Source organism: Ictalurus furcatus, chromosome 2 (assembly GCF_023375685.1).
Source record: "Ictalurus furcatus strain D&B chromosome 2, Billie_1.0, whole genome shotgun sequence".
NCBI classification, from domain to species: Eukaryota; Metazoa; Chordata; class Actinopteri; order Siluriformes; family Ictaluridae; genus Ictalurus; species Ictalurus furcatus.
In genome coordinates, this window is record NC_071256.1 from 23,701,238 (window position 1) to 23,773,326 (window position 72,089).

General features: G+C 38.0%; 4 protein-coding genes across 5 annotated transcripts in view; 1 reads left to right on the forward strand and 3 right to left on the reverse strand.

Annotated features, from left to right (window-relative positions):
- Window positions 1–3,782: 3,782 nt before the first annotated feature.
- Window positions 3,783–38,204, reverse strand: usp36 (ubiquitin specific peptidase 36). Of its 2 annotated transcripts, XM_053654059.1 has the most exons (21): window positions 38,005–38,202; window positions 25,609–25,867; window positions 24,812–25,033; window positions 24,356–24,466; window positions 23,830–23,932; window positions 23,630–23,697; window positions 22,085–22,155; window positions 21,898–21,980; window positions 21,657–21,768; window positions 21,396–21,536; window positions 21,030–21,130; window positions 20,803–20,938; window positions 18,810–19,148; window positions 17,489–17,710; window positions 15,689–15,852; window positions 13,550–14,224; window positions 13,255–13,442; window positions 11,476–11,661; window positions 9,840–9,955; window positions 9,611–9,750; window positions 3,783–5,724 (listed from the first exon to the last, which is right to left on the reverse strand). In XM_053654059.1, exons 2-20 carry the CDS (start codon window positions 25,856–25,858, stop codon window positions 9,619–9,621), a joined length of 3,420 nt encoding a protein of 1,139 aa, XP_053510034.1. In that variant the 5' UTR covers window positions 25,859–25,867; window positions 38,005–38,202; the 3' UTR covers window positions 3,783–5,724; window positions 9,611–9,618. The 2 variants fall into 2 exon arrangements, with proteins under 2 accessions (XP_053510034.1, XP_053510026.1); XM_053654051.1 differs by having other exon boundaries at window positions 21,396–21,768; window positions 38,005–38,204.
- Window positions 38,205–40,081: 1,877 nt separating this feature from the next.
- timp2b (TIMP metallopeptidase inhibitor 2b) lies at window positions 40,082–47,331 on the reverse strand. Its single transcript, XM_053654072.1, has 5 exons — window positions 47,015–47,331; window positions 42,415–42,515; window positions 41,780–41,888; window positions 41,550–41,674; window positions 40,082–41,377 (listed from the first exon to the last, which is right to left on the reverse strand). The coding sequence occupies exons 1-5, from the start codon at window positions 47,139–47,141 to the stop codon at window positions 41,180–41,182; spliced, it is 660 nt and encodes a 219-aa protein (XP_053510047.1). The 5' UTR covers window positions 47,142–47,331; the 3' UTR covers window positions 40,082–41,179.
- Window positions 47,332–62,789: 15,458 nt separating this feature from the next.
- LOC128625613 (galectin-3-binding protein A) lies at window positions 62,790–67,418 on the reverse strand. The gene is made up of 6 exons (XM_053654086.1): window positions 67,160–67,418; window positions 66,937–67,023; window positions 66,517–66,726; window positions 66,245–66,376; window positions 65,798–66,065; window positions 62,790–65,721 (listed from the first exon to the last, which is right to left on the reverse strand). The coding sequence occupies exons 2-6, from the start codon at window positions 67,010–67,012 to the stop codon at window positions 64,674–64,676; spliced, it is 1,734 nt and encodes a 577-aa protein (XP_053510061.1). The 5' UTR covers window positions 67,013–67,023; window positions 67,160–67,418; the 3' UTR covers window positions 62,790–64,673.
- Window positions 67,418–72,089, forward strand: part of LOC128625620 (retinal cone rhodopsin-sensitive cGMP 3',5'-cyclic phosphodiesterase subunit gamma-like) — a 10,933-nt gene continuing 6,261 nt past the window's right edge. The window contains exon 1 of the mRNA XM_053654108.1: window positions 67,418–67,534. The gene's annotated coding sequence lies outside the window, so the exon portion shown is untranslated. The remainder of the gene's footprint in view (window positions 67,535–72,089) is intronic.

A 72,089-nucleotide genomic window follows, 5' to 3' on the forward strand; every position in this document is an offset into this window, starting at 1 on the left:
TCCATAGAGTTATTTTTGCACGTAGTAGTCAAAACACTGTGCTAATAGAGGTCCAATAGGGCCAGGATTCTCTCTGCCCCATGTTTGCGTTTCACTGGAGGAGGAGCAGTGGACAAGACTGAGACAAGTGACAGCGTTGCTAGATCGGGCTAGTTAAAAAAATACTCTGTGGTCACAAAGATCTTGTTTCACGGAAAATTACTGGAATAAACCTATGACTGTTTCACACAAAAAAAGCAAAGGTTGAGTGCAGACAGTAGGACTACCCTAAGATATATTGCAAAGACTGGGAGAAGCAACAGAGGTTTTTGGAGAAATGTCCATACATCATAAAAGTGTGGGGAAAATAGTATTTCACTCACTGACAAAGGTTGAGATAAAGGAGAAAATCTGTACACAATATTTGGTGTTGCTGTGTTTCACTTGTGGTGATATTGATTGGGAGAGCTAAAATCAATATCAATATTTCAACAATTAAACTATTAGGCTTGACAAGTACATTATATCCCATAGTCTTATTAATAATAATAAAAGTTGTAACTCTTTCATTCAAACAAAAAAACTATGTCAAGGCTGCTCTGCCACTCACCTTGGACCCCCCAGTATGCATACAGGGCCAACAGGTTGACAGATGATGCCATTCTCACTGCCCTCCACACTGTACTGTGCCACCTGGAACCCAAAGGAACGTATGCACGGCTGCTGTTCATGGACTACAGTTCTGCAATTAATGGTGTCTTACCCAGCAGATTGTTCTCCAAGATGTCTGGCCTAGGCATACAGCATAACATCTGCCTGTGGGTTAAGGACTTCTTAACAAAGAGGCCACAGTCAGTAAGGATGGGCCCGCATCATTCCTCAACTCTGACACTCAGCACAGGAGTACCACAAGGCTGTATGCTGAGCCTGTTTCTCTATTCTCTGTATACCCATGACTATATAGCATCTTATAACATCAACACCATTATCAAATTCGCAAATGACATGACTGTGGTGAGGTTGATCACCAGAGACAATGAGTCTGCCTACAGAGAGGAGGTACAGAGGAATATGGTGTAGTGCACAGAGAATAATCTGACTCTAAACATCAAGAAAACAATAGAACTCATAATTGATTTCAGAAAGAGGGGGGATGTTCACACACCACTGCATATCAACGGGGAGATGGTGGAGAGAGTGTCCAGCTTTAAATTTCTGGGCACACACATCTCAGAGGACCTCTCATGGACATGATAAACATCATGGCCCTAGTCAAGAAGGCACAAAAGTGGCTGTACTTCCTAAGAACACTCAGGAAGGTAAACCTGTCACAACTGCTCTTGGTGTCATTCTACTGCTGCTCCATTGAGATTGTCCTCACGCATGGTATGCTGGTGTGGTATGGAGGCAGCTCTGCAGCTGATAAAAAAGGCCTTGCAGAGAGTCATAAAGACTGTGAGGAACATCATCACAAACCAACAGTTACCTGCCCTGGACAACGTATTTACCTCCTGTTACTTGCAGAAAACATAATATTCTCAAGGATCCATATCACCATGACCATCGTTTGTTTGAAATGTTGCCTTCTGGAAAAAACTACAGGTCTATCAAAACATGCACCACAAAATTCATGAAGTTTCTATCCTAAAGCTATGACGATACTGAACTTTGAACTGAAAACACACCCTCCAACTACAAGACATCCTTGATATGCAAGAACTATTCTTGTGCAATAACATTATGAGCACTTTATTCCATTTACCATTTATGTGCAATAACATTATGAGCACTTTATTTCATTTATGTGGAATATGGCCTTTGTAATATGCACTCAATTATTTTGTATGTGTATACGTTAGTAAGTCCATAATTTCCTTGTATGTTTGTACAATGGCAATAAAGAAATCAATCAATCAATTAAATCGCTATTTCACTGGGAGCTTCATACTTAATGCTAGTGAGAAAAGAGCCTGAGTTTGTACGTACAATGGAAAGACCTTCATATAATTGGACTACATATAGCCATTCTTACATCCGAACAGTAAGGGCTCCAATACCAAATATCTCGATCTTGGGTGGTCTCTCTGCTACTAGTCCAGAGTTCCCACAGGAGCTAGGCTGCGGGCGGGTTCAGGGATACACACTAGTTTCACCCTTCTTGGAGGATGTGGAGAGATGGTACCTCCTACTTACTCCATAGTGTTGTTGGAGGACTTCAATGCTCATGTGGAGAATGAGGGCAATATAGGAGGGGTGTGACTGGGAGGAATGGCCTCTCGGGTGTGAACCAAAGTGGTGAAATATTTTGAGACTTTTGTCCAAGCCAGAGATTGTCAATTGATACTAGAGCACCTTGGTCAGTGGTCAGTGATTGTTTTTGATTGCATCACCAGAGTACGTCTTGCAGAGCTGTCAACTGATTGCCACTTTGTAGTGAGTTTAATTAATTGCACAGGGCACCAGCCAGATTTACATGGTAAACCCAGGAGAGCCTTCTCAGCTGCTTGGGAGAATTTACAGTGAGGATGAATTGAATTCACTTCTACGAAAGGACTTCCTTCATGTACCGAGTGAGGTCGCAACAGTGCCTTGGACCATGTTCAAGTTCTCAATCATAGAGGCAGCTGCAAGACGCTATGGCCGGATGGCTGTTATTGCAAAAACATGGCTGTAGCCTAAAACGCCTTGATGGACAGGGCTGATTCCTGATTCAGTTTAGAGGTATAGGTAAGGCAGAAAGGTTGTGGCCTATGCATTTACTGAAGCAAAAGCTAAAGCTTATAGAGGCCATAGAAACGACTTGGCTCCAAAGCCCCAAAACTGCAAAGATGTTCTGGCAAAGGTGGAGTCAAGACCATGCACAAGCTCTGTTAAGAAAGTGCAGGTGAGTGTTGACCTCTACTAAAGATAGTTCTGAGCAATGAAGTAGCAATTTGAGGAATTCCACAACCCAAGGGACATGCACTTATTTGGAGTCCATCTCTGTGGCTGAGGTTACTATGGTAGTTAGAAATCTTCATAGTGGCTATGCTGCAGGGGTGGATACGATTCAGCTGGAGATATTAGAAACTGGACAAGTTTTTGATCTGAAATATTTTTTCTTCAATAGCTTCCTTCTGCTTTGAAGTATATTTTAAGGGGATTTCAGGCATACAAATTATTAACAGGACTATTGACTGGACTTGGTTCTGGAGGCATTAACACTAACACAGTCGGTGTTGAGTTCTACTTGTTAAAAAATAAATAAATAAATAAATTAAAAAAATTAAAAAAATTAAAGGGACCAAAGGGTGTGTTCCAATTATAGGAAAATCACACTCCTCAGGAAAAGTATTATAACTCAAGAATTAAAATTTATGGCATTCATGATGGCATGCTATTTTTACATATTATTTAGTATAGTAATATGGTTTGGGATAAAAGAAAATAGATGACAAAAAATGGACTGTGAACTGTATTTATGCCCTGACGTTTTAGGAATCTGAACCTGGATGCTGTAATGCTGCACCCTGCAGATATCTGTAGGGAGTCATTTTTGGTCCATGTGTTATCATAAAAGCTTACATTTCACCTAAATCCTAAACTGAATTATCTTTTATCCTCTTGAAGGGCTTGTTAATGAGCTGATGAGCCAAGTCAGCCAGTTGTGTCAGGTTCACTCAAAAGACCAGAGCTGAGAAAAGTTACTTAATGGAATAACGAGTCAGCGCTCCATTCTATGATTTATGAATGCTGAAGACTAACATGATTAACATTTCCATTATTTATACATTTCTACAATGAAGTGTAGCCATGTACCTATATCGAATTTAACCAGTAACATGTAATTTATTTTTGCATAAACCGAATTTGGACAGTTACATTACAAATATTATCAATGTTTTTCATTTACATGAACTGCCTTATACAAGCCCAAACATGGAAAAGTAACTAAAACCTTAATACATCAGTTAACATAACTGGAACAGCTCGATGAAAAACATTATTTTGCTATTTGTCCACAAGTCATATTCTGCACGAATGCATTTTTATGAACAACCTGAAAATTTCACCAAAAAAAAAAACACAACTTTATTGCACCTGTATATTTATATTCATATAGTCTCAATATTGAACATTTCTTCTTAGTCTTGAAAGGGCATCATAAAGGTACAGAACCAGTGGTGTAAATGATCATGAATTAAAGATCAGTGTATTCTTCAGCATTGGTTCTACTGAAAAGAACAGAGTAACATTTCTAACACTAACACATTCAACAGCGCTCACAGTTCTTATGTTCCTCCAGACGCAGAGTTCCACACAGCACTCGCACGTCTGTCCACTGAGAAAATTCTACAGTTACAGTCCAAAAACCCTTTAATATATTAGGCTTTATTTGTGAAATACATGCGCATTTAAATATGCGGCTCATTTTTCAAATGATAAAGTAGATCTCTCTTAGGATAATCTATTAATTTTTTTCAAGGCAACTTTTTTCTAAAATGGAAGTATCTTGGGGAATTAACTCTTGACTACAAGGATGTTTAAGGAAGTCACACAGAGCACAAGTGGGACTGTACAATGTTCTATTCCAGAAAGCTTCATATCTTACACACTATTAGTCTGTGGCTAGGTCTCTGGAGTAAAATAAACCTTTTGTTCTAAAGCATTATAGTACATTTCCAGAAAAAAAGTTTACACTCTGGACTATGAATGATCAGTGAAAATGAGGGATGAAGAGGATAATGTTTGCACTGTAGAAGAGGAACAGAGAGAACATTTTTAAGACCTGTCTGACTTGCATAGAAAGTAGGAACAGTGGCATTGGCATGTAAAATCTGAAATACACACTACAACCTTCCCTGCGGATTTCTAAGGGATGGAGCACTGCTGATGCAGCCTCTCCAACGATGAAATGGATGGATATGTTTTATATTGAAGCAGCCTGGCCTTCAGACATGTTACAGATGGACATATTATTCATCCCATCTAAGGAAAAAACATTAAGGGTGCATCAGCTTGTAATTTTCGGATATTAGGTAATAGATAGATGAGGGATTAGGTTAAAACAAAAAGAATAGGGAACCGCGTTTTCTTCAACAACATTCAATGTGATAAGCAGACAATATGGAGGATTCAAGGAGGGTTCAATGAGGCTCATATAATATTAATAACCATACAAAGAAATAAAAATGAGCGAGACTGCTGGCCTTACATAGCTAATATGTAGCAGATTACTCATCGGGCCATTGGGACTATATTATATATCAAATTTGATGAAGTGAAATAAAATATCTCTAAGAAGAGGGGGAAAACAACAACAAAAAAAGCAGATTAATTCATTTTTGAGAAAATGTTGTTCTTGTCAATAGTCTAGGCAGTAGTGTAGGCCCAATGTTTCCACAACCCAATAATAACAGCACTGCTGCCCATCACTATCAGTTTCCAGGATATATTTGCCTCCTTTCCTGAAATAGCAAGATACAGTACAGTATTTCACCATGGACTCGAGTTATATGTGGCTAAAATTGTTTATTATGGCGGTCTGAACCTGACGCCACGATACATTGGTCTGCTCAAACCCAGGCCCCATTTATTCAGAATCCAAATACTGGACTTCAGCCCCTGCAGATGGCTTTGGTCTCATCGCTTTATTTACTTCCCACACAAGCTTCTCGCATTTCTGGAACGTTCTCAGAGAGATCACGCAGCTTCTCCAATAAGGCGGTCGAGCCAGGGAGTGTGAATAGAATCCCCGTCTTGAATCTGTAACAGAGTGACACAAAGCAGGTTATAAATATATCAAAGCCTTAAACATTCTATTCTTGGACATGCCCTGATTAGGAAACATTGTAAAGATTCACACTTTGATAGCCAAACTTTAATCTATCAGTCGGTTTTAACGTTTTAAGAGAAAACTGCAGCTGTACAGTTTTAAACACAAATCAAACAGGTTGAGTTAGTGTAGGCCTTGGTTACTACTAATGCATAATGATGTGTAAAAACTAGGGCTGTCGATTTAATGCGTAAAAGTGCGATTAAATATAGAAAAAACCAATGTGTTAAAACAATTAACGCATTTAACGCAACCTGCCCCGCCCCAGACCTGTACGTCATCTTATATTGCATGCGGTTGCTTAGTGACGAGCATGGTGCAAGGCAATGACCAAACTCTGCTTGGCCCTCTGAAGGAAAGTTTTAAATTCAAAACCCATCCAGATGGAAGCACCAATAAGACTTTTGCAAGTCTTCTGCACTACGTGCAAATAAGGAATTTGCATACTGTTGAAGCAATTCTAGCTTGAAATACCACCTGAACTCAAAGCATGTTTTAGCGAGCTCAACAATTAGCACAACCTCGGGTGCTACAGTCAACACAGTCCGCCAAACCACACTGACCGAGAGCAGGCAGAATAAGTCTACATTGGAAAAACTAAATGGATTGCTGTGGAATCTAGGCCTGTTAATATGGTGGAAGACAAGGGGTTGATGAAAGCATCTCGTATCACGTATTCCGATACAACCTAAAGGTTTATGTGTAATATATTCTACGTTGAATCAAATGAAGTAATATATTTCTTTCTAAAGCTACTTTTTGTAAGGTCTATTTAATGCTTTTCCTATCTAACACAATAATGACTTTAAATGACCTTTTGGGGGGATAATTTCTCAGCCACAACTGAAGTGCGCTTAATTCGATTTTGTTTAATTCGATTGTTTTGATTTCGATTAAATGCACATTATGCAATTAATTTGCTTCAAAGTTTTAATCGATTGACAGACCTAATAATAATGTTTTAATGGCAAAGGACTGATTCACTAAGCATGCTGTAGTTTTTCCTGGTTTCTTAAACATTTTTAAACAGCAATGTACTTTTTGAATTTGTGAATAACCCTTGCGTTTATATATGCCCAAGTTTACAGGTTCATACAATACTACCCTTAGCTTGGAAACTATCTGACTGCTGTATACCATTCAGAATCAGTTCTTAGAGAGATTATCAGGGCTGATAGATTTAGGACTGATGGAAATATCATAAACTGGCAACCGTCCTTGGTGACCTCTATATAATGACTTTCTCATAAGGATGTATATAGGTATTTGTATGTATTACAAGCCTGACACAGGGATTACTACACTGGACACCATATGCAAGTATCATAAAGACTGTCCTATGTTCATCTCAGGACTCTTAATAGCCTGTTCATACCGAATATTTTACATCGTTTCAACACATGTAGTACTATTTGCCTTTTCTCTATATGGCTGTATACTGTAATGATTTATAATCTCGGATGGGCTACATTTTGAATCTGGATCCTCTCAAGGTTTATTTCCCCTCAAAGTTGGCTTGCTCTTTAAGGATCTACAACCTGAGTCGGTCACAAACAGCCTCGCATCTCTTGTTAAAAGTGCTATACAATTAAATTTGAATGTAATTAACACGAAGATTAAATGACTGTTAAATGAATGTTTTTAATTAATTTATTTATTTTAAATGGTGCCAACATCCTTCTCGGGTGATCAGATCACAAGTGGACAGCGGTAAATACAGGTCTGAAAAATATCAGTAATAACATGAGAATTTTAACACCTTGGTGAAATTCAAAGCGACAGCATGTTATTAATACTGCTTCGTTAAGAAATGCCGCATGATGTTATAGTTTACATTTGGAAGCGGCAGATTTTATTTGTTTGCCATCAGACAGCACCGTTTAATGAAAACTTATATGGTTGTGCAGAATTGCTATTCTAAATTCAGCCATAGAACAAAAAGGTCGGAAAGGATGTAAATCAATCTACAGACTTCAACCTGCTGTCTGCTGGACATGCACAGGATGCACAAAATGCATTAGAAGTACAATATAGACACACTGTAGTTACATAATATCAAATATGTTAGAGTTTATAGCCCTGTGCACTGATATCAAGTTCATTAAAGCTGTGTGTGTTTGTGGATTTTTTTTTAAAGGACTGAAAAGTTTTTCCCCAATCCACAAAGTCTGACCACACGTGCTCAAGCGCTCCCTATACAGTGACATGCATACAACTCACATTTTATTTTGTCAGGCCATAAACTAAACTAACTTTGGGGTTTCAGAAGTGCAATTTTAGAAGCAGTAAAAATAATTAAAATAATGTTCCTTATACAATAATGCCACATTTATATAGAGATTTGTTTCAAAGCAGACGAATTTAGAGTGTCTTGTACTTCAGAATGTCTTAATGGCCAGAAAACACAGTAACCAGGATTTTGTTGTTTTTTTAGTACTGATATGAATTAATAACCTCAAAAAAAAGGTGCAGTGATCTCTAAGTGTCATTGAATAACCAGTTTGCACAAAACTCCACAGCCAGGTCAGTGCATGACAATGTCTGCAGTATATATATATATATATATATATATATATATATATATATATATATATATATATATATATATGCATGCAGTGTATGCAGTGTGCCTATTACTCAACTGAAGGGCTAGAAAACCGATAAAAAAACCCAAGTCTGCACCTCGGATTATAAATGTGATTTAGTACAAGGTTATTTGCTGTTTTTATGGGGTGGCTGTGGATCAGGTGGTAGAGAGGGTTGTCCACTAATCGTAGGGTTGGCGGTTCAATTCGTGGCTCACATGACTCCACATGCCGAAGTGTCCCTGGGCAAGACACTGAACCCCAAGTTGCTCCTGATGGCAAGCTAGCGCGTTGCATGGCAGCTCTGCTACCATTGGTGTGTGCATGAGAAACAGTGTAAAGCACTTTGTAGAACCGCTAAGGTTAAAAAAAGCATTATATAAGCGCAGGCCATTTAGAGGTTAAAACATTTTTGTGTCCCAACAAATGACTCACAGAGCTATGCATTAATTACATGTCTCAACACGAGTGCCCCAACCAAAGAGATCTGCTTTTTCATATTATTATTATTATTATGGTATGATCCACTATGCAAAATATACATGTGCACTCTAAATTTGGAGCTGGAGAAATTATTTCGATAGAGTTATCTTTGACAAATTAGACGCACATTCTGAATTAGTCATTGTAAAGAAAAAAGTCTTCCTACTTTTAGTAGTACTTTTTTTACTTTTTTTAGTGTTTCTCATGCACACACCAATGGTAGCAGAGCTGCCATGCAACGCGCTAGCTTGCCATCAGGAGCAACTTGGGGTTCAGTGTCTTGCCCAGGGACACTTCGGCATGTGGAGTCATGTGAGCCACGAATTGAACCGCCAACCCTACGCATTTCTGTGTGAAAACAGTACACATTTCGTTTGTTTTTTGGGCACTCTAACTGCTTCTGGTTCATCCGCCATTTTGAATTTGCAACCGCAATATGCTTTAACTGCTGTGCTTGCTATTGGTTACAAGCATATGATGACAGTGCATTGGAGATATATTTGATAAATCATTAGGCCTATCAATAGGAAATAAAAGTGGAGATTGTTTTATTGGGTTTTTTTCAGCGTTTATTTTAAAAACAGGTGGAATTTTAACTGAGCCCCAGGCTCGCGTTTATTCAGTCTGCGCTTTTCAGTGCACTTAAAAAAAACAACAAAAAAAAACAACAAAAACACGACGACAGCACCCCTGTGCTAGACCGTCACTGTTTAAAGAAATCTCTTTTCTGACTCCATCCTACACTCACCCATCATGTCAGTAGCGATGGCCCCAACTGTTCCTCCTCCCTCCTGGTGTGACAGACCACATGTTGCGCCGATCCTGGATCTTCTGGAAGACGTTAAAACTTCTTCTCCTTTCTTTTTTAAACGACTTTATCTTCTTTACCTATTTGTTTGAAAGGACATTATCATTTTCAAATCAGCATCGTAACTAATCAAGACATCGGTATATAAAGTATAGGTTAAAAACCTCACCTTTCCACTGTCAAACTCTTCGTCCCATTCGTCGATTACAGTGTCGTGTTTGGCATCACATGTGTCCTGCATGGCATCTCTACTTATGGCAGAGCACTCTCCATCCCAACTGAGGACTGAACACAAACAGGAACAACTCATGAACATGAGCGACTGATGGTTCAAAGGGCACGTGGTGATTAACACAGCTGTTTGTTCAGTCCACAATGAAATGCCTTATCCCAATGTTTCTCATGATTGTCTTAGCTCGTAGATGTTTTATCACTATTTCGAACATTCCTGCTTTAGTACATTAGCTCAGTGCTGAGCACTTCATAAGCTGAATCATGTGTATTAAAAAAAATTAAATAAATAAAACAAGCAGAACTTGATGTTAACTGTATAAAAATCACTCCTTATTTGGTCACATAATGTCAGCCATGCTGTAAGGGTGCGTATCTTCCTACAAGACAAATTTTATTCCCCATACATTCACTAGTCATTAAAGAAAAAATCCACCATAAGTGACATTTATAATTAACATGTGATCTAACACAAGTTGACTTTTGTTGTTGTTGAATGTTTTTCACTGACATGCTGTCTATTATCATTTTGGTTAGTGGTTTCCTAAATTACCCACAATGCCATTCTTCTATCCTCTATCTAATAATACTGGTGCTGGTGGGATATAGCCCTTGCTCCATCTCTGCCTAAAGCGACAGATGCGGCAGCGCATCGGATCATCTGTCCGGCTCGCTCACTTCCACATCTGTACACTCTGCTCAAACAGATCGGGTTCTAAAGCTTCAACCGGCACAATAATAAAGCCGTCAGCACCGTCACGCTTGATATCTAATAATAGCTAACAAGCTGAGCCAAGCAAGTTGTCAGCCACGTTCCCTCATTCTGGAACTTGCAGTCCAATTTTTGCTGTCTCTACTATTTCTATGTAAAAGTTCTCTTTTATATGATGTTGAACACCGTCCCCCCACCCTCACCAATTTTTCAGCTCTTTTAGGAGTTTGTAGAAGCTAACAGCAAAACATGACTGCCATTACTTGTTTTTGAGTGATATGTAAGTAATGATCCTGTGCGATGCCAGTAATGTTCATGGGAATAACAATTATACAGCATCAATCAACGAATTAACATCAGACTCACTTAACAAATAGTCAATAATAACCTTATTGTGGTTTAGAGTGGACGTATAATACCGAATAATACGGTAGTACTGTAAGTAATGTTGTATGTGTGGCAGTTAATACTAATTTTGCTAAAACACCACATCTCACTCTTTTTGCAGAATACACAAAGGTTCTTTACGGTAATATTTAAAGATTTCCTTTTTGCTAGCAAGAGAGCTAAGGTTCCCAATTCTATGATTTGATGGGAGTTTTATTCCTTATGTCTTCATTCTTAGTACTCGGAGGACAAGTTCCATTTGCATGATTTCATCGCTCCAGGGGAACAGTAGATGAAATATGTGGCACATCGAATTAGCTGCTTGCCAATGGTATGATTGCGCTTAGGTTTTTCCAATAGCCAGTAGCTCTCATTAATAAAGTATTCAGAGGAATATGTGGTTTGTCTTTTTCATTTATATTTATGTAAAAAAAAAAATGTATTTAAACCCTGTAAAGTACTAGTTTGACCTCACCTTCAGTTCCGTATGCTTTATTGGTGGCGTTCTTAAGCAGTTCCTCGACTACACTAGAGCTCTTCTTGCCATCCCAGGCTGCGGTAGCAGGACGGGACTCTTTCCCAGATGCCTGCTCTGAATCAGCAGCATCTCTGCTTCGCTTATAACCGTCCTGAACCTGGCTGTCCCAGACCACCACTGCAGCTGGGGGACAAGTGAACAGTAAGACACACAGCAGTAGTATATGAAAATAGTACAATAGTACAACCCTTAATTTATGAGACATTTCACTTCAAATAAATATCAAGCATCTTGACCTTTCACAAGTCAAAAAAAAAAATAAATAAATATATGTGTGTGTGTGTGTGTGTGTGTGTGTGTGTATGTGTGTGTGTGTATATATATATATATATATATATATATATATATATATATATATATATATATATATATATATATATATATATATATATATATATATACACACACACACACACATACACATACATACACATACATACACACACACATACACACACACACACACACACACACACATATATATATATATAAAAAATAAAAAGACATTTATCCTCAGTGGTCACAGTGGGTATACTGGTACAGACCCTTTTTTGAGATTTTAACTGTTTGCTAGACATGATTAAGATGCACAAATTATTAATTTTAGGAATGAACAAAACATTATTCAAATTGGTAGCAGTGAATGCATTAATTCATACGATACAATATACAATGCAGGTTATTTAAACGTTCCAGTGCTGTGACTTTAGAACACCATATAAAGCACAAACAAATTGCTAGAACCTCATGCTGACTTTTTCCAACGTTCACTGCAGCATCGTTCGTTTTGGGACTATCAGGGAAAACAGGCTGATGCTTTTTGAGAGGCGCAATTAGTTTTATCTTGTCTCTCCGTATCTGCTCAGTATACAGGGCATCGTTTTTAATCATGATCGGTCTCATAGTGTCTTCAAATATTAAATTATTTAGGCAATGTCACTTTGGGCAAAGACAAATTAAACAAATGGGTTTGTGGCGCATTTCCCAGAAGAAACATTCTGTTGTCCATTTTCTCCCAGAGCACTTAGCTTTCAGAATCCAGGTTACAGTTCTTTGATAAAGACACACTGCTGGCCTGTAGATGCCTGTATGAGGTACTGAGACAGGGAAATGGTGCCAATTAATGCCAAGAACTACCTCTAGCTGATAAATTACCAGATTTGTCTTGTGTTTTGATAAAAGCCAGAAGACGATAACTAGTAGATAAATCAGTAACTATAATGAATCCTTTGCCAATCTGAATCATCATGCTCAAATGCTCATGTCGACTATGTTTTGACCCCTACATTTGAAGAGATAGTCCTCACTGCAGAAGTCCAGGGTTAGAGCTGGACCTGATCCAATTCCTCATATAACCGTAACCCATGAGACATGAGACAACACACTTAACACATTTTTAATGAGCCTTGAATGCACAGAAACACCCTTTTTTATTTGACTATTTTTATTTAAGGTATAAGGAGCTTGATCAAACCAGACTTTTGGCTCTGCAGCAAGGGGTACTTAGCATTACAAACCAGAGATCTAGAAATTGTGTATCCTGAGACTTACTTTAACTCCGTACCAATACTTTTTTCCCTGAATTTCTGCACTGTTGCCGATCTGGAATTTAAAGGTACTCGTGCCTTTCACGTTAAAACAGGTGAATGAAAACTACTTATGAGACACGACCGGCGCTATATTTGTGGAAGCCGTATACGAAGCTACCATCGGTACCTGTGCTGGGTTTGCACGTCTTCTCCAGCACCACATGGTTGGTCTGACTAAGTGGCTCGCCTCCAGCATCATCCCCATGAGCATCCTCGGCCTCACTCTGGTGCGCTTCTCTTTTCCTCTTCTTGGCTTTTTTCTTCGGCACACTCAAATCCGGCAACTCTGTGTCTATATGCATCGTCTCAGTTTTTCTATAAAAGGGAGAGGGGCAAGAAAGTGTTGTATCATGCATGGTTTTAGAACGTGTATTATGATGGTTAGGAAAAGAAATGAGTTGGGATTTCTGAAAACCACCAACCTTTCGGAAGTCTCATGCTTGATGTTCTCGTCCAGCTTCTCTTTGTGCTTTTTCTTCTTCTTTTTCTTTTTAATGTTGGAGTCATGATGGTTCTGTGAAGTCTCGCACAACATTGGCTGAATTTGTTCTTGGGCCTGAGACGGTTTTGGCTCTGTAGTCAGTTGTCGTTGCTGTTTTGGCTTTTCTGAACTACCATCTGGGTTTATTTTCCACGTCTCTCCGAGGCACCAGTCTTCGTCCTGACCTGATGGCTCCAGATGCGACTGCACACCTTCTCTCTGAACCTTCATGCTGTTTGGCTCCTCCTCTCTTTTCCTTTTCTTATGCTTTTTTACCCTTCTCATTTCAGCTGTGAGCTCTGGCACGTCCTGCTCGGTTTTGGCAGGAAGCTCAGCAGTGGGGTTTTCCATTTCAGAATGGCGTCGCTTCTTTTTCTTCTTCTTCTTCTTTAAGGTTGGACTGGCGAGTCCATCGGCGAACCCTGTACATGATTCGGTGGTTTTCTGGCTCTGGGTTGGTCCACAGTTGCTAGCAGGGCAGGGTTGAAGCCTGCTGATTGGAGAAGAAAGTGTGGGTTTCATCAAGGATGAGGACAAGGAGGGCCCCTTAAGCAGACTTGCATTTTTAAACAGATGAGGTACATGCTGAGGCTGCTTGGCAGAATGGAATGGAATCCTGGGAGAAAATAAATAAACACAATTACATGGTGAGAAAAAGCACCACGTTCATCAAAATGATAATCCTTCGCCAAAAATACCAACATTCCGTAGGCATGAAATCTAGCTACAGTGGGATACAGCACACATCTGTATACGTTTTATCCAAACACCAGTGTGTGATGGAGGAGCTTCTAATCAAATAATTTTCTAACAGTAACCGGGGTAATGTAAAAGAATACTGAATAAAGAATTGCGTGCACAGATAATCAAGGTCTACACAGCAGACTCTCAAGGAAGAATGCTTACAGCAACCATTTCAAGGTTGTTCCAAAATAAAGTGGTGAAAAGCACATCGATTTTGATGACCCCAACAATGTGGTATTAATACTCTGATTGGGGGGGTGGGGGGTGCGCTAATAAACGCAGTGGAAACTAGCTCATTTGAGTTCACCTATAATTATGGTTGTGGTCTGCATTCAAACAGACATACTGTGTGTATTACTCATACTAAACTCACAAACAGCACATATTAAGGAGTATGTTAGCACGAATATTTCCAGCACGCCAAAATACAGTACCTGGGCCAAATTTCAAATTATGCACCACAGTTACTTCTGTGATCTCACAATAAAATAAGTCATTTTAATTGCAAATTAAATGCCAGAAAAGAAATATTCAGTTAATCTACAACTGAAAAGATACATTACTATTAACGTATAGGGTTTTTGTTTTTATTTATTAAAAGACCAAAATTAAGACCAAGCACTACAGGATCCAGGCTGGCAACTACTGCTTTATATGAAGTTCAAAAACACAAGTAATGCATCGGCATGATCGTCTCAGAATAGACCGCACGGCTAGTTTCCTGTCTAATCCAAAACAGTCCCATATCGGGCTCGCCACAGCAGATCACCCGTCCGCATATTGATTCTGGCACAAGTTTTACGTCCTTCCTGATGCAACCCTTCCCACTTTCCAGGTTTGGGACCGGTGCTGAGAGTGGAAACCTCCAGTGGCTGGGGTTGGTTTCCTGACAGGGAAGGGCGATGAGAGCACCGCATGCTAGCCGCTAGTCCACCAGGGAAGCTGTCTAATCCGACACACTGAACCAGTTAAACCACTTTACATGTGGTTGATCTCCAGGAACTGGGTTAGTTACCCAACCTATTCCTTTAAACCAGGGGTGTCCAATCTTATCCAGAAAGGGCCGGTGTGGGTGCGGGTTTTTATTTCAACCAAGCAGAAGCCAAACCTGAGTCTATTGAAAGCTAAGATCAACGGATTAAACAGGTGGAATCAGGTGTGGCTCCTGCTTGGTTGGAATGAAAACCTGCACCCACACCGGTCCTTTTCGGATATGATTCAGACACCCCTGTTTAAACGATCTGAGAATAAGGTCACAGTTCTACATACCAAAAAAACACCCCCCCCCCAAAAAAAAAACCCACCCAGATGAACATAAAAGGCAAGATAATAATACCTGTGGTTTTGGGAAGGTGAGGTGGGGGTCAGAGGGTGAAGTAGAGCTGAATGCTTAGGGTCACGGGACTGATGATGCAATGGAGAGGACGGAGCCTCAGTGCTGCGGCTGCTGCTGCTGCTGTTGTTGTTCGGACTCCAGATGGGACTGCGACTGGGACTGGCCTGCAGTTATTGACATAAATAAAAACTTGGTGGTCGAAAAAAAATAAAATAAAAGAAATAATAAAAAAAAAATGAACCATAGCCAAACAAATGTGACGAAGATAAAGGGATCAAAACATGGACGAGAAATCATGAGCAAAAACACAAACAAAAATGGGGAGAGAAAAATAAAAATGGAAAGGGGGCGATGGCAGAGAAGAATTACAAATGGTTAGAAAGAAAGAATCTGAAAGCAAAGGAAGACAACGAAATTCTAAAATGGACAGTAGTGCCAACCTGGGACAATAGTATCAACACAAGAGAAGACACTTAGAGATTTACTGCTGTGCAACCAAACAGAGGAAGTAGGTCACAAATATCAGCTGGAAAAGAATGAAGGGGCAGGCAGCAGGCACAAGACAAATAAATACACAGCATAGGGCTGAGCAATGATGTGATCTAAAATGCTGTCACAGTATGAAATCCAGTGCTGTTGATAATGTTATTCATATATAATACAGAGTGCCTGAAACATCAGAAACCAGCCAATGAGAGTAAAACTACATTTACTTCATTTTGTATTTATTAATTATTTACAAAGATTTTTGTGATTTGCACTCAACATTAAGATCAACATATTTGCTCAACATATTGCCATCGGTTCCTGACTTTCCAGAGACCCTGTAGACGAGACATTATTCTTTCAAAGTACTGAAGTGCTTTACGACATGACTACATAAAGCCTCATTCACTAGGCACTAACTCTGCATTTAGAAACTTGTGTAAATATTTGATCAGTATTTCTTCCTAGTCAAAGAAAGCATGATTTCTATTGTAGAGGTTTGGAGATTCTTTTTTTTTCTTTCTTTTTTTAAATGCTGAACTTGTTTTTATAATAGCTTAGGACACACACTCTGCAATACATCTTTACGTTCTGGTTGTATTATGTACATTTTTTATAAAAAGAGGAAAATGCTAATAAGGTACTAAAAATACATCAGGCTAGATTGCAAGATTTCCGGACGTTACTCTCAGCAGGTTATCGAATGGCATTGTCAATCAAAGTGCAAACAGGCCGACATGCCAATGAAAGAAATTTAAACAAAAATAAATAAAGTTTGGACGCCATTCAGGATTACATGATAATTACAATGATTAGTGTGCAAGTCACTCAGGGTGGAATTTCCTTTAACCCTCCCATTATTTTATGGGTCAACTGGACCCATTTCCACATTTCTTTGAAATTTTTTGACTTTCCTCATTTAGGGTCATGAATTTCTATATCTTGGACAAGCAAGAATGAAGGTTTACTGTTTTAAACTGTCTATCTTTGCTGTTTTTGTGTGTATTTAATCTGTGGAAGTCATTTTGACCCATAGCATAATGGCTGTTACTTTCTCCCCAACATAATAGGAGGGTTAAATTTAAAAACTTCATTATTATAATCAATGAATGTGGGAAAACAGGATCATCTGAGGAGCAAGTGAAGGCAGCATTCGTCATAACGATTTGTTAAAATGGTTGTTCGTCTTGCACGTTTGTATTTGAGGCCATGAAACATCTGTTGCAGTATTCAGATCACATCGCTCAGCCCGGGGCCAATCCCATAGCTACTCTAAACATCTGGCTATGGGAGAGAAGTGAGCGTGGCACTCACCTTCTTGGCAGACAGTGCCAGTCTCTTGGCAGGAGGGGGCGACATGGTGCTGGTTTGTTCAGATGCAATGTTGTTGAGGGCGGGAGGTTTCAGCTTGGCCGCCTTCTGATCCTCAGCAGCAAGCCGCTCAGCGCTTTTAGCCGGAGACGACATTCTGTTTACGATGCTCTTGGCAGGAGTAGTCACATTTCCCACGGGAGCACTCCTGGTGCCGATCGATTCCTGAGGGTCAGAGGTGATAAGCTTTTTCATCCCCCCCAAAAAAAACAAAAAAAAAAAAACAAGGCTTTTGTCTTGGGCTGCTGGTTACAGTTAACAGTTGCCATAGCAACATACCATATATGTAGTATAACTTTATTAAAAAAAAATGTTTAAAAAAAAAAATCCTACTTAAATCTTTTTTTTGTAAATAAATGAGCATGTATTAAAGAAATGTTAATGCTTTTTCATTTTATTTTACAATAGCCTGATGGAATAGATATATAGTCCCACAATCTCTTAACCCAATTAATTGTGTGGATTAACAAACTATAGAAAAAAGACCCCATGTACCCACAGTTTTATCCTCTCCTGACAATGCCTCTGCTGTTTAACAAAAAGTAGCACATCCTTCAGCTTTGAGTCGTGGTGTTCTTCCTTCGCCCGTGAAACTGTTGCTGGAGTCTGTCTAGCATCATCATTTTCACTTGACAAGTGTTTAAGTGTGAGGTGGCTACGTGTTATGCCAACGTTGCTCTGTACTGTAACTTATTGCACACATATTCCCGATTGTCTAGCCTCCGTACAAGACGATTAATACGTCTAGTAAAAAGAGTTGCTACTGATGGGCAGACCATGTCCTCAGTGAAAGTTTGAAGTGCAGCAGGTGGCGGTATTCAGAATCGAGTTGCTCACCAGAGCACTGAGGTGCTTCTTTCCAAAGAGAGATATATGAACCAAATTGGAGTGTGATGTGTTTAAACAAATGTATCGAATGAAAGGTTTTGTTTTGAGAAAGCCTATAGGGAACAGGAAGAAGAAATAATTAAGAAGAATTTTTTTTTTTTGATGGCCACTACATCAGCAGCATACTCATGTTAATTGTCCACAGGTCAACTGCAAATTAAAAATAGCCCAGAAATATAATCTGCTTGTGCCAGATTCTGCTTGTAAATACTGCTATCTTGAGACCTGTGATGATGACTGAAAGTCAAAACATCAGTGGATATGTATGAGGTCAAGCTCAGCAAAATGAAACCCATGACAATCACTTCTAATCTCTAATCGAACACCCTCCGGTTTGGTCAAATGTGTCCACGGAGCATGGAGGAGGTGGAAATACCTTGGACTCAGAAGAGGTGTCCGCTGACGAGGACTCGGATGCAAGGGACTTGAGTGAGGTAGACACTGCCAGGCTCCGCCCCTCGCCGCTGCTCCCCTTGTCCTGCTCAGACTTGGCGACGCCGTTGGAGGAAGCAGGAATGTTGGTGCGGCTCTGCAGCTGAGCAGAAGGTTTCTTCAGCTTCTTGATGGGTTCCTCGATGAGCATTGGGCCACCTGGCACCCTTGGTGTACCGTTAGCCAGTTTGGGCGACTGGATGCCTGAGCCGTTGCGGGCCACTGGCACGCCCAGCCCCCCGTCCACAGACTGGATCTTCCTCAGCTGAGCGGTGTCCACCTTCTGCAGAGAGAAAAAGGAAGAACAAAATCAAACCGTTACATTTAGACCAGTGATCAGCTGCCTTTGTTCATTGGAAAGCCAACGTGATTTTTCCAGCAGCCTACTTTTTACACGATTCAAATACCAAATGGAGTTTCCAAACAAGCAGTGTCTGAATAGGTTTCATCTACTCAAACACCACTGAAAAAAACAACAACAACTAACTGTTATAGGAAAATAATCAATGACGGGGTGATGTGAATATTTGCCAATAATAAAACAGCATGTCCTGAAGTTTTAGATTTCTCTTTCCGCAGCAATTTGCCTATAAATTAAGATTTTTCATTTGTTGGTGTGCATTAAAACCGTATATATACCACAGGAAGTTCTGGTCAATTTAATCTCCATTCTACATTAATGCACTGCCTATAAACAACTGTAACCATAGTAACATACAGTTAAACTTACAGCTTCATTATTAGCAGAGATGCAGCACAGACAAAGGTAATTCACACACGCACACTCTCTCTCGTAACTATTTACTATAAATTTTTCAAAATGTAATCTTATCGCACTACTTTGTCTCTGTGTATAATTTAGAGTGGGCAGAATTCTAGATCTAACAACCCGTATATAAAATAACTAATGAAAATTAACCGTTATTTTGATCTTTTCAGTCAAATTTTGCACTGCAAACATCAAAGACGGCTTTAACTTGTCAATGCTGACAAGTGACCACGATGTTTTCTAAGCAGGATAATCCACGGTAGGTGTGTTATACGATTTTAATGCATTCCGTGGAGACGACTACTCTACATTGCTGGTTCGAGTTAGCTGCCTAGCTTGTTGCTGACAAAATGTGAAGTGTCAATCATTTATTCAACATAAATATCAATAAATGTGATATTCTTCTGTGGAAAAAATAAGTACACCTTTTAGCAGAAATAACTTCTTGTAGGCATTTTGAATAATTGTCTACCAGGCTTGCCGGAACTTTTGACCACTCTTCCATGCAATATTCTTTCAGTTGAAGATGTTTGAGGGTTTTCTTGCATGTACTGCCCGTTTCAAATCCCCCCACAACATTTCAATGGGATTCAAATCCGGGCATGGACTAGGCCATTCCATAACAATCCATTTCTTCTTTCTGAGCCATCAGGACTCTTGACCGTATTAGCGTTAAACGTGTATATTCTAAACATTAAGTAAGCAAAAACGAGGATTTTTTTTTTCGGTACTTTTGACAAGCCTACACTAGATATGAGAGGGGTATAAATAAGACAGGTTCCACCTGCACTCCATAAACAGGTTCTAATCACTGGCAACCAGTCTTGAACACCTGATTCTATTTGTATACATTTGAAGGTGTGATAAATATAGGGGTATACTTACTTTTTCCATGTCACTGATCTGTTTTTTGTTAATTTAATGAGGATCCTCCATTTAGTATCTAATGCTCTAATGACTGCTCTAACGCACCCGAAGCTGATTTGCTAGAAGTTGATGCCACATATTTGCAAGGTTTAGAAATCCCACCCTAGGTTAATCAGAGTTGTATTTATATATCAGTTTGCCACCTGCTACTTGGATAGTTGGTAAGGAGGCATATGATCAGTCTTACTCTTAACATACTGTATAGTGCAATATTCTACTGGTCATAATGATGCTCATGTACCTTGGTGATCTGCGGAGATGATAAAGGACCGTTGAGTGGAATTTTCTTCAGCTGTTCAGGGGTCATGTTACTCCTCCCAGAATGCACCAAGTTCTGCTTTACACTTGAACTGTCCGTGTTCTTCTTTTCAGAAATCCTACAGCAATGGGACTCATCGTTAGCCTCAAATATCTCTGCTAACTGAACAGGTACAGTCACTGGATGAGAGAAGATGGGCTTTGTTCTACCTCAGGTAAAAGAGGACATAAGCCTGCTGATTGAGCACGACCTTGATGTTACTGGAATGTACCATCGAATCGTTCATCTGGTACCACTGCCCGTTGCTGGCCTAAAGATGATGAATGGCATGGAGAAAAATTAGACAACACCGCACAGAAGTGGGTTTTAGCAAATTCGAAACCCTTCAAATGAACAGGCATCAATTCTCACTTTGCACTTGGTTATTTAGCATGGTTAGCGAAATGTGGCAACATGGCACACAAAGTCAAATGGTGACCGAAAAGAGAGAGGACAATGACTTATTACGCTCGTGAAAACATGATTCACAAAATGACTCGAAATGATTCCTGCATGTCAATCCATATGACACTCACCTTAACATAACAGTAGTAGTGACCAGCATGACAGCTGTACCCAGAATGCACCAAGACTGCATAAAGGCCATACATCACTGGGTCTCCTGAGTTTTGAGACATGTATGGACGAATGTTCAGGAACTCTGGGTAGCCAACATCCTGAGGGGGGAAATGACCAGTAAAAAAAACCAAAAAAAAAAAAAAACCCAAACAAAAAACACACCGTAAATTATTTGTAACAACTTGAATGCAAACAGGTCTTATTGTGATTCTGCTTACCTTGGTAATCTTTCCTCCACTGAAGTTGGCAAAGCGTTTAAGGGAAAGTGTGAGCACATTTGACGTCCGATGAACCGTGAATCGTTTTGTCGCCGGCACTTTCTTCTTACACCTAGAATTACCAAATACCATTACGAAATTATCTAAAAGTGTAAAAAAAATATATATATATTTTAAATTATTTAGGCTTATATTCCATGAGAACAACGAACACATTCCAAAAAAAAAAAAGGCAACTTACTTAGCACACATGTAGGCGTTCTCGCCGCTCAAAACATCCGGCTTTACAAACAGCTCCAGGGCACGAACGATATTGGCTGCTTGCTGATATTGAAAACACACACACAGAATTTAAGAGGTGCTTCATGAACTTCATTGCGATATTATTACACCAAAAGAACATTAGGGCACATCTACAGGAAACTCACCCGAATCTCAACAGCTATGTCCAGGTAGGGGTCGTATGTATCTGACACACTTTTACAAATAGAACACTTGACTAGAGAGAGAGAGAGAGAGAGAGAGAGAGAGAGAGATACAAAACAGAAAAGGAAAAATTGCTCTTTATCACCTTCATTCATCATATCTGAAATATCTAATCTTCAAATAATGTAAGATTGCCTCTTAATAATAACGCATATAGGGGGACTTTAAATCTGTTTTTCCCTCAAGCTTATATTTTATCAGAGTTTACACAGCCTGTGTACGAGTGTTGCTTTTATTTCATTTAACAATTCGATTTATTTATTTATTTAATTTCTACTCATCTATGTTTAGTTCATACATTTTATACACTAGGAAAGCTTGCCCTTCATATTATAAATGGGAATATCACCAACTAATTAACTATACACTTATACGTAGGTGCCAACATTGCTAAGAAGAAAATTCTAGCAGAGTGGGGTTGGGGGGGACCAAACGCATATGTTTTTCACAACCCTCATCCTTTTTCTCCTACAGTATTGGATTTTCTGCCAGACGAATGAATTTTTTTTCACATTCGGGCTGACTGCTGCTTTTGCTCCCGATCCAAGGGCTTATAAATTGTGTGTGTGTGTATATATATATATATGACACAGCTAAACCGTCCAGGGGTCGTATGTATCTATGTAGTAACTATGTATTCCCACTTCTGCTTGTGGTCATTCAAGTGTTGTTCAAAGTTCAGTTTAGCAAAGAATGACCAAAAAGAAAAGAAAAGAGGGAGAATGGGATAAAAAAAACACCTCTGACACTGTGCTGAAGTTTTCCTGTCATTAATCTGAAAGTTTTACAAGTCAACACACGAGTCATGACTAACTCAGACCACTTCACAGTAGAATGTTTGTATGAATCTTCCTGCCAACTAACCCTAGGATGCAGGAATCTTCCTGTCTTCCAGCATGTGGATACAAATCATTCGGTCCTTTTTACCGGTAAAAACAAGAATTTTCTGCTTCAAGGGGGGAGTTCCCCTTGGAGGCAGGAAGATTTCATCACAACACAATAAGTCACCCACAATAAATGGGTAAACAGTGTTTCACCATTCTATACTGCTAGTCAGCATGAAGAATTAAAGGCTGCCTTTCCTCTATAATTACAGGAATTACTGCCTACAGTCGATCATAGTTCATCCTAATACATTTATCTGATATGGTTTATGAACTTTATTATCATTATGAGCTGGTACAGATTGTAATTGGACTACCACCTGAGGAAACACAGACTATAATGTAGTAAAGAGATTTGCCTTTAAAATTTCATTTATTTCATTAATTCCACATAGGGTGAAATTATTATTATTGAAATGATCTTATTATCCTAGTTTATCACTGGTCTTGTATAATAATTATTTTTAAATATACATTTACTTTCTTTATTTACTTCTCCTTTAAAGAGTTCAGATACTAGTCTACTATATTTACCCGTGTCTCCATATGATCACTTTGGAAATAAAGGGCGCAAACCTCATCACTGTGGGAGTCATGTTTTACCTCTTGACCTCAGGTAACCCCCAAAGATCTGGTGAACCAGTGTGGTGGCCTGCGTCTGTCTGTCCAACCTGACAACAAAAGAACACCAAGTTCACTGCTGTGCATAAAAAGAAAGGGAAAGCACCAACGGACTGATGATGTTGGTCTTTTTTTTTTTTTGGTAGTACCACATGAGAGGACACTGTTGGAGTGGGTCTTACTTTGGGTAACCGTTAAGGCAGGCTTTCTGCATTGCATCGATGGTGTAGCGCAAAAACTCATGGGCGTCCTCCTGGCTGCCAAACCGGAAGTGGCGGGCAATTTCTGAAGCAAAAGCACACAGTGCATTAGGCTAAGCATGAACGAGCAATCGGATGGACAAAACAACAACAAAAACTCAAATGGTCTACGCTTTCATGGAATATTAAGATGGCATTAAAGTATTTTTAAGGGGAAAAGATCCATGAATAATATAATAATCCACTGCTCTTAGAGAGAGGGGGAGAGAGAGAGAGGCAAAATATACCAGATCATATCAGTGAGTCGCACTGATATCTCTGAAAGGACATCAAGCTTATGACTAAAACCCTTAGTCTGTCCAAAGTCTGTGTGCAATCACAAGCACACACTTCCTGCTATAGCTGAGTCACTGAAGTGAATCATGCTTTTTTTTCTTCCCCCCCTTCCTAACTGCAACATCAGCTTACAGAACATGCACCTGCCACACAGCACGGGTTATTTCCTTACTTTTCAAGTCACGGATAAATGACACAGGCTTGATGGCGTTGCCAGTGTTGGCGAAGGCTTGGATGATATGGTTCTGCATGATGCAGATCATACAGAATCCTGTCTGGTGGCCTAGTGAAGAAGAAAAAAAAAAAGGACAAAAGAAAGAAAAAAACCCGCCAGAAAACAAATTAATCCTATGCAATTCAAGTGACCAGTCAAACAGGCTAATGAGTAGAATAGTTATTATTTTTAATAATAAATTTAAATGCCATGTGGTTAGGAAATTCTACCTGAGGAATATCAAATCTGCATGTCAAATCCTTTATAAATATCCCCAGTACATTGTACAAGTAATCTGCATATAATTACTAAGCACATACCAGTACACATCACATTAGTATAATCCTAATAGGTAAATCTGGAGTTTGCACAAATCTCTGTTTGTGCGACTCATTTTTTGTGTCCCGTACTTACAGGAGCGGCTGTGCTCTTTGGACAGCAGGTAGTTGGCGAGAGGCGGTGTATATGTGAGACACTGCACGGTGGAGTTCAGGAAGCACGTGTTTCCCAGGTTGTGGAGGCCCGCTCCCACCCGGTACACTCGCTCCCACTTCATGGAGAGTTTGTTCCCTGGAAAGAGCAGCTTCTGAGGTGCTGGGATGCCATCACCCTGACCTCCACTGAGGCCTTCAGAACCTGCGGAAACAGAAACTGGGCTACTACATGCTTTACGATCCGTCTGCTGCAGCGTTATTTAAGCCTCTTTAGCAGAGAGAGTTAAAGCATCCATATTTTAAATAATTAAGTCCTATGTTTCTGTCTTGGTCATTTTTGTTACTGCTTTTTCAGTTGAACCTGATTTTTAATTTCAGATTTTAAAAAAATAATAATTTTACCTGGACTGTTTTGGTCCTTGGCTTGCATTACTCATTGTGTCCAAAACTAATTATATACACATATATAAATATAAATGATCATTGTGAACATTTGTAAAATATCATCCTGGCCTACTTTTCCATACTTTTCTAATTTGTATTACTAAAAGTTTTCTGGAATTAACAGCACATTGTATAATAGAAGGATGACTCTTACTGACAGTATTTCAAAATCTTCATAATCATGAAAGCTGGATATTGCTGTACACATCATAACCTATTAGCAATATATAGTGCAGTTTTAATAACCGTATTAATGAGTTCTACTAGTCCAACCCACCTGAGCGCCTACACTAATCATGATGACCAACGAATCACGCTGTGGCGTGACCTCACCTTGCCTCTTGATTGGCGTGGGATCGGCTGCTCTCTGCACCACACCATCGGTCTTGGGGTTCAGGATCACATACTTGGTCTTGAGCGTCTCCAGCTGGTAGCTGAAGCCTTTGGTGGCTGGCTCGAACTCAATCTTCTGCAGCAGCACTTTCTTGGCCGAGGAGGAGAGCAGCTTATTCAGGTCTCCCTCATCGGTAGAGTCTTTTCGGCCCGGCTTCAGGGCCTCCTTCAGCTTGTCCACTATGGGCATGGTGCATCACTGAAAGACCACACACTGACAAATTAATATTTAGCTTCCAATTCAATTAGTCACAAAAGAAATATGACAAAGCCTAATACCTTTAGTGTGTTTAATCACTGAGAAATAAGACCGGGCATATTTTACATGTGATGGTGTAGGACTTGTATCATTCCTGTTCGTTCTGCCTTTCTTTAGACACGCTTTAGAAAGCCTGATACAAGTGAAGTGCCTCAACGTTATAAGCACTTGGAGTTATAAGCAAGTTTGAGTTCAGACATCTCCTCCTAAATGTTCAGAAATTGCTAGCAGGCATAAAGTCCCACTATGCCTCTATGGTTAGGTAAGCTCACCGATAGCAACAAAAGCAACAGACCAAAACAACGTACATATGCATGTGTTGAATCAGAACAAACACTAAACCATGTAGAGCAGTTCATATGATACTCCTGATCTGCTGTGAGTCACGCTGACAACCCTGTAAAAGTAATGCACAGTCAGCGCTGCGTCAGGGCTGTCTTAACGCCCCATCTTTAGGTATAAATGTAGTCCGAATACACAGTGACTGACAGGAGCCAGAGCCAAACAGAAGAAAGAGGGAGCAAGATAGTGATCGTGTCCAGTCTTGTACCGTAAAAAGAAAAGAAAGGATTTACACGTGCCACAATATCATGATTGTGTGATGAAAACATGAAGATTTTTAACAGGCTACACCTTCAGAAAGGGGCTGGGGTTGCTTAGACTTTATACTATATGTGTCTCATCACAGCATTTCTGGGTATGCAAGAAACCCATCACTCTGCCAACCAATCAGCATTCACTTCGAGACCGGATGACATGTAGCACTGCAGATTCCCATTTGTTGTGCCTTTCTTTGGACATGCTTTAGAGTTAGAGGTCGACTGATTGATTGGTTTTGGCGATTGCTGTAACTATCGGTAAAAATCAACACCAATAGTTTTTCTCGGTTGTGTACATTGCAGGAGCGGCTGAGAAGGGTCCGCTGTCAATATACGGTACGAGTACGGGCTCTAGAGGTGAAATAAAAACTACCACTGAAATTTTGTTGAGTTATTTGAAGTGTTTTTTGATTCACTTTGGAGGTCTCTATTTTATTTGCTATTTGGTGTGTTACTTTTTGGTTCCATTGTATATGGATGTATATCTTTTACTTACTTTAATACTTATTATTAGTTAATATATATTAATATTAGTTAATTTTAAGAACTACAGTACATTTTCATGATACAGTCAGTACTGTTTATTTTTGTAATAAAGTACAGCAATATTTCACTTTGAGTGTGGTTTTCATTCAGTATCGATTAAAAAACAACCATCGGTTGATTAATCGGTTATCGGCAGGTACTGCCCTACTTACTTATCGGTATCAATAAAATCCAATATCGGTCGACTGATATTTAGAAATGCATAATGCAGTTACCACTCTGGCAAGAAACATGCCACGTTTACCCATAATCCTTCTCTCTGCATTATGAAACAAATAGGTAAATCTTCAGAAGTATAAACCAGATCTAAGGTATGTGTCTCTAATTTGGTGGAAAGCTAGTGAATGCTATCACTAGTTTATACTTGTTTCTGGAATTTGTTTCAGTGCCCAGTAGCAAAGATGTTTTAGCTAAAGCGATAACCATAGCAGTGCAATTTGTACTGCTTGTGTATTTTTGTACTTCAACCTCAGTTTTGGAGCACATTCAGCCCCATGGTCCTGAATGAGCACAGTGCTATGAGATTACAGCAGAGCAACCATTTCCCTTTCAACCCGAGAGTATATTTTAGATAGCCAACTAACATGAACATAAGATACTGTTATTAGTCCAGTCACCTATGAGACAAGGCCTTAATATATTAAAAGAGCTTTGCATCAATAAAACTGGGTAAACAGTCAGCCTATATTTACTCTGCAGTGTTTGTCATTAGAATGCATACTGTGTTATATAATATATATATATATATATATATATATATATATATATATATATATATATATATATATATATATATATATATATATACACACACACATATATATATATATATATATATATATATATATACACACACACACACACACACACACACACACATATACACATACACACATATAGATAGACAGTGTCTTCCCTAGAACGATACAAACACGATTAAGTTAAATGCCTTGTGAGGACAGAGGGGTGATCTGCAGTGTGCTAGAAAACACAGGCTTACTCATCAGCAGTGCTGCTGACGCACACCAGCAGGCCGCCTGTACATGCATGAAAGCGCAAGGACAGCCTAACCTTCACACACACTTCCAGATGCACGTCGTCACCGCACAGGGCCACCAGCTAATAGAACAGCCGAGTTCTGCCATGCAACGACTCTGCAAAGACACTGACGTTTGCTTGTCTTTGTCAGCATTTGGCTTCAGTTGATGGGATCAAATACCACCGAGTCTAAACCTGAACAATTTTAATCCAAACAGGGTACAAATAGGTCTCCAATAGGTGAAAAGTGCACGTGCTATAGTAAGTCAGAAGTACGTTGTAGGGCACAGTGGCTTAGTGGTTAGCACGTTTGCCTCACACCTCCGGGGTTGTGGGGACGAATCCTGCCTCCACCCTGCATGTGTGGAGTTTGCATGGTAAATAGTAAATGGCGCACTTATATAGTGCTTTTATCCAAAGTGCTTTACACTGTGTCTCATTCACACACACACCAATGGTAGTTGTCATCAGGAGCAACTTGGGGTTCAGTGCCTTGGGGTTCAAGGACACTTCGGCATGTGGAGTCAAGTGGGCCGGGATCGAACCACCAACCCTACGATTATTGGACAACCCGCTCTACCAACTGAGCCGCAGCCGCCCCGTGTTCCAGGGTACTCTGGGTACTCTGGTTTTCTCCTCTAGTTCAAAGATATGCGTTATAGGCTGACTGGCATTTCCAAATTGTCCAAATTGTGAGAGTGTGTCTTCGATTGAGCCCTGTGATGGGTTGGCACTCTGTCCAGGGTATCCTCTGCCTTGTGCCCCAAGTTGCCTGGGAGAGGCTCCAGGCTCCCCCAAGACCCTACGTAGGATAAGTGGGATGGAAAATTGGAAAAAAATTTCGCCCGGTCTTTTTTTTTCACCAATCTTAAAGTACTCAGTTGTGGTGTCCCTGTGTCCAGTGTATCCACAGCTTCCTGTTCTTGGCTGACAGAAGTGGAAGCAGATGTGAGCATTTGCTGTTGTAACCTCTCTGTCTCAAGCTTTGACATGTTCTGCTTTTCTGCTCACCAGGGCTTTAAAGAGCGGCTATTCGAATTACCACATCCTTCCTTTCGGCTCAAACCAGCCTGACCATTATTCTCGTACCTCTTTCATCAACAAGGAGATTCCACCCACACAACTGCTGCTCACTGGATGTTCTTTGTTTTTGCATCATTCTGAGTAAACTCTAGAGACGCTTGTGTGAGAAAATCTCAGATGATCAACACTTTCTGTATTACTCAAACCAGCCCATCTGGCATGAGCAAAGGCATGGAGATCACATCCCCCCCCCAATTCTGAGGATTGATGTGAACAATAATTGAAACTCTTGAGCTGTATCTGCATGATTTTATGCACATGATTGGATGATGGGTAACTGCATTAATTCAATATCTGGGCTGTAGTGTGGAAGATCCACCAGGTTTGTTTTCATCTAGTCATATTTACTTACGAGACAATGGTCTCTGATTTGTGAGTATAATCTGAAGACGTGTGGTGTTTTATTCTAGATTTTTATTCCATGATTGAGGATTTAAAAAAAAGAAAAAAAAGGAGAAAAAAAAGGGTCCACACACAGAAACCTGACAAATTCTTTAATATATCCAGGGTCTTTCACAGTTTCATCATCAGTTAGGACTTTATAAATTGTGTAAAAATAAAATCTGATAATTCTAATGTCTTTGTTGCTCATAAAATGTACACGTTAGTTTGGGTAACTGCAGTTTCTTTTTACTGTATTGCTCAAGTTTTGGAAAGCTGGATAAAAAAAAACTACAGATAAGCCTTTTGTGATTGAAGGTCCTAATTTATAATGAAATTTTAAAGAATTTAAAGAAATTCTCGCATTTTATTCTAATAGTGAAAGTGGAGTGAAGAAATTAAAGGCTGAATGGGATAGAGTTACACAAGCTTTTCTGAGGCTTGTGAATTTGTGTAAGCTACCTGTTGAACTTGACATGAAGAGAAATTAATCAGTGCCTGAAGCAAATTAAGTTTTTATGCAATACTGCAGCTTTCCTCATTCAGGTTAATTGGCTATTTCACCAGCGAGTCTGTTCACGTTCAGTCTGACTGCTCCTGGCATGTGAACTGCCCATTACAAGAGAAATCAATCCTCTTTTCTTGTGTTCATTAAAACAAACACTTAACCATGTGTAAAGGACTTGTTTGTTCATATCTGGTAGAATTTGACCAACTGATATTGTGCAAGTAGAAACAAACAACTGATGGAAGTATTTTAAAATCTTAATTTCAGACAGAATATGAGAGTAAATTTGCTACTTTCAGGTTTATTCAAGACTTCCAATATTATTATTCTATATATGTCCTTATAATATTTATATATATATATATATATATATATATATATATATATATATATATATATATATATATATATATAGGTTTTAATAACATATATATGTTCTATATATGTCCTATATGTCCTTATTCTTTTTTTCTCCCCCCGTTTGCACAGTTAAGCCAAATTCCAAATGTCTTCAAATTCATTATTAATGTGAATCACTACCTCTACCTAAGGTATAACCTAATGGTATTGTACACCCTACATAGTAGTTTAAGCCAACTGAAACTCAACCACCACAAAAAATAAGTAATGAAAGAACAGGAATTTTTTTTTTTTTTTTTTTTTTTTTTTTTACATTTCCTCGAATAAGCAAAAAAAAACAAAAAAACTTTCTATTCTTATACAGTCCATCCAGGATTTTTACAATTGCAGAAATTAACACAAAATCAAGGAGACTGCAATAATCGCAGAAGCTTGCGATTTAAAATTACCGTAAAAAATTTCTGCAGATTTGGGCCAAGACACATCATGTGACATCACAATGCGCATTCAGCCAAAGCCCTCTTCGATTCACGTGTCAGACATGAGTACAGCTAAAAGGTCTCATTTAACAACAAATATCACTGAGAAAGACCATACAAAACAATTTCGTGCAATTGCAATTTGGCTAATCCGAGTAGCTTTCCGCAAAAAATCTCCGTAGATTGCACCGCAATTTTTAAAACCAGTCGTGACAAAAATCAAGCTTTTTTGGCTGCAACAATCACAAAAAACCTCTGCGAAATCCTGTACGAGCTATTTATACATTAAATTTATTTAAAAAGTTGTTAAACAAGCCCTTGACAGCCTGACAATGAACACAAAGCTTGTGTTTCAGCTGTTTACCAAATTACCTCCATTTTTCAGTTTAATAGCTAATAAAAATGTATCTGGCTCTTCATGAGGATGTTTTAGCTCAGTTGTGTTTTGGCTCAAGTGGGTGAAATGACCAGAATATCATATCCCAATATTTTCACATTACTGAAGGTGTGTTATTTGACGGTATTTTTTATTTCCCAAAGCAGCCTACACAGAAAGCATAACTTAAGAGCAGCATGGTTTGCTGTGGCTTTTGGTGTAGTGCTGCTGAGACTTCAAATATTCTCTGTATGGCTCACCTGCCTAGTTCTTCATCAAGCAAAACATTTGGTTGTATTTCCACCCTTTGCCACAACATATTCTTTTCACAGCTTGTATATGTTTCTTGAGTAATATTTGCTTCTTTTTTATAGCAAAGAATCAAAAATCAGAGAGTTTGAACACAGAGGTTGGCATTAGTTCTTGGTGGGTAACTCTCATCTGGTCACCGGAGGAAGCTGATTATTTTAGGCATTGGAAAATATGACTAAAGACTGAATCAGAACATTATGAAACTGTGTGTTTGGGCTTTAATGTTACATGGACCCCGGTCCACACACGATTAAGTTTAGGTTTGTTTTGTTTACCATTTTCTGGCCAACTTTAGATTGACAGCACAAGTTCAAAATCATCCATTAATATTAAACAAATAAGACTAAGTGTCAGGTTTTTACTATTCTTACTTGTACACATATCAGTCTGACAAGTTTAACTTCTACAGTACTATGGACAACTACAAGAACGATGATGTTTTTAATCCATCCATCCATCCATCCATCCATTTTCTGTGCTGCTTATCCTACACAGGATCGCAGGGGAGCCTGGAGTCTATCCCAGGGGACTCTGGGAAGAAGGCGTTGGACACCCTGGACATGGGGCCAACCCATCGCAGGGCAGAATCACACACACATTCAAACACTATGGACAATTTGGAAATGCCAGTCAGCTTACAATGCATGTCTTTGCGGGAGGAAACTGGAGTACCTGGAACACAGGATGCACGAACACCAGGGCGGAGGCAGGATTCAAAACCCCAACCCCAGAGATGCAAGGCAAACGTGCTAACCACTAAGCCACCGTGCCCCCATGTTGTTTTTAATAACTCAGATAATACTGTTATACCAACACAGCACTACCAGTCTTAAACACCCATAAACAAGGTCTTTGTTTCTGTGACGTAATGCTGATTTGGTTTATCTATTCTCCTTGGCAAAAAAAAAAAAAAGGGCCAAGCCAAAATGGCAAAAATATTACGCTTTTAATGGTCTTAACAACAAACCGTTGGTCAGGTAATTAGCAAGAATTAAACTGCGATAAAGTTACTTGGTATGAGATAGTTGTTCCCTTTGATTTCTTTAAATTCTTAAACCACGTGGGTAAACTTTCAGAGAGCTTTTTATTTATTTTTTAATTCCAACTTTATTTTAATTTTGTACACTCAAACATGTATTAGTTTAATCATTATCATGATTTTACCTTTGAGTTCAAGAAGACTATATAAGTGAATTTCCCTGTTTCTAGCTTTTCACCTAAACAGTTCACTGTAAATGAGCAAATGGTGGCCCAGGGGGTCTCAGGAGTGCATTTGTTTAATTCTTGCTAATTTTCTGACCAATGATTTGTTTATAAGACCATTAAAAGCTTAATATTTTGCCATTTGGGGCTTGGCTCTGTTTTTTGTGCCCAGGAGTGTATGTGCCACTACACCTGCATTAAATGTATGTTGCAAAGTTTTTAAATATGTAATGGAAAACTATATACATGTAAATGAAGTAGCACTTGCATACCTAAAAATAAGATCTACCATGCATGAACCACATGAACAGCATGAACTGTAGACACACACACAGGCATGAAAGTCACTCTGCTGCTAAGCAAGTAATAGAGTTTGAGTGGCATTATTATTTTCAAGTATTAAGCATTTCACTTACTGCAGGCCTGTAATGATAAAAATACAAATAATCATGGAGCCCTAGCCAAACATATGGTTCCGGTCCAATAAACAGCACTATTAGATAAACACCCCTGCTCAACTAACCAACAATTGCCTGAAACACAGCATCACAGATTAACTCAACAATGTTGAGATGTGTGCAAGTTTCCTCTTTGAGTCATGCTTACCCATGATGCCTTTCTCTGTACTATACTGCCTCAAGACATTCATGTTATTTGTAACAGCTGTGTAATTTGCAGTATTTATACAATGGACTGTTGTCCCCTCCATGGTGTATCCAAGCTTTACACTCAGTGTTACGGGGATATGCTCCGGATCCATGTTTTTTTGGGGTTTTTTTGCAAAATGAAGACTGAACACATGCGCTCAGCTGCAAATATACTTTATTTGCATACTATACTCATACACTAGGTAAGAGAAAGCAACCAGAGAACGTCAGCAACTGCTCAATTATGGCACGATGTTGTGCCAAAATACAACAGGAATTTCGTTAACAAACACTGATCCTATGCCACACTGCAAGAAACCTGCGAACATAACTCCTAGTTCCTACCGTGAGTTCTTGGTATTTTCTCACTGATTTTCTCCCTTATTTTAGTCTTTGCCAATTCCCACCCACCAGTTCTGTCTTCCCTATCATAAGACAGCTACCAAACTCGGGAGGGTGAAGGCGATCACGTACTTCCTCTGAGACACCTGAAGCCAGCCAACCATGTTTTCGAACTGCTGCACGAGCTGCATCACGGAGCAGCGCAACAAATGCAGAGGAAAGCGCTAGCCACACCATTCTGCATGCACAAGCCCACATTTTGCTAGTATCACTGGGATGTATAGAGGAGAGACAGAATGTCATCCCAGTGTGGCACAGCTACAACGCATTAATGTCAATGCAATGCAGTGAGGAAATACATTCACTTCTGACACGAAAACTGTGTCCAAAATGACGTACTATACACTAACACTATGCACTCTACCGTCTTGTTTATGAATCATAGACGGGTAGTATCGTCTCAAATGGAACACTAACTTTTTTATTAAGCGGAAGTATGAGGCATTTCCCAGTCAATGGCAAATGATGCCAAACGCACGTTATGCGACGCCGCTAGAGTCGATGAAAATTAATTTCACCCCATCAAGGTAAACAGTAAAATGACTAAATTAATTTACTGAAATTTTCACACTCCATTTTTTCCCCCCAATTCCGAGCAAATTTGAGCCAGCATCAGTGTCTGGTAGCCCCTCCCCTCTTCTGCTAGGTAAGTAAAGCTGTGACCGTTGAGTGCATGAAGTATCCAACATTCCACACTTTGTTTTTTCGGTTCAATAAGTGCATCATCCCGGTACTTGAAGTGCATTTATTACGGTCCAGGCACTGAAAGTGTGCAGGGCCCTATTGTTTTCCTAAGGATTAGTTTCTTTTATATTTTTCAATGTTTCAGGGGCTTTTTGGGCCCTTAACATGCTCAAAAACTCAGCACACGTCAAAGCCGTCTGCCATTAGGCCCAGGCAAAGGGTCACACATGGGCATAGTCAGGGTTCTTTGTAGCGTGCATGTTTACATGGTACAAAAACTTGGTGCATATATCGTACATACTTGTACGTATATGCACGAAATTCAGTACACATATTGTGGTCATCGACCCGAACAACTTTCACGCCAGTCATTAGAGCTCCACCCAACAGGAAGTCTGCCATTTTAGATTTTGTGAAAAGGACATGTGGTGAACTTTTAAATACTCCTCCTAAGGGATTTATGTGACCATCACCAAACCTGGCCAACCTTATGCCAAGACACTGAAGATGCTAATCTGCGAACAGATTTTTGATATCTCGAATGGTGTGGCCATGGCGAGGGATTAAATTAATGACCAAAAAAAGTGCATTGTCTGATTTAACTGGTGGTGTATGTTTGGTCATGGGGGCTATGCTGCACCCCCTTACATGCATGTCTCCACTACACATTACTTCACTAGAATTAATTAATGGCTAATAAGAGTAACATCTCTTATCTTCTTCATGCATAATTTCACCAAACAAGAGCTATATGTTTGGACATGGAAGCTTTAAAGCCCAAGAACTGGGCTTAACCTAACACATCAGTGCAAGTTACTCTACAGCACTTGCTTTACTTTCATACACCCACAGCATGGCGATGGCACCATCGCTGCTTGCAGCTATATTTCTTCTTAGAATTTTCAGTGCAAACATTACTCACACTGTTTATACTAATAATGGCATAGAATAGTTCTTAAGTATGTGATGTGAGACACACCTAAAGCCTCTCAACCTGTATAAAATTTTTTTATAAAGCAATCCCCTGATGATCCCCCCCCACAGAATCGCACAGTGAAATACAATGCAGCGGTGTGGACTGCTTTTAAAGGTGGACAACATTCACTTCTAACAGAAAAATCAGCCTTTAATTCATACAAACTTGATGATTAAAGGAAAACAAAAAATACCAAGCCACATAAGAGCAATGGACAGAAAAAGATTTTGCTTTTCAGTGTGTCATGTTTTCCACATATCATTATGAAAAGGAATACAGGTTATGTATTGCATTTCACTTTTTTTTCCACCCATGTATGATTGCTTTATGATCTGACACGGAATCTTCTCCATATCCACCACCACCACCTGACTTTCCGTTGTTATTTCACTAGTGAGGGGTTGAGGAGTGTTAGTGTCACATACAGTACATTTACACGGACAACAATATTCCGGTATTAACCCAATTAAGATAATACTCTAAGAAACTACCATGTAAACAGCGATGTCTGATCCTTTTAAGGTCATACTCAAAGGAAACAGAAATCGAGTTAAGACATGGAGTGTTCTTATTTTAGTTTCATTATTGACGTGCATTACAGGCATATAAACACCTTAATCACATTATTAACGCCGTGTGGGACTTTTCACCGCATTTTGCGACAGGAAACATACACACACGGCAGTGTATTTCAGCTACTATATAGTAGGTAAGTATGCGGTTTCGAACAAGCAGTCATCTATTTGCACGTATAGCACGACAAATAATTAACTGCACTTGAAGCTTCCGTAAAATTAAAAATAAAAACACCCAAAACCATATATGGAACCATAATGAAGACAAACTGTATGTTGATACGTGAAATTCTGGAGGGAACGTCGGACGGTGTGGTGACGTTAATCGATCTATAACATGTAAAACGGGAACATGAAAGGAATATCCTAAAAGCAACTTATGTAAACACCTTAATCACAATATTGTCTTATTCAGAATGAGGTCAATAATTAGATTATTGCTGTACATGTAAACTTAATCAATATCCTCCACTCACTTCTATGGCCAACCCTTAACATGTAAAATGGTTAATAATTTATATATATATATATATATATATATATATATATATATATATATATATATATATATACACACACACACACGTAATTGAACATGACTTTTGTTTAAATTCAAAGTTGATCAAAATAAGGGGTAATACAGTTTTAAAATCATACACGTGTGCTACATTTTCACTACACTGACTGGAGTTGCTCTTTAAAGAGCACGCGCTAACAAAACGAGGCCTTCTGCCAAATGGCGAGGAAAACTGAGCGCTGTAAACATTATATAACACCAACAGCAGACTCGGAAAAGCATGTTTGAAAAATCTCAGGAAACAAATATGAACAAATATTCTTTCAGCCGTTGTGTAGCTGGATGTAGAGCCTGGCCAGGTAGAGAACTAGTGGGAGGTTATACAGCCCTGGTAGCGTTACATCTTGTCAGCGAGTAACGTTTCATTCCGGGGGAAACTATACTGAATAAAACACTTTCCTAATGACAGAAAGAAAATTCCAATGCTTAGTGTAACTTTATGGAAAAGTGGTAGATAATTTGGTATTTACAGCTTCTAAAATAGCGCGCGAACAGTTACAGTTACTCACACACACACACACACACACACACCGACTAGTAGAGCATGTGCTTGGTAAATAAGACAGACAGCTGTAACTGTGGTTAGCTATTTATTCAAGGCTGGAGCACACACATTAACATAATGTGCATAAAAATACATGACTGCTTTCAGGTTAGAAATAAAACTAAAAAAAAAGTGAAGAAAAAAACCCATGAAGACACTAGTTAAAAACTCGACTAGTTTGCAGTACCGCTAACTAACACGTTGGTAACGCAGCATGCTAGGCGCTAAGCTAACTAGTTAGCACCAGATACCTGAATAAAGCAGACGGCTATGATTTTGACTGTTGGGTTTATTATTATTATTATTATTATTATTATTATTATTATTATTATTGAGTTAGATTGTAACACAGAAAGCTTGACTGGTCAGCTTGAACTCAGCATGTAGCCCAGTAAAGCCACGCTATCTACAGTTATCTGCTCGAGCTACAGGACACGCTGACGAGTCGCACACAGCGGCATGCGGGTGTTAAGCAACATGGAATCGAAATATCGGCGTAATCAAATATACAGCGGATCGGAGAGGCCTGTAGGCCTGATTTTGCTCAGGACATTGTTATCTGCTGCACCGACACAAGGTGACACTGTAGAAGTTCACTGCTGCTAAGTGATCAGACTTCCTCACGTTCACTACTACTGGCCTGCTACAGGAATAAGGCGCTGCGCTTCACACTGCTGCAGCACCTTCACCGCCCTCCATTCTACACTCATTTACACAAAGTCACATCAAACACTATCAAAGCCGTCCACATGGGTTTAACACGCACAGAAAGATACAGTACACATACCCGTGCGGGAACTGTCAGGAGTCTTTAATCTAGTTCTCTACTGAAAAGCCTCGGTTGCCGCGAAGTCCTTCATTTTGTTCCATTCTCTTTCTCCCGTGCTGCATTACCGGAGGGCGTGGCCACGGATAATTGACAAGGCCGTAAACCAATCGGCTGCAAGCAAAGGACTGACGACACATTTCATTCACGGCACAAACATCCAATCAGGAGGCTAAGAAAGATGTCCTTCTACCAGACGCTTTAATCACGTTTTGTTGTTTACTATGGCTGAAAAAGGGAGAGCGAACTGCCATGTTTTAGACAGTGAAGATGTAATTGCAGTCATAGTATAAAAGAACGTGAGGAAAAAAACAGACTGTAAGGATGTTAGTTTCTCACCCATATACTCATATTTAGAGAAGAGTATTATTTAGGACACTTAAAGGCTCTTTGGATGTGGGGGAACATGGGTGGGATCCATGAAGGTTCTATGTAGAACCCTACACCTAGTAGTAGGATCCTTACAAACCTTAAATATGCAATAGAAGAACTTCAAGAACCAGCTTTATATATATATATATATATATATATATATATATATATATATATATATATATATATATATATATATATATATATATATATAAAAGCGCGTATTGGAGCTTAGGAAAACGGATACTTGAGTACTATTACATGGAAATGGAAATGCAAAGCATGACATACACTACTACTACTACTTCCACTACTACTACTACTACTTCTACTACTACTACTTCTACTTCTACTACTACTAGTTCTACTATGACTACTTCTATTACTACTGCTACTACTACTACTACTACTACTACTAATAATAATAATAATAACAATACAGTTTCACGCAACTTTACAGAGAAAAGCTTTCATTTTAACATTGTAAAAGGTATGTCTTTATTCAAGGCAGTTGTTAACTGGTGGTTATATGTATCTACTAATGCAAATATGTTTATTTAGCTAGTTTAAAAGCTGTAATTTGTCATCTGTCTTTGCCAGAAATATTTTGATATCAGTGTGAAGCCAAACCTTTAAAATGCTGAAATGGTAGGCACTCAATTGTAATTTTTGGTTAATATGTATTTTAATAAAAATTCTCATTTTAGTTAAGTTTTTGTTAATGTAGTTATCTGGATATCATTTATTTGTTTAGTTTTGTTTATTTATCACAATTGTTTTCTATTAAAAAAGCTTTATAGCTACATTCTGACAAACTGATCTTAGATTTGTGACTGGACTTTGGTATATATTAAAATTTTGATATTTATATATATATATATATATATATATATATATATATATATATATATATATACACATACATACATATACATACATACATATATATATATTTTTTAAAGATGATATGACCAGTTTATTATTGAAGAGTGAGAAGACAACTCTCTGTGTAGAGATTAAGAAATTATTAAAAGCTAGACATAAGAATGTTGGACAAAAGAGTCTACTGTGAACTGACTTCATTAAGACAATAATACATTAATAAAACGCTTGTGACTATTAAGTAGATTATTGTACAATGTTGATTTACTGTATATTGGATTCAGCTTACAAAGTCTGGTTGCTAATGACCCAGTGAGCCAAGATATCCAGAGACATATAGCCTTTTCTAAATCACCACATAGAACACCACTCAGTCTGGACTAAATCTATGCATCTAATAAAGGTCTGGCAAACATGTCATTTCCCATCTTTGAAACTTTTAAATGTCTAAATGAGCTTACTGTAAATGTTTTCTTGAAATAAAAGCCCTAGATTTCAATGAATGTTTCTTTCTCAAAGAAAAAAAGGCGTTTGGTAGGAAACAGGAATATGATAATATTGGTGCTTTGATTAACAACCAGAAGCGAAACGCAATATTTCTGTATAAAATATATTCCAGCAGTCTTCCTGAGCAAAGAACTGATTATGAAACATAACAATAGCATTTTATTGAGTTGTTCAGTTATCATCCTATTTTGTAATGAATATTTCATGCAGCAGGCCCTCCAACAGGAAACATGAAGAACAAGATTAAAGCCTAATGTACAATGAGTTAGACACCAGGTCAGTGCTTTTCTTTTCTTTATTCATGAATATGGAACTGTTACACCAAGATGAATAATACAGGAGTATGAAAGGCATGCACAGGGTAGCTCACTAATTTTTCCCAAGTGGTTCCAGCACCGGAAATCTCACACTACCTCTTTTCTCCTCATGATATAAAAAAAAAGGACATTTAAGAGTAATAATTAAAAAAAAACATATGGAAATTAAAAAAAAAAAAAAAAAAAAAAAAAAAAAAAAAAAAAGGATACCATGATATACAAAATGACTGAATTAGGCTTTGTGACCTTTCCTACACATTTGTTGGTTGAATAACTGGAATACTGGATTCATTTATATACTGGAAACTTGAACATACAGAACGGCACAGTCCTAAATCTGCATAAACTCTTTGCGCCAACGTTTCGCAAAAAAAAAAATTTTGCAAATAAAAAAGCCCTATCTTTTTATGAATTACCAAAATTGAATGTTTAGATATAAATTAGAAACATGTATATATTACAACATACATAAATTATTACAAGATGCTTTTTTGTGCATAGTATAATAAGCAGTTTATTTTACATCTATTGTACTGTATAAGTCCACATTGTACATATAAGTCCAATCACTTTGGTTATTTCTAATAAGTTACTTTTCTTTATTTACTGTATCTGTATATGAAATGTCAATCACGGCATTTCAGAGTGGCCATAACATCAAGGCATGGGGTAGATAAAATCGCTTATGCTTCCTATAACAAATTTGTTTCCGTTCTTTTAATCGTTCCTTATTTTCTCCAAAAACGCCAACATATAATGTCCTATATTTTACTCATCTAAATTCCAACCAAAAACCTAAAACAGTGGTAATAAAGGCAGTAAACATTTTTTTTTCCCAAAAAAGCATGGTCGCATCTAGGTACTGTTGGGGACTCAAAGTGCTTTACGAAAACCAGAGAACGTTGTCTCCACCATAATCTTTTACATTGTCGTATCACCAGAACCATGTTATAAAGTACAGAATGCAATTGAACGAACGGTGTGATTATTTAAAGGGCCCATAGCAGTGTTAGGGATATTTTCTAAAAGGGGGGTTGTGAAGTCAGGAGACTGCAGGTTTATGGATCTTCGATATCCAGGAACTCTTTCTTTGGTGCAGCGGCACCACGGTACCAAGCGCAGGAATCATCATTCCTCTTTATGCAGGTGTAGTGCCGAGCTTGGGGACCCTGCACGGAGTTCTCCACAAGCCAGTCAGTCCATAGACACTCAGCAGGATCACTGATCGAACAGGGGACAGAGGCACAGTGGATAATCTGTTGAGAGAGAGAGAGAGAGAGAGAGAGAGAGAGAGAGAGAGAGAGAGAGAACAAATGATCAATCAAGGTAGTATTAATTACTCGGATGACATGCTTGCTGAAGCCAGGGCTCAGTGACAATCATGGATGATTTTGGCTTGGATGAACAGCTGTATGTTTGGACACATACCCTGCACTCACAGCCCATCTCATAACGCGAGTCTATGCCCTTTCTCTGAGCAATGGTCAGGGACTCCCATGGCTGGATGAAGTCACACAGTGTCACGTGCACTGTGCCATCAGACTCCAGTTTACCTGCACAGAGCGAGAGGAGATGAGTAATGAAATCACAGCTCTGCTACACTGATATTGATAAGCAGGGCAGTATCATGTAAGGCTCATCAGGCACAGTTGCAGCACCTGTGATCAGGTATTCCTTTTTGTCATTGATGTCCAGGTTCACACCGCACACAGCAGATGAAGGGCCAGTGAAGATGGAGTCAATATCACGATCAGGTCCCTTGAACGCCTAATGGAAGAAATATAATGAAGAGAAGTTTAAGTGGAAGGTCCTGTTACATGTATTTCATTCACACGGGGCAATATAAGTTAAGCAAGTTAATAGTGTGCGAATATTTATATATGTTGGCACTTTCTACAATCATTCTAAATCTGAAATGGCTTTCCTGGACTTCAAGAAGCTTCTCTTTAAGTTATGGAGAAACAATAATTCAGGTCTGTCTAAAATTTTGAGTAGTGGCATTTGATGGCAAATTTTTGCTCTCTTATTGACCTTTCAGACTTATCAAATTGGGTGAAATAAATGAGTGTGTGAGGCATACTGTTTTTTGTTCTTATTTTAAACCCGAAAGGTACACAAACACTACACAGATGAATGAGTTGATAAGTCAAATAAATGCTCAAAAAGGTTTACTACGCAACACTAAGATTCTAATGACTTTGAATATGTCTCAGTTTTCTTAATTGTTTACGATGAATGTGTCTCCAAATTTCTTTAGGTAGCTGAATTAAGAACAAAGATGTGTTAAAAATACCTTCAGCTGTTTAATGTCATATTGGATCCTCTTGATTGGATTGCCGTACACATCATTGCCTGTGACAATTTCTTGCCGTCCAACCACTTTGGCTCTGAGAACTAGTGAAAGACAAAAGAAAAGAAAAACTGAGCAGACTGAAGAAGTCAGCTGTGAGAAAAATAACTGTCGTCTTTCAGAGTTCACGAAGTCCACTTCCTGTGAACTGCATATGGAAAAGCATGAGTATTTGATTAGTGCTGAGGGAGGAATGTGCTCGGCCTGGTGCAAAAAAATTCCTGCCTGGAGCTCAAGAAGCTGGCTAGTGGTCTCGCCACAGCATGCTGTTCGCTAATTGCTCAGGAGCTTAGATCTCCTGCCCATCCATCTGAGATGCAGACAACAGGATCACTCGCACCCTGAAACTTATGTGCTCGAGTCTTTTTAAACATGAGGAAATGTCTTGACTCCCCCCCACATTTTAAAGCTTTTAAAAGCATAAAACTGTTTTTTTTGCACTTGTAATAACCCTAGAAGTTCAGGCTCCACCCTCAGTAATGCTGCACAGTTCCACCTCTTTTCATTAACCCATAAGCCCCTGTTTAATTTACAGTCATTCACATTAAATCATATTATGTAGTAATTATGTTATGATGATTTATTCAGCAGCTACGCTGGTACTAATAGGAAATGGTATGCAGCTAGATGAAGGAGGAATGTAAGTCTGGACCTGCTGACAGAATGTAAGAGTTTAACGGGTTAAAAGGTAGATTTAACAGAGCAGCTGGGTGGGTTTTGTGGAAGAAGGCGGCGGCATGTCAGCAATTCATTGTAATTGCAGTTCAGCTTACAGGGAGCAAAGGGGCTGTAAAAATGAAAAACCACTTCTTTTAAAAGAGGAAAAAAAGAGTACACACTGTTGGTCTTTCTTTCAACGTGAAAATGGACACAAGTACACAGAAGTACATGCTGCTACAGTTCTCTATTTCTGGCTTTTATTCAAGAGAACAGATACATGAATTTGCTTGTTATATTCATATAATATGTTTCCTCCATTCAATATGAAATATTCCACATTCCCATAGAGTCAATCCTGATGGCCTTCAGTGGCCTCTCTGTCTTCACAGCACACACGTCCGAGTGTGTTCTCAGAGAGGCCACACATACCCTCCCTGTACCCACTCCTGAGCACAGAGCTGCTTTTCTCTGGGCCACACACAAGCACGGGATACCAGCTACACCCACAGGAGGTCCGCGTTTAGAAAGTCAAACCCGGTACTTTCATCAGTGAGTGAACGCACACAGGGCTGCAATGTTTTATCCAGGTTCAGGCACAGGTCCTCTTTTCTGCTCACTCGTTCCATTCCCCTTTCGGTTCCATGTTTACTGGAAGCGAGAGTATTCAAAATTCTTCAATTGCGAGGAGGATTGGCCTTAGCAGGATGTACTTTGCTGGCTCATTCATGGAGGTCATGTGGTCCCAGCAATACATATTTGTGGGGACTTAAATGATCCAACTTGTATGATGATAAGTGACGAGTGGTTAAATTTAGCAGTCGTAGCTATCGTGTTTAACTCGGTCACCACAGAAGTTGTATCAGTTTTGTGTACTTGGTGGGTACAACACTGCACGTTTGTCTAAAGTGAAATCTACAGACAAACCTCAAACCAAAACTTTTTCATCTGTTCTCTACATGTACAGTTAAGCAAAAATTCTGAAAACCCTTCAGCAGTTTGAGAATGCAGACAAATATTCCAGCCAGGACCAGATTCAGATACAAATCCAGATTCCTGGCCAGATGTGGATATTTACATTTATTGCAGGTATTTCCTGTTCCCACTGTAAAACAGGATATCGGAAGAACCCATGGAAAAAATTCTTCAAATCTAAGACTGGAGTGGTGCTTTAGCTCAATGAACCATGCCAGATCCATTCAGCTGATATGCTGCTGAATGAGTTTCCCTGTCCTGTGTTGCTCTGCTCCATATGCTTAATGCGCAACCAAGACAGCTTTATCTAGGACTCCTAAATCTGAACAAGAAACTGATCAACTGCCTTCGAAAACAAGCAAACAAGGTTTAAAAAGGCTCCTATAAAAGACTATTAACTTAATAAATCATGCTTTACTCATCTATAAATCCCTGTTAGTTTGCTAGACAAATGTCTACAATGCATTAAATAAAATAAATAAATCAAAAATAATTTTAAAAAATAATAATAAAAAGACCATGTGAGGAATAGGAAAATAATCAATGATGGGTTGGTGTGATGTGGAGGAGTTACCACCCTAAAGTTGCTTATTCTCCAATAACAGCATAGCCCAAAGTGTTTTATTCCTCTTATACCACAGTAGTTTGTCAAAGATTAAATATGTGTATTTGTTAAAGAACAACATCATACTTTTAACCAGTTTTACTTGTATTTAATGTTAATGGAACATCCACAACACAAGTTAGTTGCTGTTATGGAAGCTAGTGTGTCCCTCAACAGGTTCTCTTTTTTTCCCCCCTCCTGAAGTTCATAAGATTTAAAAAAAACAAAACAAAAAAAACACATAGCTTTTCATGTTAACCAGAAACTGGAAAGCAAAAACTCCTCGGTCTTGAACACTTTAGCACAGCAGAACACTTGGACTGCTACAAAGCAGTGCCACTGGAGACTCCTTCCATAAATAGACTACTACTACTACTACTACTACTTAATTTCAACTGGGAAAATTCAGGAAGTAACTTCTCTGCACTTTAATGTACCAGTAGTAAAAGCTGCACAGTAGTAAAAGTTTGAGAAACAGGATATTTCCTTTACCAGTTAGGCAAGTATTGCGTTTTGATGCAAAACAATGGCGTAGTAACTGTGGTGCGAACACAAATGCCCCGCTACTGTATCAATGATTCTCCCTTCAGGCCTACAGGTCGCAAAAGATACATGGACTATGGAAAATCCAGTTACCCAAAAGTCCAGTCATTGTGACTAACACAGACAGAATGCAGGTGGGCACATGGGGACTGTGGCAGACCCCTTCAACCAATGCCATTACTTGCTGTGGTATATGATAGCTAGAACAGGAAAACCACATGACGTGGCATAGCCAGATGGTCGGGTGGAGGTTCCAGTGGAATGTAGCAATGTTTTCCCATCTCTGGAACTTCAATAAGCCGAGAGTCTGGCCGAATGACCATGACAAGTGGCTTTACAAATGATGGTGATCAAGTGCTGCCTTGTCACTGCAGGGGCGGCTAAGGCGGGAACCTGAATGTTAGGGTGTAGGTCTATGAATCCAAAGACTCAAAATATCCACTTCCGAGATGAGACCACCCCATCCTCTTTCAAGTCATGTGGTTTTGTGTTCTCATCATCACACAAACCTCAGCGGCATGTATTTCAGAGCAGATCATTTTAATCCCCTCTCGCTCCTTAAAATAACCTCAGTGGTCAGTTTGCAACAGACAAACTCACCCAGATGGATTAACCAGATAACTGACAAAAGGAATGATAAATGGCATGGTCGAACACATGATGAAGTATATTGAAGGTTTCAATATTATACCGTTATACCGATACAGTTGTCTGAAACAGGCCAGAAAGATTGCTCAGTAACTGTACTGTATTAAGGCAGGGCTGCTTAAGAGTTGCAAAACAAATACTTCCTAATAATCAAAGCACAGCCACCTCGAGTTACTAAAATTCTTCTATTAGTTTGTCTTGCCTTTGCTTACTTGGTCCAAGTTTTTCTACGTTGTGCAAAGTGAATGCGAGAAGTGATCATTCCTGATGTTCCAGCATCCTTCTTCGCTTCAACACCCCAATAACTGAAAACAAAACAACTCAGGAACCTGTGCTGACCTCATGATCTTCAGATGACATTCTCCATGAATGCCAAAGATTTCCTTGAGATTTAAGTCAACAACAACAAAAAATTAAGAGAGTCAACACTGGGATATCATAACTTCTGAAGATGAGTTTATTCCAAAAATTAATTCTCCACAGCTTAGTCATTTGACAACTGTAAGGGTGTTTTCTCTTTGTTTAGGCAAGACAAATTGGATTGGATTCAGGCTGTAACCTAAAATGTATTCAAGAAATAGGCAATAGGAAACCCTGCATCCTTTATAGAGATCCAGTAGTGTGCGTATATTCACACAACACAACAGTGCTGTTTTTTGTAGGTCTGCAGCGTTGAACTCGGACGTACAGTATTTATTTACTTGTGTCCAGCTGAACTTGAACGCTGCACGGCTCAGTCATGGCTGTTAGGCCCCAAAATATAAAAGAATTCATCCCATAAAACCGTACAGCTGTGACCAGCAGCAAACTTATATTCATCTAGAAATAAGAAGCAGTGTGCTTCATCTACCACTAAACCATCAGCCAGACTGGGATAAAGAAAAGTTGACTGGTTTGTGTGAAAGGCCGATCCCTGGTAGAAAAGCGCAGTGGAAACAAAACCGCTCTGAACCAGTGCTATCCGAGACGCGACTGAGTGAACCACACAGGAGATGTTTACATGAGCTGTAAACAACTTCCGCACAATTACAGACATTACAAACATCAAGGGAAAACGGTACATTCATGCAAACGAAACGGTATTTTTAGCACGTAAAGAGCGAATCATAATCTTACCGACGTCTGCGTTGCAGAAAGCCTGTTGAGGATGTTTAGGAGAACAGCTGCAGGCTTCCGCTACCTCACCCGCCCTCCAGACCAGAAACAGCAGCAACGGAGCGCAGAAACTACTCGGCTTGGTCATTTTTGCAGGAAAAACAAACAAAACAATGATGTTCTCTGAAGCGAAAAAACCGAAACGACTTCAAATTACGAAGGTAAAACGGAAGAGAGAAGCCTAAACCCGGTCAAATGAGGACAGGACAAACTTTCTAGAATTCAGAGAGGAGAGGAACAAGCCCGCACAGTGTGACTACAGACTTCCTGAAGTGGTGCAGAACTCTCGGAAATCCGCTACAGACCGTCTGAACGGCTGCCTTTTTATTTCCTCAAGCTCCGCCCACACGTGACTATCACTACATCCAGCAGGGCTACTGAAAATTCTCAAAGCCACGCCCATTTGCGGGAAACGTGCGTAGGAGCATTACCTGGCAAAAATGGTTTAAATCTATTAATTAACATACGGATCATAAACAGGCTACCGCCATCGCCCAGAACTGACGTATTTTTAACTATCACTATCAAACTGTGGTCACTTTCTTACCCTGCAGCCCACCACCATATGTCTCAGATGCTAAATGTTTTTGTCCCACTGTGATTCATTCTTTCACTCTAACTGTTATAATGTGGATAGCAGCTGTGCTGTGTCTGTGAATCTATATTGTATTATAGGTCCAGAGAGTCCCTGACTATATTGCTTTTTTTTTTATTTATTTATTTTTTATTCATATCCACATTTGACGATATCCATTTAAAATTTAAGGGTTTAAATGAATTAATACTTTTGATTAGTCATTTCATAGTATTGTTAAATCTGAAGGGTTTTTTTTTTTAAAGTATATTCAATTCAATTCAATTTTATTTGTATAATCCTTTTTACAACGGTCATTGTCTCAAAGCAGCTTTCCAGAAATATATAAACACGGGATACAGATTTTAAGTGTGTGAATTGATCCTAATTGAGCAAGCTGGTGGCGACGGTGGCATGGAAAAACTGCCTAAGATGTTAAGAGGAAGAAACCTTGAGAGGAACTAGACTCAGAAGAGAACCCATCGTCATCTGGGTAACAACGGATATTGTAAAAGTAAAGGAAAGTATATCAGACTGGACATTCAGTCTCAACTGATGTTGGCTACTGTAAGTACATATCTACAAAGATACAGAGTTAGTACGTCTTTGTAAAGATGTTCTTTCAACAAATGCAATGTTTTGTGATATTCACAATCACACATGATAAATTATGTGTTCCAGTTTACAGCATGAGAGGTTGTAGCTGAACTGGCAGATAAAACATTAAAAAAAAAAAAAAAAAGGCAAAATAAGAGTAACACATTTGACATGTGGCCTATAGTTTTTAGTAATAAATATATCATAAATAACAAGACAAGCAGCAAAAAAGTATACTATACTATTAAGAAAGATATCTATATAGATATCCATCTAGTCATGTTGCAACTATTGAAATCCAAAGTCAACTATAATGGACATGAAAAAAATGTCCTTTCATCAAAAGTCTTGTTCAGCCTTATTTGAAAAGGGTGTAAGTGAAAGAAAAATAATAATTTTTTGTATTATTATTATTATTCTTTTGCAATATCTAGAAAAAGACCAGGTCTGAAGGGTTCAATCACATGATGTTGGTGGAGCTTATTATCATGTATACTATTTAGTTATCAGAGTTGTAAGCTTAAATAACTGGTCACCTGAAACTAAATGTTTGTCTAAAAAAACAACAACAACAACAACCCTAACACACAAAAAACTGTACTGTGATCATAAGTGTATCCTTGGAAATTAATTTACTCTAGTCTTAGGGGTCTCTGGCTGTGAAACATTTGAGAACAGAACCCCTGTTCTGTAAGCTGTCAATATTAGAACTCTGATCTGATACTGAACTGATCCAGTACTTAGTAACCATGCTGACTTTCAGTAAGATTCTGTTGATGAATTGCATGTAATATCATAGGCATAATGGTGATGTGATTTAGATGGATAGTGTTCACATGTATGATCACACTGTGCTCACTGTTTGGTTTAGTAATGTTCATGGTATAAAATATATGTATCAGACTGGAAAATGTGTCAGTCTGATCCAAAACGAATCCAGCATTTCAGGCCAGTATTGGCTTGGTACTGAAACCTGGTATTGAAATGGTACATCTCTATTATATTTATATAATATTATTACCCACAGGTCGATGAGGCAATTAAGTATTGGACCATTAAGTATGTTGTTAATATAAACAATAACAACCATCATAATGTACTTGAATTTATTTAGCACCAGGGACTACAGGTTGGAGTGTTTTGGGATTCATGTGACTGAAAGAAAAACAACACAAACACGTTGAGGTGAAAAAATAATTAAACTGTATTCAAATTAAAATTAAGGTATAAATCATATAAAATGTTTTGTTTTAAAGAAAACAATGAAAGAAAACCATAAACCTTTTAATTTACATTGTATTTAAGAGGTAATAACCATATAGACCAGGGGTTCCCAAACTTTTCCAGGGCAAGGTCCCCCAAATGGCATTAACATTTGACCGAGGCCCCCCTTTTGCAAGATGTCTTTAAACCACATTAAAAATACAGACTTCTAAATATATCCCCCCCTTTTTTTTATTAATAATTACATCTTACATCTTTACATTACATTACATTAGGAATTGATTGTGTGTGTGTATGTGGTTGTCTGAGAGTGAGAAAGAGAAAACATACTAGTGGGAGGGATGGGCACACCAAATTGTTGAGGCCCCCGGGTGCCCCCTGGCCCCAAGACAAACAATATTTCTTTGTAAAGATTTTTTGTTTAAAATGTACTGGCCATGATGTTATATTTCTTATACCAGAGGTTTCCAGGTTTCCAGAGAGTGTATTTCACTCCCACATCCTCATAGTCCTGTGATGCAGACTTCCTGGCAGAGATGTTTCAGAAATTCTTGGAATGTTTCAGGATGAAAGTGGAAACAAAAGTCAAGAACACCCACTACACTGATTCAAAAAACTGTGATAAAACAGAGATTATTCTGACATGCACACATGCATTTATACATGCTACTATTTTGGAAGCATTATTGATGCAGTGCCCTCCACTAATATTGGCACCTTTGGTAATATATCAAAGAAGGCTGTGAAAAATTGTCTTTATTGTTTAACCTTTTGATATTTTGTTAAAAAAAATTCACAAAAATTCTCTGCTCTCATGGATATCAAATAATTAAACTATTTCAAACACAACACAGGTTTATAAATATAAATATATTTATAATAGTCAGGTTTTCATTTAATATCTGTTGATATTTGATAGAGTCCATGATGCCATGTATCCTAACAAAATATCCAGGTCCTGTGGCAGAAAAACAGCCCCAAAACATTAAAGAGCCACCACTATAGTTAACCATGGGCATGAGGTACTTTTCCATATGGCTACCCTTCTGTTTGTGCCAAAACCACCTCTGGTGTTTACTGCCAAAAAGCTCTATTTTGGTTTCATCTGACCATAGAACCCGATCTCATTTGATGTTCCAGTCGTGTCTGGCAAACTGGAGAAGCTTGAGTTTGTTTTTGGATGAGAGTAGAGGCTTTTTTCTTGAAACCCAAACAACTTGTGGTGATGTAGGTGACTTCAGATTGTAGTTTTGGAGACTTTCTGACCCCAAGAGGCAACTAACTTCTGTTGTGATCCTTGGAGTTTTTTTGGCGACTTGAACCATCCTCTTCACTGTGCGCTGAGACAATATAGACGCACGTCCTATTCCAGGTTGATTCATAACATTTCCAGTTGACTGGAACGTCTTAATTATTGCCCTGATGGTGGAAATGGGCATTTTCAACGCTTGTGCTATTTTCTTATAGCCACTTCCCATTTTGTGAAACTCAACAACCTTTTGTCGCACATCACAGATATGTTCGTTGGTCTGATTCACTGTTATGAATGACTAAGGGAATTTGTCCTATGTGTTACCTCATATTTATACCCCTGTGAAACAGGAAAAAGAATTTTCTGTTCCTAGTGTACAATTATTATTTTTTAATATCAGTGGGAATATTGTTCTCATATGAATTCAAAGGAGTGCCAATCATTGTTTCACACCTATATTTAACAAAGATTTTTTTTTTTTTGATAAACCTATGTATCCAGAGAAGAGTATTTTTGTGAATTTTTTTTTTAACAAAACACCAAAAGGTTCAACAATAGAGACAAATTTTCACAGCGGTTTTTGCTCAAGGGTGCCAATATTAGTGGAGGGCACTGTATCTACTCTATATATGTGTTACTTAGTTTATAGCATAGTATACAAACAGATAAACATTAAATGGGCCATCCTTGAATTTTAGAACTTCTAATTCAAGGGCTGACGTGCATATCAGACTCTTTAATGACTAATTCTTTAATTACTAGTGATGACAAAGAAGAACAAATGAGGTGTTCATACATTTCCACCCCTCATTTAAGTTGTTTTCCCAAGGTTTATGTGAGTATTTCTGTGGGTATTTCCTGCTATGTTCCACCCATATTTAAATAATCTCAAAATCATCAGGGAATTACTGGAAGTATTACATTGAAACAAATGGAGAAGAAATGCATTATAAAAGTGTTTTCTGGAAAAACCACTGTCTGAGCTGAAAGAACCACCTGACTGCATGACTAATTCATTAATTCATTACTGTTTAGATAGTGTCGTTTACAGTGAAAGTAGTACAGTCTGGTTCCTAAGAAACCATGGTATTGTGTATGACTTAAACTGACACATTATTTTTGAACTCTGATTACCTCATGTAATCAAAGTAGCAGATTGAATTGTCTCCATGAAGGAGAGCACACATTTGTGCAATCGTGGTGTCTATCTTCTTAGTGATGAATGACTTCACTACAGATTTTACATGACTGGGGTGAGACAACAGGCAGGTTGAGACAAGAAGATGGTCAATGTGTGTGTCCCAAATAATTATTACTTTTATAAACAGCCCAAATAATTATTACTTTTTCATTCCAGTCTTTTCTTTCTTTTTGTTTTTGTTTTTTTAACTAATTTTTTACTCTTCTCCACCCTTTCAAACTATGGATGGATGATGTTTCTCTGGATGTAGTCATAGTCCACAGTGAGTTCAACCACCTCCTCAATGGTATTCAGGACAGAATGAATTGCTTCAAACCAGTCATGTAATAGATGTATACCATATGTGGACAAGACAAAGGGTTAGTGATCTTAAGAAACTCAACATACTTTCTTTGACCGTAGGGTTTGCGTCAGTAATTGTGAAACTCATACAATCATACAGATCACATAAACACTTCCACATGGCATCGACTTATATTTCATTCTGAAAGCAATACTGTACTAGGTATTATTTCTAAGCACTGTAGTACTAATATATTATTAACATTTGTGACAAGTATTTGTAAACTGATATAGGCTTTTACAGACTTAAAGATACCTGATAAATTTCCAAGAATATTACAGTTGATTAATCAGTGACAATGAAACACATCATATCATATCATATCATAGCATCATCATTTATCATGATGTCGTGTGGTGTTCTGTACTAACTGACATTGTCCTGGTGTAAAGTGTATTTATGTAGTTATGGGCTATTTGAACTAATTGCAGTTATTTAAAAATTCATTATAGCATTTTATTTGAGCTCTGTGTGGTATCATTGTTTGGTATCAAAAAATGTTTGCGAACCTACAAAGAACTTGTACATACAGATGCATTTCTACTATTGCAATACTTGATTAATAAGTGACATGTGTGTTACAGTGTTGTGTATGACAACACTATTGCTCATATCCTTCCCAAAACTTTCAGACAATTTAATATTTGAAAAAAGTTAGTTTAACTGAAAAAAAATCAGAACAAACGTCCATGCAAAAACCAAGAGGCCATAAAAGGCAAAAAGTTGAAAGGGAAATGACATGGTTTTCCTTTCTGGTGTTGCAAGAGAGTTTAGTCATGAGTCAAATAAGTTTATATTCAACAGAGAGACTTACTCTAGTTCATTTCCATTCTCAAGAGACATATGGAGGAAACATAAGAGGCAGAAACAAACAGATCATGAGCCATTACACAAATCATAATTACACCCAAGTAGGTAGATAATTATGTACCTAATGTAATCAAAGAATCCAGTTTTAAGTTTCTCTGACGTTTACATACTGTATCTAAAGAAGAAGCACTGTGTTCAAGTGAATCTGAGGTACAAAACTGGATTGATCTGTTTTGTTTTTTTTTCTTTTTTTGTATATACATTTGGTCTGAAATAATAGTGATATACAATATTATGTGCTCAAATGATCTCTCTGTATACAAAAAGAATATTCTTTTTAAAAAATGTATACACATTTTACAATTAACTCCAGGCCATCTCACAGCAGTACATTTTAGTCCTGCATCCACTTAATTTTAGGATTCTAGTGCAAGAAAGTAGTCCACAACTTAGCAATTCAAATATATCATATACTCAACAATGATATAGCACTATCATTGTTGGCATAGGGGTGGCTGTGGCTCAGGTGGTAGAGCGGGTTGTCCACTAATCGTAGGGTTGGCAGTTCAATTCCCGGCCCACATGACTCCACATACCAAAATGTCCTTGGGCAAGACACTGAACCCCAAGTTGCTCCTGATGGCAAGTTAGTGCCTTGCATGGCAGCTTTGCTGAATCACACCACTGATGTGTGAATGGGAGAATAAGACACAGTGTAAAGTGCTTTTATCCAAAATGCTTTACAGTGTGTCTTGTGCACCCAAGTACCCTAAGTGCAGAAAATTTACCACTAACATTAAAGTGCCATACAGCAGCTGATAGACCTAATATACAACTAAGTTTACAGTTGTTTGAATGCTGTCTTACTGCCATGCTCATGATGGGAAACTCTACTTTCATATTTGTGTTTGTAAATTTGAATGTTGCTGAAAGGCATTGAGTGAGTGAGAGAGAGAGAGAGAGAGAGAGAGAGAGAGAGAGTCACAGGTGAACAATATTCAGCTGTGATGATGTGCCATTTCATAGTTCATACTTTTTCTACTAATTTGAAAAATACTCAAAATTCAAACCAACAAACAAAACAAAAAAAAATAAATAATGGTTTACATTAAGGTTTATAATTAATATAAAATAAGCACAGCATACATCACAGTTTAATAACATTTAATTTAATCACATTTATGTGAATGTATTAAGAAGAAATATAAGGAAATGCAAATGTATTGCATTAACATTCAAACAGACTTAAATCAATACAGTCAGTTCATTTGTTTTTGTTGTAGAATGAAGACATTTGAGTTTGAGAAAATTAATAAAAAAAATTAATATGATAAGACAGTTTAGAATTTCAGCTTTTGATCTTTATGGTCTTTATATGAAGATGTGTTAAACGCTGTAGAACACACAAAACACATTTTGTATCAGACCACCCAATTTGTAGGCAAGCAAAAATATTGGAACATGTGACTGAACAGTGTTTCTTGTTACCAAAGTGTGTCCATCAACTGATGACAGAAACATTGTGAGAGCTGTGAAGAAAAACCAGAAACAACAGTCAGTGACATAGCCAACAACTTCCACAGGGCAGGGGTGAAGGTATCACAATCTACTGTTTGAAGAAGACTTTGGCAGCTGAAATAGTGAGGCCATACCACAAGATGCAAACTCATTAGCAGTAAGAATCAGAAAGCCAGATTGGAATTCACAAAGAAATACAGAGATGAGCCAAAAAAGTTGTGGAACCAAGATTAACATCTACCAAAGTGATGGAAAGGCCAAAGTGTGGAGAAAGAAAGGATCTGCTCATGATCAAAAACATACAAGCTCATCTGTGAAACATGGAGGAGGTAGTGTCATGGCTTGGGCTTCTAATGGCTGCTTCTAGAACAGGCTCACTAATCTTTATTGATGATGAAACTCATGATGGTAGGGGGGATGAAAGGTTTTAGTCTGGCCAAGTCAATTATCAGACCTTAACCCAAGTGATCATGCATTTCACCTCCTGTAGAGGAGACTGAACGGAGAAACAACAACTGAAAAAAGCTACAGCAAAAGAAGATACCAACAATTTGGTGATGTCAATGTGTCGCAGGCTTGATGCAGTTATTGCAAGTAAGGGATATGCAACCAAATATTATGTGTTATTTACTGTTATTGACTTCAAAACCTAAAAATTTGGTGATCTGATTCAAAGGTTTTATATTTTATGTTGTTTAACACATCTAGATGTAAATACCAGGAAATAAAAGCTGAATTCCTAAACTCTTGTCTCCTATCCATCTTTTGATCTCAAACACAAAATGTCTTTGGTGTATAGCACAAACAAATCACTGTAAAGGACTGTATTTGTAAACTCACTTACAGTTTACGGAAGTAATGCATTAAACCCATGGTTCTCAAAGTGGGCGCCATGAAGCATTGCCAGGGGGATTTTTTTTACAGTATTAGATATCGCAACACACAATTATCAAAGTTATTGTATTCATAATTGAGTCATTGTAATTATTACCTTGCTTGACTGATCAGTAAAATTGAATATTTTTCATTCAAACCTCAATAATTAAAAAAAAAAGAAAAAGAAAATAGAAACAGGAAGGAATAGAAGCTCTACGGCTCAACAAATATATATTTAAATAATGAGCCTGATATTGGAATAGTTGGATTATGTTCATAAAGCAAATCTGTACTGAGGTGGTCCATGGCTTTAAAAAAAAAAAAAAAAAAAAAAATATATATATATATATATATATATATATATATATATATATATATATATATATTTACATAGTTAAAGAGGTCCCAGGCTGGAAAAAAATTGAGAACCCCACCAGCAGATAATGCTAAAGGAACCTTATTCAAAAGATTTGCCAAAAACTACACAACATCAGATTTCAACACAAGTCCTTTAAGTAGATCAGTCCTGCACATCAGCTTGGAGGAATTTTATTCTATTTGAAATTTTTCCCCCAATAGCCTTCTGGGTTGTCCATATGATCTTTGAACTACAAACAGGTGGCAATGTGCTTTTTGGAGAGCAGTGGCTTTCTCCTTGCAACTCTGCCATGCACAACATTGTTGTTCAGTGTTCTCTTGATGGTGGACTCATAAACATTAACATTAGCCAATGTAAGAGAGGCCTTTAGTTGCTTGGAAGTTACCCAGGGTTCCTTTGTGACCATGTGGACTATTACACATCTTACTCTTTGAGTGATCTCTGTTGGTCGACCAGTCCTGAGCAGGGTAACAGTGGTCTTGAATTTCCTCCATTTGTACACAGTCTGTCTGATTGTGTACAATGGTGGAGTCCAAACTCTTTAGAGATGGTTTTGTAAACTTTTCCAGTCTGATGAGCATCAACAACTCTTTATCTGAGGTCCTCAGAAATCTTTGTTCATGCCATGATACACTTCCACAAACATGTGTTGTGAAGATCAGACTCTGATAAATCCCTGTTCTTTAAATAAAATAGGCTGCTCAGTCATCCCATTGATTGAAAATACCTGACTCTAATTTCACCTTCAAATTAACTGCTATTCCTGGAGGTTCTCATACGTTTGCCACTCACAGATGTATAATATTTGATCATTTTTCTCAATAAATAAATGACCAAGTATAATACTTTTGTCTCATTTGTTTAACTGGGTTCTCCTTGTCTACTTTTAGGACTTATGTGAAAATCTGATGATTTATGCAGATATATAGAAAATTCTAAAGGGTTCACAAACTTTCAAGCACCACTGTTGTCTGTTATTCACAAGTCCACAAAGTTCATGTTACTTTACATTTCCTCTGTCAAGTCAATTAGGGTATTTACTGTGTTCACATCAAAGGTAATCTTAAAACAATTAATTAGATACAGATTTATTTCAGCTTTAATTCACTATATTAGAATTGATTTAAAATGGATTTAATGACTTTTAGAAGCTTCTGATTGGTCAATTGACATAACTGTAAGTTAAGTCAGAGTGCACATGTGGAAATATTAGGGCCTACATTTAAAGCCAGTGCATTTTTCCTTGATACCATGGGAAAATACAAGCAACTCAGCAAACAAACAAACAAAACATGCAGACCTCCACAAATCCAGTTCCTTCTTAGGAGTAAACACCTGAAGGTACTATGAGTATCTGTACAAACAATTGTATCTAAACACAAAAATCTTGGGACCACAGAGACACTGCATTTTTCAGGAAAAATGTACAAATTAACTCCCAGGGATGAACAAACTTTGTTCCAAAAAGTTCAACTGAACCCCAAGACAACAACAAAGGAACTAGTGAAGGTGCTGGAGAAGAAGCCAGACTGATCACCATCATTTTGGGGGAGTGTTCTTTGGCCCGATGAAACAAAAATTAAACTTGTTGCCCATAATGATCAGTGCTATGCATGGAGGAAAAAGGGTGAGGCTTTTAATCCGAAGGACACAATCACAACTGTGAAGCATGGGGGTGGCAGCATCATGTTGTTGGTGTTTTTCTGGAAAAGGGACTGGTGCACTTCAGAAAATAGATGATATCTTGAGGAAGATGGATTATTTAGAAATACTGAAGCAAAACCTCAATACATCAGGCAAAAATATTAACACTTGGTCGAAACTGGGTCTTCCAGCAGGACAATGACCCTAAGCATACCTCCAAAGCCCTTACCTAAATCCCATAGAAAAGTGAAAAGTTCAGTAAACTGAACTGAAAAAGCATGTCCAAGCAAGGAGGTCCACATACCTGCGTGAGTTAAACCAGTTCTGTAAGGGGGAATGGGCAAAAATTCTTATAAGATGCTTGTGGAAGGCTATCTCAAGGATTTGATTCAAGTTCAACCAATCAAAGCCAATGCCACCAAATACTAACAAAGTGTATGTAAACTTTTGACCCATTGAAAATATTATATAGTAAATAAAACTGAAATAAATATGTCTCTTAGCTATGATTTTGAAATGACCTCATGAAAATACCCTAATTAGCATACCATAGGAAAGGTTTGGCAACATGAAATGTGTGGAGTTATGAAATATTGAGTTTGAATGTCTTAATCTAGGTATGTGTAAACTTTTGTCCCCAACTGTCAGTAACAGTGATATTGGGAAAGAAAAACGGATGCAAGTTACATCTGAGGTCAGAAAACTGATGTGTGAAATTTGAGCATTAACTTCTCACTACACGCACTTAACTCAACTCTGAACTCTTCCAAAGTGAGCTGTAACTCATAACTGCTTGGTAGGTGTATCATTTAAATCATGGGTACTGTTTCTTTACAGTACAGTAGAGTGCATCAGCTTAACAACTAAGACAAATCAAAATAGTAAATTAAAAGCATTATAAATTAGCCTACATCTCACATATGATTTAATTATGATTTCCGATGCCCAGTTATTATTTTGTGGCTACATAAATTGTGCACATGATAGAAATAAATAAAATTAAATAGATTTCTTGTCCAAAAAGTATGCTGGTAAATTAAGTATATTGTTAAATTAAGACAAATTTGATAAATTAATTAAGTGATTGATTTGATGACTAGGACTATTCCTACAGCAAGAGTCGGCTGACTCTGAATACTTTCCCCACCATAAATATTGATGCATCTTTGGAAATTAAGTTGCTAACTCTGAATCCACCCCACTATATGAATAATAAACAGATAAATAAATATCAATGTGAAAATTTTACTACATACAATAATTTAACTGTCAATTTGGGCTTCAGTTCGCTAGCAGCATACAGAAAGCAGAAGGCAGCAATGCTGCATTGCTCCAGCAGAGGGCCAACCAATCTCATAGCTAAGTTCTGCTTCTTTATTGTGGCAACAAGCAGTAACAATAACACACAGGCATGCAATTTTGTATTAGAACAATTGCTGCAATATCAAAGAGGGCAACCTATAATTTTGACGCATGCAGAACTCAACTTCTCCGGTCATTCCTCTCCAGATATGTGAAACATCTCTAGGGAATGCCGACTGATGACACACAACCTCAGTGTCATTTCTCAATCATATTGCAACAGGCCTTCGGGTCTTTCATGATGAGTTCATAGTGAGTTAAATTTTTAGTAATCAGAACACAATGCAGTGGTATTCAAACTATGGGACACAGTTTGGGGCCTCCTTTTTGTTAACGAATAAACAAATACATTTCTATTATTCATAGATGCCTTTGAATATGTAAAATAGACAAATGCTCTCTACACTTCATAGAAAACCATGTGAAAGATTACACGAGCTGCCAGGGTACAAAGAGTGTACAAAAGAGTGCTATCTTCTTACAGTCATTGAAAAATGTCTGCTCTCACATATTACAAAAGTAAAAATCTGATTCAACATAAAAAATAATAATGAAAAAAAAAACTGTGAAAATGTAGATTTACATTAATTATTGTCAACAGAAAGGTTCAGTCTAATGTGGGATTTGTGCCAAACACTATATGCATTTATGTGCCTTTATTTTGCACTGAGGGTAATGGAGGTTGGGGCACAAGCAAATGTACAAGGTAACACTTTAGAATTACACTTTAGAATAGGCATGAGAGAAATAGTAGTTATTGATTAGCTAATAGTGAACGACTGCATACTACGACCGTGTGCTATTACTCACTAATTCGTTAATCAGAGTTTCTAGTTAGTTAATAGTAGTTACTGGAATGTTAATATTGCGTTATTAATTTCTTCCTGTGTAGTTAATCATTAATGACGGATCCGTATTCGAAACTGTTACCATGTAACAAAGATGTATGCGGTTTTTGGCAACAACAAAAAAGGGAAGTTAGAAAATCTTTTGATGATGTAGAAAATATAAAATATGAACTTGATGAGGATGAGAATAAAAGGCACCATCACACCGCCACAGCTATATCCTGATTTGAGCACTTGGGAGAGTTGCCATAAGACACACACTCACACACACACACACAGTCTTAACGTTTATTCAAAAAGACGAGAGTATATATATTGGACAATCGTTTTAATTCTCATTGGTTAGACACAAATCATCAGACAGTCATGTGCCTCAGCAACAGTATGCTCATCAGTCAAGGTAAAAAACAGCAGGGAGAACAGTGGTAGCATGTTTTGGGAACTAAGAGAGAAAGACATATTACTGTGATGTGAGTTGTCGAGAAAAAAGTCACAAAAGTGTTCTCAAGAGAAAGAGAGAACCCATAAATTCATGAGCTAAAGTAAGAGAGTGTCTTTAGCGTTAACAAATGATTTACTATTGTATATAGTATATGTTATAGACACAGTATATAGTATATGCTATACTGTATGTTAAGACAGGAGATATCGTTCTTCTCATAGAATAAATGACAACTATTTAACATGTAACTTGTTTTGTATCTGATATGTTGAATCATGTCGTAACACACGAGTCAGACAGGGAAACGATTCTAAAAGTCAGCAATTTGGGAAAACAGGAACTAAAAACTGCTCACAAAAAGTCTAGACAAAAAGAAAACATAAAAACTTATTATTTGATTCATTATCAGAGGAAAAATCATTACATTCTGTACACGTACAGTGTTTTTATAGTCACACTTTATATCCAGTGTTTAATACTTTTGTAGTTACAAATAAACGAAACACAAACCTAATGTAACTACTGAGGATGTGCCCACTTTTACAAATGCATTACAGTAATATACTAATCTTCTTATGTGCATTTGTATATTTACTTCAGTCAAATGGTCAGTCTTTAAACCAATCTGTAATCGTATAGTACTTACAGAAAACACATAAAACATGTAAAACCTATCCTTTTACTTGGCCATTAGCTTGCAGGTATTGTAAAATCAATCATTCAATTTTTTTTCTGGGTTAGAAAATACAATATCACAAAAATATTGTACAGTAAATGATTTTTTTAGTAATTACAGGTACAAAAAGTCCATATTTAGAGTTGAGTTATACGCACAGTCAGGACTTAATACTGAAATAGCACACATCAAAGACCTAAGGACTTAAGGACTATTCTTATGTTACGGAAGTCATGTAAGCATAGTGGAGTTTAAGTAAACCAGAGACATCTCTCATTTACTTACAGTTCTGACCGTAAAGTTAAATGCATTATTCAGTTCAAAGCCACTGTCTGAGAGTTTGATATAAACATGATATGTCACAAATGAAATGTATCGTTTGGCCTGTAAATATGCTAAAAAATATATGGAATGTCATTTGAGGCTAACATTTGAGGCAAATGATCTTGGAGGACATCTGAGCAGACTGCATATTACTAAAAAAAATAATGCTTAACTCAAGGACTGAATTTTTATTTTATGTAAATTATTATGAACAATGCTTACTTAAAATATGCTGTAAATGTAACAGAATAATTATTTTCTTCTTTTCAGTCCACATTTTCTATCCCTGATTTTTTGGGGCTTAAAGTTGGTGACCTAGATTCTCCTAAAAACCCACTCTAGACACTTGTATTCAAGAAATATCTGCCAACTGCGGAAATCTGAACTACATGCAGGTGATTTGCATAATCTGAATGGCGCACCCAGAAAATTGACTTCAGGAGCTGTTTAACTGAACTCTGAATATGCATACATTTCCTTGCATAAATACTGATATAACTTTTGGACTTAAGTCACCAACTCTGAATTCCCAAAAAATGCCCTAAGAGGACATTTACTACATAGTCTATATGTAGGCACTGTTAAAAACAAAGTTGGTGCACATGTGTATTTACAGAAGAATCCACATCTAACAGTTTACCAGTGTAGACATTCACAACATTTACCACACTTTTTCTCTGATATTGTTTAACATTAATATATTACATATTTAAGCCAGTAGTCCAGGGGCAATGGAAATTTATTAAATATGGTTGCAGGAGTCAGACCTTCACTTTTCTTGATGTAATGTACTGTAATCTCCCGTTCAGTGGTTCTTAGATGTTCATAGGCCTGCACAGACTTGCTCATAATATATGACTAATAATATCCTATCATGAACTGCATAAGGTAAAGCAGTCATACTGGGAAATTGCTTAGTACACCCTTTATTCCCACTTCTATTCAAAGTAATCCCAAAAGAAAGGGGAAATACATGTCTGTACAGCATTATGAAAGGTTGTCAAGAATGGGAGGTGGAGGCGAATACAAGTACAGATAATTTATTAAATAAAGTACAAAAAACAAAACAACCAAAAATATGACAACAAGAACCATAAACATAAACTGTGGGTACGAGGCAATGAATATATAGTCTATAAGCAATACTGTGGCAGACAATGTAATAACGACTAATAATAAAAATGACATTATTACTTATGATCTTAAGTGCAATACGCATATTTGAAACCTTGTTATACAAACTCTTGAGCATGAATTAATTACCTAAATTCACATTCACAAGGGAAAGAGTATGATTGACTGGGGAGAGAGTAATGCCATCCCTCCCACACAGGAAGCACAGCCAATTTTGTCTCTAGCCCTGTGTCCAAATTGGCAGAGAGGATAGGAGAGAATGGACAGTCTGATCTAAGCTGACAAAAAGGCTATGGCAACTCAAATAACCGCACTTTACATCCAGATTCCACTCCTGTCAGCATGGAACAGGAATCTGAAGCAGCAGATACAGGCTCACTGAAACTGGACAGTTGAAGATTGGAAACAGACCAGCTGACTTTAGTCCAATCTTTTGTCCAAAATATTATATAAACGCTATATTGTTAATATATGAATATTAATTTAATATTAATTTAATATTAAATTAACTGTTATTTTTTGTTAAAAATGTAACCTCTAATCATTAAAAATTCACAAGTATCTGATTACAATAGGCCTTTTGTGTTTGCACAATATGATTTCATTCATCAACTAAACACAGAGTTTAAAGTTGACCCAATTTTAGCTGCATCAGTTTAGCATACATTTCTTCGCTATGCCATCAAGATCTACGATATTGAGCCTACCGTGTTATTTAAGTTGCTAGTTTTTTGCGAACAAGTTAGTAGTAGTAGTAGCAGTAGTAGTAGTTTTGCAAACAACTTGGTTAAACAAAGGGCGTTTTCACAATTATCTCAAATACTTGTGCATTCAAGTTTGAAAAATGGTAGGCATTATGCTTATTCATTACTTAAAAAAATAATATGTTAGTTTGGTTGAAACAAACCCCAGACAACCATTTTTAAGAGGACCACACTTTTAAAAATAAAGGTTCCAATTAGAACCTAAAATGGATTTTTAGCCTGATGCCATAGGAGAACCCTTTCAAATTGCACAAATAACCTTTTATCTATTTACTGGTGCTTTAAAGAACCCAGCAATGGTTCTTCACAGCAGTGCTCCAAGGAACCAAGTTCTCTTAAAAAAAACCCTTAGTTAGTGCTTTAAGGAACCAAAGTAAGGATCTTAACAGTGATGTTAGGAGAACCTTTTCCAGTCCCACCAAGAACCTGGGGTTCACTTTAATCTGTTAAGGAATGATACCTTACCTTGAAGAACCAGTACACCGCTCTGAATCATCTATAATGAAACATCAAGAACTTCTTTAATCTCCAACGGACAATATAGCTCAACTCAAGAGCCCTATACAATGAAAAATGGTTCTGGACAACAAGAATGTTCTTTGCAGAACCTACGGTGCTGTAAAGAACCATTGAAGAATCTTTAATTTTAAGAATGCAGGTTGGGTCTCTAAATCTCTTCCAGCCACTAAAACAGCATTCACACTTCACCAATCATAACAAACTCTGGGCTTAAACAGCCCCAAGTGTGAAAACCACATAAGAAATGCTATTGAGAAGATGACTGGTTTTTCATAGAGTACATGTATTTATTAATGAAGTCTAATGCACACTGAATAAACCTTTTTTTTTTTAAATAACAAATAACAAAACCTTAATGAATAATTTTGTGTTCCTTAAACAAAGTATCACCAAAATCTTCCCCTCCCTCTACCTCACAATATTAGGCTGCTGACTTTCACTCAAAAGAGGTTCAATATTTATCCCTATTCCACCTGTCAATGTCGTCATGTAAAACTTTATATTAACTTCAAAATTAGATTTTGAAACGTTATGATTTGTTTTGTGACAGGCACTAATTTATTTCTCCAACATCCTCAGCCACTGTTTCACCTATTAGACCTTGCAAGCAATTGCTCTTTTTCATTACATGATCCTAAGATTTAAAGGCCATGACTCCCCCATGTTTTACCTTGGTAAACCCCATTTTTTTTTAAAATCTTTCTTTCTTTATCACCATGAGATCTATATCAATACGTGTCTTATGTATAAGTCTATTGTACTTTAATATTTTTTTGTATAATGTCCTGTAAACTGTATAATGTATTATTTTGTAATTTATGTGCTTATACAGTGTGTGCATTGTCTTTTCTTGTACATCATACTTTATATTATTTTAAATGCAAAGGACAGGTCTTTGGCCAAGTACTGGTCTACAATAACACAATGATTGAAAACATTAGTCAATAGACTTACAGAGTTTGCATGCTGAAGTTCAGCAACCTTTAATTTGATCATGTTGATTTTTTTCACATTAACAGATAGGAAATTTTTACTGAATTACTAAAAGAAATCACTAACATTGACATGCTAATAATTTGATAGAAAAATTTTAACAAAAATGCTAGCAGAGACCCATGTGCAGGAGAATGTAATCAGATGTACTCTGGACGCACAACAAAAGTAAAGCTATACTCATTAGGGCAGGGATGGGGCAGACCCATACTGCTGTTGGTTGGAACTATAGCTTTGCCACTTTTAAAATCTTGGACATGGAACACAATGTTTTCAGCCCCACATGAGAGAATCAGCTTGTTGTTGAAGCGAATAGTGTGCTCATAATTATTCAGGCTGTTTTGGCTATAGAGTCTCGCTACAGGCAAAGAGTCACAAGAGAAACCTTGGTTAGAACATTCCCAACTATTTTGAAGAACCTGCACTAACCAATTAATTGTTTGGTGCTTGTAAATCACACTGTTATGGGCAGGAGTCATAAATGAGACAGAATTATAGCCAGAATTATACCCATAATTATAATGATGGCCACGGTAATTGTTAGAGCCAATGTTGGAAGTGTAATTGATGACAGTGCTCCATGGCTCAGAAGTGTAGATCCTGGGCAGATAGTCTTCAAAGTTATTAAAACGCTCTTTGATCTTTGAGAAAGGCAGTGTATTGAATAGGAAGCCTTTCAGCAAAGCCCTTTGGTAAAATGCTTCATTGCTTTGGTACATGCCTGAGCTGAACTGAATATCATAAAGTTTTTCTACTGGAATCATGGAGAAGCGAATGTGACTCAGTAGGTTGACCTTGTCTTCTAAACTAACTGTCTCTCCTTTCTCTTTGATTGAGTCTTCTAGGGCCTGAAGCACAAAAAACTCATCCTTCACCACTAAGTCTGAACGAGACAGAAGTGCCTTCATCATGTGTATGGAGACAGTTTTCCATACTGGAGCGTCAACAAGAAATTCAAAATTCCAGGAGAGGTACTGAAGAACATTTTCCTGAAGCAGCATGTCCTTTGAACGGACACCGTACTCATACAGGGACACTTGGGTACGGAAAGTACTGTCCTGAGGAAGGAACGAAGTAAAGACTTTGCCTATCTCCTCCAAAAGCTGCTGCAACTGATAGATATAAGCTAGCTGGTGTAGGCACTGGGCTGAAGAGATGGTGACGTCAACCTTGCGTGTGTACAGATACCTGGAAGGAATTGCATGTCATGAGACCTAAAAATAAGAATCTTGCTGGATGAGTTATTTCAATCAGTAGAACTTACCTTAAGAAGCTGGAGATATGGGGATGGCAGGTTTGGCTAATTTCAACTGTGAGGTTGTTGGAACTATTAGAGATATTAAACTGAGGGTAGAGAGAGAAAATTAGCCCATGGACACAAATTGTGTTCTGTCCAGCTTGGTCTTCACTGGGGTCACGGACCAGAATATTGAAATCACAGTTGTCCCCACTATCAAAAAGTCTCCCAAGCTCTTCAGAGAGGCCCAGGCTGTGGTCCATTTTGAACATATGGTTGTTGTCCATATCTTCTCCTGTAAATATTTGAAACAACTCAAAGTAGATGAAGATGCCAGACCTAACATGAAAGACCTAATCAATTCATTAAAGGTAACAAACAGATTTATTTCATTTTAAGGTGAAAACAATTTTATGAAAATGATTTATGATAATTCTGAAGATATACCGTACATTTAACTATGAGATGGCTTACCACTTTCACAGACCACCCCTGCATCCTCTTTGTGAGTACAGTCAGTAACACTCCAGCCTTTAAAGTGACAGCTGGACAAAAAGCTCTCTGATCCCTTGCATTTCATATCATCAAGCCAAATAGGACCAGAACCTAAAACACAATCCCATCTAAATAATTATATGAATAATTCATGACTCATCTGCAGTAACCACTTTATCTTCACCAGGGATTGCAGTAAATGTAATTTAATGATCATCTCTATTATCACATCTTCTGAATTTAGAACTTGCCTTCTCCATATGTTCCTCCTGCTATGGCTGAGACAGCTCCAGGGAAACCAAGCTGCTGGCACACTACCTGGGCCTCATTCAGGTCCCAATCATCATCACAGATTGTCCCCCACTGGCCATCATGGTACACCTCCACACGACCTTTATTGGGCAGGTCACCTCCCACCAACCGCAATCCACCCTCACGAGGTGGTCCCTTTTTCTGGACATCTGCAAATTGACATTATGTAGTTCAGATTAAGTAAGTACAACATATGCTTTTTTTGTGGAAAAACTGTACTTTCTGTGCCATAAATGTTAATGTCCTCCAAGTAGTCACCTTAATTTAGTGCATTTATATATATATATATATATATTTGAAGAAAAAGCAACATGCACACAATAAAAATGTTATACAATCTGAAATTTTAACATACTGACCAAATAGATTCCAGCCCTGTGTAACATGAAGAGACAGCAGAGTCCAGATGACAAAGCAAATTCTAGATGACACCATTTTAGGAGAAACTGTAAAAACGAACATTAACAACTTAATCATGGCAAAAAAAAAAAAACTCTAAAAACCTTCCAATAGAACTAAGAAAACTTCCAACAAAACTATTTTTACATGAGTATATTCCTGAGAAAGAGAACTGTAGCTTACCTTAAGAGTAATAAGAAGGAGTAATGAAACTTATGTCATGGGATCTCTTTTGTATAGGTCCACCAGTGTTCAGTCTGAGGACTGTGCTGCACTAAGTTTCATTTCACAGAAAGCATAAAGAAGGAGGTGCGTTTATTCCAGAAGTTATGTCTAGCCTGTCCAAACAAAGTGCTGAGATCAAATTACATCCTTTACCAACAACATTTTGGAAGTTGGGGTTGTTCAAAATAAAACTTGTTGAGACAGAGAATGCGCCTATCATCTATTTTACTTTCAGGTTCCATGCATGCATCGAAAACACCTTCTTTCCCCACATTTGGTTTCTTGTTTAGCAGTGCACATATTTGTGTGGCATTTTAGGAAACAATTCACACGGTAAAAACTTTTTCAATTACACAACGTTAATGGTTTATTTGGTGTTCATAATATATAGGTATATATTTTTATGTACACATAAAAAATGTAATTTACTGTAAACGAAATAATGAAAGCTACCATTCTTCATGTATAAAGCAAGTGTAGTTTTATCAGGATCTATTTCATCTAGCAGAGCAAAAATATACAAAACATATTGTGTCCGAAATGTCAGTTTCTCATGATTAATTTCTTGTTTATAGAACTGTAATATAAAAGCAATATTGCAGTTGCAATTTCGCGGTTATACTAAATATCGGCACTGCTGTGATTAACTATGGCAATTGGCCTGCAGCCGTGTGCCTACGGCTAAATCACAGCCGTGTTAAAATTCAGTATAACCACCCTCATGCTCATGTAATATTGATTAAATATAGTCTCATTTTTTTTTATTACATTTTACAGCAAAGAAAAAAATGGTTATTTCCTTCTTCAGTCCATATTTTCTATCACTGATTTTTCTTTTTACCTGTAGGAAAGTGTTTAGCGAGTGTTTAATATTTAAAAGTGCTGGTCTAGACACAAATGAAAAATTTCAGGCACCTTACTCATGAAAAATCTAATAAGATTGGAGGCATGAACTACATACAGCTGGTTTTAAAAATCTGAATGGGCTATGCAGAAAATCTACTTAAATACATGGATAAACCAACTTTGAATTGGAGGAACTTTTCCACATAAATATAGATGTAAGTTTTGGACTTAAGTCATCAACTCTGAATATGGCCCTCAGAATCAAAGTGCTAAGGTACATTTGGTGCCTGCTAAGAACTTTAGACACTTTAGACTGACTAATTTATGAAAGCTTAAGCTGACTACAAAATTTCCTTTCACACTTGAATTTACTGGCTTTTGGTTCCCCAAAGCTGTGGAGTACAGCTGTACAGAGATTGTTAACACTGGTTCCTTACTAAATCTGAACCAATCAGTCTGTAGCTTTTGATTCAACAAAAGATAATTTCCTAACAACCATTATTTCTTGGTTTCAACATTTGTCATACAACTAGCCAAAGGCACTTGGCACTAATCATCAGAGGGATAAGTGTACAAATCTCGATTGGCTCATTGTCTGGGCTTGCCAGTCTCCTCAGGCACAGACTGTGAAATGTTCACCCTGCTCAATATTCCATGTATTTTGTAACCTGCAAGAATCAGGAGAAAGGATGCATGTATCAGACAGATTATTTTCTAGAAAATCAAATCATCCAAAGAAATGTGACGAAGTGAAATTTGCTGTCTTCCTCCTTTGTGCCAATGAGTATTTGACTATATACTATAAAATTGACTGCGGAAGTGCACACCCTACTGAAAACCCGATACACAGCCTTCAGGTCAGGACAAGGCAGCCCTCAAGGACCCACATATCCAGGGCCATCAGAAAGGCAAAGTGCAACTATGCACAAATAATCCACAGTCACTTTCTAACACAAAGGCAAGGTATTCAGGCCATCACAGACTGTGATGATGGTGATGCCTCGCTCTCAGGTGCACTGAATGATACAAAGCATAGAACAACATGCTGGCAGGGAAGATATCTCAACTTCCACCTGCAGTGGACATCAGGAAAATTGTCCACTGAAGCTGCTGGTCCTGACAACATACCTGGTTGGGTGCTCAGGGAATGTACTGATTAGCTTGCAGATATCCTGATAGACATCTTCAACATTTCTGTGACCCAAGTAGTGGTACTTTTGTGCATGCTGTAAGATGACCAGCATCATGCCTTAATAACAGCTAGCCAGTTGCACTCACATCTATCATCATGAAGTGGTTTGAGCGGCTAGTCATGAAACACAAAGAGCAGTCTTCCCACTACACTGGACCATGTCTAGTATGCCTACTGCCCTAACCACTCAATAGTAAATGCCATATCTGCTTCCATCCACCTTTATCTCACCCACTTTATTCAACACAATCATCCCATAGCAACTAAGAGAAAAACTGAGCCTGCTGGGTTTGAACACCTCCTTCTACTCCTGGATTCTGGACTTTCTGGCTGTGAGACCCCTGTTCAATTGCCAGCACCAACTCTAGAACCACCACACTGAACACAAGCACTCCCCTGGGCCATGTGCTCAGTCCACTTCTGTTGGCACTGTGGACTCATGGCTGAGCTGCAAAGTACCACTTCAATCACATCATCAAGTTTGCTGATAATACTACAGTTTGAGGTCTCATTAACAACAATGATGAGTCGCCATACCCGGAGGAGGTGAACTAGCTCACAGAATGGAGCAGTGCCTTCACTTCCTGTGGTGGTTGAAGATCTCCTTCGTCGCATCCTTAACACCTTCTACAGGGGGAGAAGGTGTACTGCTGCATCCGGAAGGCTAGAAGCATTGTGGACAACCCCTCCCACCCTTCTCATAGACTCTTTACACTCCTGCCATCTGGTAGTAGGTACAGGAGCATCCATGCAACCACCACCAGGTTCCAAAAGAGCTTCTTCATTGAGCCAGTCAGAATACTCAACATATTGTAGCCAACACTCACCTGGACTGGTCAAAACCCTAACTCAGTATGACTCTAGTATGAACATCATTGTATATCTGAACTTTATAATGCGGCTATGGGACACTTTTACAATTATAAGACTCTTTTTTTTCCCTTGCAATATTGCTGCTAAACTTATTACTGCACTACACTACACAATAGTTTACAGAGTCATTTTCCCACACAACACTGTTCTGTTGTCCTGTCTAGTTAATATGCACTGTTTTGTGCATTTACTAGTCTTTGTATTTATTTGTATTGCCAAGCTCCAAATTCACTATAAACCTGACATAATGTGGTTATTGAATAAATGAAAGAATTAATTAATATAGCCAGCTCCTAGGGATATTCCTCTCCGGACTATGCAACAGCATCACTTATTTTCACTATGTGAACTAGTGTGCACTCTAGTGGAGAAGGAACAGAGATGTAGCTTCTGCAGTGAGGCAATGGCCCCACCTAATGGAAAATGTACAGTAGACAAGGTTAAAAATATTGTGTTGCAGCAGATATTTAACAGTTCTGAAATTAACTTTGGCAGTGGCATTACCTACAGCCTTATACTGTGTATATATACATTTAAATTACTGTCTTTAATCATTTACTAAAAGAGAGAATTAATCAAATAAAATAAGTAACCACATACCAAAGTTTACTTTTAAAGTTAAATACAATCCTGTAACATCTAATGACAGTGATATTCGGGTGTTAAATGTTAATTGATTAAAACAAATTAGCTTTATACCATAGATGCAGTGAGTTTTGTGGTTAAAATGTAAATGTTTCGGAACTACAACTCCATAAAATAATTATGGAAGTATGGTGAAGTATTTAAGCATGGTGAGAACATTGTGAGTCGGTGTTCCAGTGTAGTTTTGCTACTGGACTAGATTCTTTACAGAAATTGATGTAATGACTTTTAGAATCTCCTAATTGCCATAATTAAGAATTAACTGGGAGTGCACCTGTGGCTGTAAAAGGGCCTAACTTTAAAGACAGTGCCTTTTGCCCTTGATACCATGGGCAAATCCAAGCAACTCAGCCAAGACCTCAGAAAATTATTGTGGACTTCCAGAAGTCTGGTTCCTCCTTTGGAGCAATTTTCAAACAACTGAAGGTACCAGAAGCATCTGCACAAAAAAATTGTATGCAAATATAAACATCTTGAAACCAACACACTGCATTGTTCAGGAAAGAGGCACAAATTAACTCTAAGGGATGAATGAACTTTGAAAGGTTCAACTAAACCCCAAGACAACAGCCTGAAAGGGTTAGCATAAAAAAGCCAGCCTGAAGTTTGTAGGTGATTTCCATCCTTGTGGAGAGGTATTTTCTGGTTAGATGAAACCACAAAATTGTAAATGGTCTCCAATTTTATAGCGCTTTTTTAACCTTAGCGGCTCTACAAAGCGCTTTACACTGGTTCTCATTCACCCATTCACACACACTCACACACACTCACACACCAATGGCAACAGAGCTGCCATGCATGGCGCTAGCTTGCCATCGGGAGCAGCTTGGGATTCAGTGTCTTGCCATGTGGAGTCATGTGGGCCAGGAATCGAACCACCAACCCTATGATTAGTGGACAACCACCTGAGCCACATGCATTAAAATGCAAAATGTTACAGTTTGGCCATAATGTTCAGTGCTATGTATGGAGGAAAAGGTTGAGACAACTGTGAAGCATGGGGGTGACAGCATCATGTGTTTTGCTTGAAATGGACTGGTCAAAGTCATTTTATTTCTCATATGCACAGTATGCAAAATACAATGTGGTGAGGCTCTGCAAACCTGCTAAGTCAGGTTTAATGTTCAATTTAAGGTTTAATTTTCAGTTTAAAGTTCTATAAATACAAATAGAACAAATAGAATATTTAAATGCAGTGGGTACAATATTTATTTTATAAAGAGCAGTAGAAAATAACTGAGTATATACAGTCAAAAGCAAAAGCGAAATAGTGACACAGTGGAAAATGTCCTATAAAATGTGCTTAAGATTACATTTTATATGCTTAAAGTG

Coding starts and splice junctions, on each gene's coding strand:
- usp36 (XM_053654051.1), bottom strand. CDS start 25,858: ATGCCCATAGTGGACAAGCTGAAGGAGGCCCTGAAGCCGGGCCGAAAA. Junction 22,156..23,629: donor GGGTTACCTGAGGTCAAGAG/GTAAAACATGAC, acceptor CTCTCTCTCTAG/TCAAGTGTTCTATTTGTAAA. Junction 13,443..13,549: donor AAGCATGAGACTTCCGAAAG/GTTGGTGGTTTT, acceptor TCCCTTTTATAG/AAAAACTGAGACGATGCATA.
- timp2b (XM_053654072.1), bottom strand. CDS start 47,141: ATGACCAAGCCGAGTAGTTTCTGCGCTCCGTTGCTGCTGTTTCTGGTC. Junction 41,675..41,779: donor AAAGGAATACCTGATCACAG/GTGCTGCAACTG, acceptor CGCTCTGTGCAG/GTAAACTGGAGTCTGATGGC. Junction 41,378..41,549: donor AGATGGGCTGTGAGTGCAGG/GTATGTGTCCAA, acceptor CTCTCTCAACAG/ATTATCCACTGTGCCTCTGT.
- LOC128625613 (XM_053654086.1), bottom strand. CDS start 67,012: ATGGTGTCATCTAGAATTTGCTTTGTCATCTGGACTCTGCTGTCTCTT. Junction 66,377..66,516: donor AGGAGGAACATATGGAGAAG/GCAAGTTCTAAA, acceptor ATTGTGTTTTAG/GTTCTGGTCCTATTTGGCTT. Junction 66,066..66,244: donor AGGGGTGGTCTGTGAAAGTG/GTAAGCCATCTC, acceptor AAATATTTACAG/GAGAAGATATGGACAACAAC.